The sequence below is a fragment of the Cupressus sempervirens genome, chromosome 10 (genome assembly GCF_028749045.1).
Source record: "Cupressus sempervirens isolate cs-2001-9-10 chromosome 10, ASM2874904v1, whole genome shotgun sequence".
In the NCBI taxonomy this organism is placed as follows: Eukaryota; Viridiplantae; Streptophyta; class Pinopsida; order Cupressales; family Cupressaceae; genus Cupressus; species Cupressus sempervirens.
The window spans coordinates 2,744,424-2,816,496 of NC_143127.1; the positions used below are offsets into that span (position 1 = coordinate 2,744,424).

The window sequence follows — 72,073 nt, forward strand, 5'->3', positions numbered from 1 at the left end:
AGATTCTATCCAGTGTCACTCCCATAATATCTTCTGTGTTGTCTACCTATTGTTTTTGCCATGCGGTCTCTTTCTAAAGCTGCTCCTTCTCCTTCGGGTATATTACCATAGACACTCTTTCATGCCTTAAATTCCGATCAAACTTCTAAATATATGCCTCTACCATATCTAAAATCAAATTAACATTGTGTTGTAACTCTAGCATAGGTGTTTGATCCTCAATATCTTTCATTTCAGCATTCACATTTTCAAATATCCTCTTCATTATATGTTTGGTTTATCAATGATTTCCTCCAATTTGATTACGATGCATCTCAACTAGCTGCTCCAATGATGAAATCACCTATCTATCTCCAAATTGTGGAAGCACTTATCAAAATCTAGATAGATATTGATAGTTTCAAATCCATAAACTTGAAGACCATCATGTGTGCGTCCCACTTTAGAGGAAGATTGGATGTCATGGTCTTATGCATATATTTCAATCACTTCCTTTAAACTCAACTGAGGTGCACTTATGGAATTATTCAGTTGAATCCCACTGTCAATGAAAGCTGAGGCTTGTTTTTGAGAATATGTTGTTGCTGCTTGTTGCTACTAAAGTGCCTCAAATTTGCATTGTTCTGTCACCCTAAGATAGGTTACATCCTCTCTAGCCCCAGGTTGATCCATAGTCGTACCCTCTACAACTTGATTCATCATTTCAAGGGCTACATTTAGTTGACTTCTTAACCTCTCATTAGCAAGAAGCTTGGTGGAAAATAGTCCTTTACACCCTAAAAACCATTATGTTACTTCATTAAAATTAGGACTCGAACAAAGCCAATGATATAAAACCTGATGCCACTTTGGAAATTTTTTTGCCTCCAACATTGCAACCATATGATAAATGGGAATAATAGATGCCAAAGACATAACCCAGTTAAATTGGTCTAGTTGCTGATTAGCTAGGTCAATTACAAATTCTTGTAGAATTTTCATCATATTCGTACAATAAAACAAATAATCAGCTCCATACATTGGATATAAAGAATATATAGTAGATATGTGTGTTAGACAAACATGGTACATACCCATTAGATTGTATGAATAATGAATGCAATGATAACATATCAAAATATATTAAAATATTCTCTAGCAACATTAAAAAAAATTAAAAAATTCAACTACCCATCACAAGTGCGAAAAAATCCATCACTTGCACAACAAGGGCATCGTAACTACAATGGCTAGTCTTGACAGCTCAATGTTGCTTCCACAATGAAGATATCACAAGGGCATTACAATTATGATAAAAACCTAGATGTTGAGAGCATCGTAATTACAACAGAAGGCTGTCACAATTGTGATGTTGTTAACATGAACTCTTGTCCCTTCCTTCTTCCAAGTTATGACAGTTTTTGATGGGGACACAACCCAAGAACAGAATGGACACAACAGAAAAGGGAAATTATATTAACTGAGAAAATAAGCTAGTACAAATAGTACAGAGAAAATAAACTTCAAAACATGCCCTAAGGGCTTACAATAGCATAAATCTGGAGATAATTTCTCCTTTTAGCACCTCCTCTCAAACTCCACTCCGAACTGCCTTTTACAATGCCAAAAATCTCCTTAAATAGACCCTAGAGGGTTAAGGACTAGCAGTACATTCTAGAAAGTGCTAGTAGGCATCCACCGACCAAATAGAAGTTTCCAGAAGCGGCGTTAGAAGTCAGTGCAAATCTAGAAGAATCCAAAAACGGTAATCGAACTTTCGGGAGGCATAACTTTTGAACCGTAGCTCCGATTGACGAACCGTTTACATTTTCGGAAAGCTCTCAAAGCGCTCTATAGCCCTATGGACAATTTTTTCTTGTCCCCCATTTTTGGCCCTTTTTGAGGTCATTTAATGCCCCTAACCCGACTTTGAAGCATTCTTAGGAGGTCTCCAAAACTCGAAAAATTGCAATAACTTTCAAACCGTGGGGCCTTTTGACCCGATTCTTTTTTTGGAATGCTCTAAATCACAATTACATTCATCTGGCCAATTCACACCTTCTAGGTCACCAAAATGATGGCCAAATTGCATGCTCCTATTTTTTCAGGATTTTCAAACACACTGATAGTGGAACTGTGAGAGTTGGAACCTTTATTTGACCCAAATGGGTATCCAAAAATGTAAAGACATGAAATAGAAACTAAGTCTAAGTACATTTTTTTGGGTGACACAGGATTGCCCTTATACCTCTGGATGCTCCTGCATCAGACACCCAGGGTAGATTGAAAAGTGACCCTGTCACTTTATGGATGGTAGAGGAAATCCCAAATGGGAAACCTCAGCTGCTGAAATCTAAGTTGAGTCCTCGATCGGCTGTCCTTTCCATTTGACCAAATACTCTTCATACTACCTATTTCTGGTACTCCTACCCACATGATGATCTAGAATGTCTTCTATCTCCTCCTTCTTAGAAGCAGGAATTGGACATGGCTCTAACACCAGCTCCTCATCTGCACCATCATCATGATACTCTGTTAAATCTGCAATGTTGAAAATGGGAGAAATCTGAATACCATCTGGCAGCTCCACTTCATATGCATTTCCTGAGTCATGTTTCTTCAAAATGTTGCAAGGGCCAAATTTCTTCATTTTCAGCTTGTTGTAAGTATCGGCTAGAAATATTTCTTTTCGTAAGTACACCATGACTAAATCTCCTACTTGGAATTCCTTATGCCTTCTCCTTTGATCAGCCCTAGCTTTATACTCTTGATTCATCTTGGTTATGTGTGCCTGAACCTCCTCATGTAGACGCTTGATATGTTCAGCAAATTCTTCAGCTTCAACACTTGTCCTCTCCCCTTGTTCTATCTTCCTCATCTCTAGTGCAGTCCTTGGGCTATTCCCATATACAATTTGGAATGGTGATTTTCTAGTACTCCTATTTATAGAGTTATTGTAAGCAAACTCTACTTGTGGTAGAATTAAATCCCATCCCTTGGGCTTATCCCCAACTAAACATCTCAGCAAATTGCCCAGACTTCTGTTTACCACTTCTGTTTGACCGTCAGTTTGTGGGTGATGCGTGGAACTAAATTTCAAGTCTGTTCTCAACTTTTTCCACAATGTCCTCCAGAAATACCCCACAAATTTAGTGTCTCTGTCAGAAACTATACTCCTTGGAAGACCATGTAGTCTTACCACCTCTTTGAAAAACAAGTCTGCAATATGGACAACATCATGAGTTTTGTGGCACGGAATGAAATGTGCCATTTTGGAGAACCTATCAACCACCACGACTACTGAGTCATTACCCCTTTGTGTCCTTGGCAATCCAAGAACAAAATCCATACTTATGTCCTCCCATGGCTTTGATGGAATAGACAATGGCTGATATAGACCAGTATTGTGACTAAACCCCTTGGTAACTTGACAAACCTGGCAACTCTGTACAAACTTCTTCACATCCTATGAAATTTGAGGCCAAAAATAATGTTCTCTAAGAATGGAAATGGTCTTATCTCAACCAAAATGTCCTGCCATCCCTCCACTGTGTTTCTCCTTAATCAGATTTTCCCTCATGGAACTCCTTGGAATGCACAATTGACTACCTTTGAACAACATGCCATCCTGAATCAAATAGTCTAACCACTTGGTTCTATCTATAACAAAAGGTTCTTTACAAGCCTTCCATGCTTCAAAAAAATCAGGATCCTCAGGGTACAAATTCTTGAGTTCATCAAACCCAACTACTTCAACTTGCATTGTTGTAAGCAACAACTGTCTCCTACTTAGTGCATCTGCAACCCTGTTAGATTTTCCACTTCTATGCTTCAACACAAATGTATAGCTCTGCAAGAACTCTACCCACTTCATATGCCTCTGATTCAATTTACCTTGACTATTTAGGTACTGTAATGCCTGATGATCAGTATACAAAACAAATTCCTTTGGCAATAAATAATGCCTCCATTTCTTTAAGGCCTGAACTATTGCATAGAACTCTTGATCATAAACAGAATACTTCTTCTTTGCATCATTCAATTTTTAACTAAAATATGCAATAGGCTTACCTTCTTGGCTTAATACAGCCCCAATAGCACTGCCACTAGCATCGCAATCCACCTGGAACACTTTTCTAAAATTTGGAAGTGCCAACACAAGTTGTTCTGTCACCTTCTTCTTCAGCAATTCAAAACTTCTTGCAGCTACTGCAGTCCATTTGAACTCTTTTCTATCCCCTCTTATTGTATCAGTTAGGGGTGCACATATGCAACTGAAATTCTTAATAAACTTCCTGTAAAAACTAACCAGACCATGAAATGATCTTACCTCAGTAGCAGACCTTGGAGTAGGCCATTCCAAGATGGCTTTTACCTTCTCTGGATCCATTTTAAGACCTTCAGGTGATATAACAAACTCCAAATAGACTAACTCCCTTTTTGCAAAGATACACTTCTTTAGATTAATTAACAGTTTCTCTTCCCTTAGCCTTTCAAGGACACTACGAATATGCAGTAAATGTTCTTCCAAAGTCTTGCTGAAAATTAAAATATCATCCAAATAGACAATAACAAATTTTCCCAAGAACTTCTTAAGTACCTCATTCATGAGCCGCATGAAGGTGCTTGGGGCGTTCGTCAATCCAAAGGGCATGACTAACCACTCATAAAGACCCTCCTTGGTCTTGAACGCTGTTTTCCACTCATCTCCTTCTCGAATCCGTATCTAGTGATAACCACTCTTCAGATCTATCTTTGTGAAGTACTGAGCTCCACTCAAGCAGTCCATAAGGTCATCCATCCTTGGCAAAGGAAACCAGTACTTGATGGTTATCCTATTTATAGCTCGAGAATCTGTACACATCCTCCACTCTCCATCCTTCTTTGGTGCAAGTACTGTAGGTACTGCACATGGACTCAGGCTCTCTCAAATCAAGCCCTTCCTCAACAGCTCCTGAACCTGTCTATTTAGCTCCTCTATTTCAGTAGGAGTCATCCTGTGAGCAGCCTTGTTAGGAAAACTAGCTCCTGGAATCAGATCTATCTGATGACTGATTTGCCTTATTGGTGGCAATCCATCTGGAACATTATCAGAGATAATATCTCCAAACTCCCTTAGTAAATATGAAACTTCAAGTGGTATTTTACTACTACATTCTTTATCTTTCCTAGGAATCAAAGCATAGCACATATGCTGATGTTTCATGCCATCTAAAAACTTCCTTCCATCAACAAGACAAATCCTAGCACTGCTACATACCTTTTCACCTTCCTTTTTCATGGGCTTCAATTTGTGGCGAACTCCATCCTTTGTTAGAGAGTATGTGTTTGCATGTCTATCATGCACTGCATGTCTATCAAACTGCCATGGTCTACCCAACAATAGATGGCAAACATCCATCGAAATAACATCATAGAGAACTTCATCATGGTAACTCCCAATTTTAAATTTCACTAAACATTGTTCACTTACCAGGACCTTATGATCATCTTTTACCCAAGAGATCCGATAGGGCTGGGGATGTTTCTCCCTCTTGAGCTTCAACTTAGAGACCATCTCTTCTGATACCAGGTTATCAGTGCTACCACCATCAATGATCACGTCACAACATTTATCCTCACACTTGCATCTAGTACGGAACAAACTCCTCCATTGTCCTGGTTCATTCTCACCACTTAGTAGGACTCTTTCATTTACCAAGGTCTCTCCTCTTTCTGCATCCTCTGAATGTGATGATTGTGCATCCTCATCCACATGAGCAACCCTAGCTTGGCCCTCAGCTCTCCTATCTATCCTTCCTTGTTGTTGAGAGCATTCAAAGGCACGATGACCTTCTTCATTGCAATGGAAACAGGTACCACGAAAGCCTCCTCTTCCTTGTCCATGTCCTCTACCTCTTCCTCTCTGATTTCCAAAGTCTTGGTCATGGGAGCGGTTGAAACCCTCATTCCTTTGGTTCCTGCTAGTACCCTCATCTTCATTTTTCTTTTGGGTTTCATTGCGGCCTCTAGATGATCTACCGCTTCCCCTTCCTCCTTGACCGCACACTCTTTGTCTTCCTTCAAACCTTTTATTCAACTTCTCTTCAACTCGTAGGGCAAACTGGTATGCCTCTTCAACGCTGGTCATTCTTACCAGACTTAATTCCTCCTGGATGCTTGGTTGCAACCCACTGATATAACGAGCAACCTTCTCCTTATTTGCTTTTGCATGTCCTGCTCTAATCAAGAGTCAGTAAAACTCCTCTGTATAGTCTTGGACTAGTCTTCCTGCTTGCTTTAACACATGCATCTTCTTAAACAGATCCAACTCATAGTCCACAAGAATGAACTACTTCTTCAATTTGTCCACCATGTGATCCCATCTTGTGATCTTCTCCTTTCCTCTTCTATTTCTTTCCAATTGAACCTCTTGCCACCAGATTTTGGCATGGCCTTTCAGTTTGGCCTTTGCAAACTTAACCCTATCTGGGTCCCTGATATCCTCATACTCAAAGTATTCTTCTAATTCATTGATCCAATCGATCAACTCATCTGGTTTCAGATTTCCTGAAAATACACCCACTTCAATTGTAGGTCTTTTCCCAAACTTAGTAATGGCCCTAAAAATACTTTCCTCTACAGGATTCGGAACTTCCCCGTCAACTTCCTCTTCTGGTCCCATTACTTCTTCTTCATTGTCATCCTCACTGTTGTCACCTGCGGCAACATTTTCTCCTCTACGAAGCTCCTCTTGCAATGCTTGTACTTGCCTCTTGAGGGCTCTAACCTCCTCAAGATTAATAGCTCTTAGTGCAAACTGCTTCACAGTCGGCGCTCTATCTACACACTCAGGAAAACCCGCTCTGATACCACTTGATGGGACACAACCCAAGAACAGAATGGACACAACAGAAAAGGGAAATTATATTAACTGAGAAAATAAGCTAGTACAAATAGTATAGAGAAAATAAACTTTAGAACATGCCCTATGGGCTTACAATAGCATAAATCTGGAGATAATTTCTCCTTTTAGAACCTCCTCTCAAACTCCACTTCGAACTGCCTTTTACAATGCCAAAAATCTCCTTAAATAGACCCCAGAGGGTTAAGGACTAGGAGTACATTTTAGAAAGTGCTAGTAGGCATCCACTGACCAAATAGAAGGTTCCAGAAGCGACATTAGAAGTCGATGCAAATCTAGAAGAATCTAGAAACGGTAACCGAACTTTCGGGAAGCATAACTTTTGAACCGTAGCTCCGATTGATGAATTGTTTACATTTTCAGAAAGCTCTCGAAGTGCTCTATAGCCCTATGGAAAAGTTTTTCTCGTCCCCCATTTTTTGGCCCTTTTTGAGGTCATTTAATGCCCCTAACCTGACTTTGAAGCATTCTTAGGAGGTCTCCAAAACTCAAAAAACTGCAATAACTTTCAAACCGTGGGGCCTTTTGACCTGATTCTTTTTCTGGAATGCTCTAAATCACAATTACATTCATCTGGCCAATTCACACCTTCTAGGTCACTAAAATGATGGCCAAATTGCATGCTCCTATTTTTTCAGGATTTTCAAACACACTGATAGTGGAACTGTGAGAGTTGAAACCTTTATTTGACCCAAATGGGTATCCAAAAATGTAAAGACATGAAACAGAAACTAAGTCTAAGTACATTTTTTTGGGTGACACAGGATTGCCCTTATACCTCTAGATGCTCCTGCATCAGTTTTATCCATCACAATTGTGATAGAGGCCCTTACCATCGCAATTTGTGACAAAAAAAGTTTGACACCCATCTAACGGGGGAAAATTTGTGCTTCTGTCACTTGGGTGATGGGTGTCCATCACAATTGCAACAACCTCCCATCATAATTTAGGTCTAAATGTAGTAGTGAATAGCTCTTAAGAGAGATCACATCATTTTATTCTAGTGTGTAGTAAGGTGAAGGGTATGATGGAGTAGCAAGTTTTTGGATAAGCGAAAATTGGATATGCAAGGAGTATGAAGCAAGTGAATTTGATCCTCAAGAAATAACTCCTCAAGAGTATCCAAGCTAGGTAAAATAGCCATATGACACATTTTTGGGACAAGCAAAGAAAGTCAATAAAGGGCATAACATGTAGGATAAGTAGTGGAAGCCAATAAGTGAGATATCATATAGGATAAGAAGTGGAAGCCAATAAGTGAGATAGCATATAGGATAAGCAATGGAAGCCAAAAAGAGAGATACCATATAGGATAAGTAGAGAGAGATAGCATGATAGTTTGTAGTCTAAAAGAGTAGACATGTCAAGAGGCCTATAGACAACCATGTTTTTCTTTGTGTGATCAAGACCAAGAGGTCAATTGGACAAGAAAGTGATATGATAGATCAATAAGAATGAAGATATATATAAAGGATATGAGTGAATGAGAAAGAAAAATAGGGAAGCTAGTGGATAAGATAACCAATGCTCAAGAATAGCTCAACTTTGTCAAGATAAAAAAGAGAAGAGGGAATAGAAGGATTATGGAAGAATTACACATGATGCATGTTTGTGAGGTTTTCATTATGGTACTTATCTAAGGTGCCAAAAGAAGTAGTTTTCACCATATGATGAATTTATTTCTCTTTAACTTTTTCTATCGAGGTGCCTATTTACCATGTTTTCACCAATGCATATTTTTTCTTTCTTTTTTTTCTCTTTTTTCTTTTTCTTTTCTATTTTTTTTTCCTTTTTAGAAATAGGTCAAGCTTTTTCAAGTTAGATAGTGCTCCTATTGGAGGGATAAGTCATGATAAGCCAAGGCCACTAAAAGGCATTCTCAAAGGTGCAAATAAGGTGATAGAAAGGGTATGGTAGTAGGAAGAGTATATGGAGGATAAGAGTTCATGCCTTGGAAAGCTAGAAGGAGTATGGATAGCATGTAAGTGTAGGCTTGAAAGAATTGCATAAGGGTAGGCAAACAAGTGGACAAGATCAAAATTGACACAAACATTAAAGGGTGATGGAATGACAAAGAGATCATGGAGGAAATAGCTTGAAGTTTAGATGTGTGAAGTCGTCGAGTAATCTCGAAGGAAGATGGAGTGGAAGGCTTTGAAATAGTTTAAGGAAGATGTTTGGAAGAAGATGAAGTTGAAGCCTTTGGAAGCTTGAATTTCAACTTTTCTTTATTTTCAAGTTTCAAGTTTTTCAAAAGAAACTTGGGAATCCATATAGCTTTATATTTTTATTTTCCTTTGGAAATTTTAGAGCACATTTCTTAAACGATGGATTTAGGAACCCATATTTTCTTTGATTTAGCTCTGTGGGTAGTAGACTTTTGTGTTCTTTTGAATGTTTTTTCTTTCTTAGCATTCATTGTTGAACCCTTGGTATTTGGTCTTTGATTGTTTTCATTGATGTCAATAATGAACATATGGTATGGTTAACATCATTTAATTATCTTATTTGATGTCCTTTAATATTGTTCAAAACATATTCAAGACAAATACTTAAGTGTTATACAATTAACACTTAATGTTCACATTGTTTTTGAAAATGGATTTTTAAAAAATAGTTTTGGTCCATTAGAAAGTTGACAAGATTTTTTATTAGATAGACTAAAACTATCATACCTTTTTGGAAAGGTCTCGGGGTTAGCTAAAATGGGTCTTCATTAGTTTTGCATAACACATGTATGAAAGGAGAAAAAGTCTGTTTATTAGAAACAAGTACCATATTTTTATGATAGTTTTGGTAGTTTTGAGCGGTTTTGGTCTAATGGAAGTTTGGGGTATGTAATTGCCTCCAAAATTTTGACTTTCTTAGTTTATAAGTAGAGGATACATTCCTCTAAAACATCCAAATAGGTGGTTTTGATAAAAGTTGCAGAATTGGTGTGGAATTCCTTGTAGACCAAACAGTTTGCAAGCAGATTTTTAACAACAAAGAAAAGGGTAATGCTTTATGTTTCTATTTTCGTATTTGTGATTTTATTTTCATTGAATAAGTTTATTAGAGGTAGAAGAAGGGTTATATATTGATGTTTCATTCATTCATATTAGTATTTGATCATATCTTTTAATAAAAAAAGAAAATATATTTGGATATTAGATGTTTTGAGTAGAATAGAAGTATATCCTGCATCGTGTTTTCAATAAGAAGTTAAAACTAGTGATTCATGATTTTCTTTGTAATAGAGATGATCCTCTAATTTTATATCTCATTTGTTCACTTTGGAAGTTGGTGCTTCAGGTGTAAGGGATTGGCGTTCCTTGAAATTGGTGTTTCTAAAAAAGAGTGTTGGTGCTTCCGAGAGTTGTCGCTCTAAAAGATTTTCCAAAGAGGCCAATAAAGTTTTATATTCAAAGTGGTTTTTTTACCCTAAGGGGTTTTCCATTTTAAAATATTGTGTCACTTTGTTATTCATTAACTATCTTGCTCATGTGTTAAATCTTTATAACTTGTAATTGTTTCAAGGTTTTCAAAAAAATTTAAACCACTGATTCACCCCACCTCTCAGTGGTGTTTGTATTCCAACAAGTGGTATCAGAGCAAGGTTCCCTCTATCAAGTTTAACAACTTTGGATAGATTTTGGTTGAGTGGAATACTTATCTTTTAAGGCTCAAGATAGTTCTTCAAAGGTTCCTATTTTTGATGGATCAAATTATTCTTTTTGGGAAGTAATGATGCAAACATATTTGTTATATATTAATGTTGATGTTTGAGCTTTAGTTGTTAATGGTTATAAAGTTCCTAATACTTTACCCATAGATCCTAATGAAAAGAGGAAGTATGAAACTGATATGAAAGCTAAATTTGTTATGCTTAACAGTTTATCTGAAGATGTTTTTGTTAAGGTAATGCATTGCGGTTCTTCTAAAGAAGTATGGGACAAATTGAAAAACACATATCATGGTAATGATAGAGTTAAAGAAGCCAAGATAGAACATTTAAAATCAAGATTTGAAGACCTTAAGATGGGTAATGATGAAATGGTAGAAGACTATCTCCTTAAGATAGATGAAACTATAAATGGCATAAGAGGACTTGGTGAAAAAATTGATGATATTGATATTGTAAAGAAAGTTTTGAGATCTCTTCCTAATAAATTTGATTCTAAGATATGTTCTATAGAAGAAACTAGAGATATTAACAAGTATAAAATGGGAGATATTCATGGAGCACTTGTACTTTATGAAATGAGAAATTTTGGCAAACATGAATCCACAAGCAAAGAAGCAACATTCAAGGTGGAAAAGAAATTGAAGCAAGTCTCTTTAGAATCAAAAGATCTTGATGTTCTTAAAGAAAATTTATCAAAGAAATTAAATAAAGGAGTAGGTAAATACAAAGGTAAAATTCCTTTCAAATTCTTTAATTGTGGTAAAATAGGATAGTTTGCATCTAAATATCCTTATAATAGTCATGATGAAGTAGATGATGAGAAAGAGAAATCAAGTAAAGATAAATTCTATAATAAAAAGAAGTTCTTTAAGAAGAAGAAGAGTTTGATTGCTGATGTATCAGATAGTGACACTAGTAGTTTTCAATGTGATATAAATGAAGTTTCATTTATGGCTATAGAAACTACTTGTCATGAATCAGATAGTGATGATGATGTTGAACTTGTTGAGGTTGATTTAGAATGTGAATTTCTTTATGCACTTAAAGAGATCAAGGAACTAAAAATGAATTTAAGTGTTCAAGAAAATAAATTCTTAAAATAAAAAGAGAACTTTGAAAAAGAAACTAAGGACTTAAATCAACAAGTTATAGAATTGAAATTACAAGTTGATGAACAAAAGAGAATTGTCTTTGTCACTAAGGAAGAGTTGAGTTCTAAAGATCGAGAATGTACAAGGTTAATGAATGAAGTAGTATCATATAGAAGAAATTTAGAAAAATATGAGAAAACTACTTTGTATGATATGTTAAGGAAACATAGAAGAACTGATGATCTAACAGGAATTGGTTTTGAACTTGGACAATGTTCTAGTGACAAGAAAGATAAATCTTTATTCTAGATATTTAAATCTGAAAGTAAGGATACAAATCAGAATGCAACCATTTCAAATGTAGGTAAACATGTAGATTTTAATAAGATTTCTAATGATAAAAATTATGTTATATCAAGCACTTCATTCATGGGTAAAAGATACTCAAATAGGTTCACTTCTTTCTTTAATGGTATTGCTTCACGTGTCATCAATATGGACATAGAATAAGTAATTCCAGATACATGGCAAGGAGGTATTCAAAGTTTCATTTTGGTTATTCCTTTCCTAAAATGAATAGTCTAAGATGTTACAAATGAAATATATTTGGTCATATTATGAGTAATTGCAAAACTAAGTCAATTTAGAATGATCAATCTTATGCTGGTCTACAAGTTGATAAAGAATTTGATACTAAAGTGACTAAGATATGAAGGCTGAAGATTAATAAGTCTATGTTTGTTCAAATGGATGAAGAAAATGAATTTTGGATAATTGATAGTGGTTTTTCTAGATACATGATAGGAGATAGAACAAAGTTTGACAAATTTATTAACTACATAGGTGGCAATGTTAGTTTTGGTGATGATTCGTCAAGAAAAATTAAAGGTTTGGGTTGTTTGATGCTTAGTGACAAAATGTCCATTCATAATGTGTATTATATTGATGGATTAGAGTAAAATCTTTAGAGTGTTAGTCAAATTTGTGATCATGGATATGAAGTTGTTTTTGATGACCATGTTTGCCAAATCAAATTAAAATTTGGACAATTGGTTGCATAAGGTAAAAGATCTAAAGGTAATGTATACAATTTAAAAGATATCGCAAATACTAACAATCATGAAGATGTTTGTCTTATGGGACAGGTGAATGAAAGTTGGTTATGGCACAAAAGGCTTGGGCACTTGAATTTTGACAACTTGGTAAAAGTTAGTTAGCATCAGAAAGTAAGAGGTATGCCACATATAAGTAAGCCAGAGAATATTATTTGTGAAGGGTGTCAACATGGTAAACAAACAAAGGTATCTTTTTCTTCAAAAGAATATTTTTCTTCTAAACCATTGCAATTAGTACATACTAATTTATGTGGTCCTACAAGGCCAATGTCATTAAATGGTGAAAAGTATTTTATGCTTTTTATAGATGATTATACAAGAATGACATGGGTAACATTCTTAAAGCATAAATTAGAGGCATTTAACAATTTTAAGATTTTCAGGAAAATGGTTGAAAATGAGTGAGACATGAAGATTAAATGCTTACGATTAGATAAAGGTGGTGAGTTTACTTTAGATGATTTTTTTGATTATTATGAAAAACATGACATCAAAAGATAATATGCAGCATCCAGGACTCCTCAAGAAAATGGAGCTGTTGAGAGAAAGAACCAAACAGTGAAAGAAATGGCAAGGACTATGTTAGATGAATCTAAAGTACCAAACAAATATTAGAAAGAAGCAGTTCAAACATTAGTATATATTTTAAACAGGGCATAACTAAGGGTAAAAACTAAGTATACTCCTTAGGAATTATGGTATGGACATCCTACATCTGTTAAGCATTTTAGAATTTTTGGAAGTAGATGCTTCATTAAGAATTCTAATGATAAAAGAGGAAGCTTTGATTCAAGATGTGATGAAGGAATCATTTTAGGATATACTTCTCAAAGTAAAGCTTACAAATTTTTTAATTAAAGGTTGAATAAACTTATTGAAAGTAGACATGTGAAAGTGGATGAAGTTGTTGGATACAATTGTTCAATTGTGTGTTTTCTTTGATGTTACATAAATGTCATATCAGTTAGCAGAAAAAGTCTACCAAGCTCAGTTGGTCAGCAAAAAAAATTTTAGAGTCTACCAAACGTTCCTGAAAAAAACTTTGTGGAAATAGTTTCTACCAAGCTCACTCGGGCGTTGAAGGTTTTTATGGTAGAAGTTAGTGTTAACCAAGCTCACAAGGTTAGCAAAGGAAAGTCAATGTTTATCGAGTTCACTCGATCTTCAAAGGATTTTGCAGAGTTCACAATGTTAACTGAGCTTTAGTTGGTTAACACTAGAAATCATTTTTGGAACAGTATCTACCAAGTAGGGTCGGCTAATGAAGGATTTCATTGTTTTGGGAAATAAAGTTTGATTATTTTATGTAATGATTGTAGCTGATTGATGTAATGATTATTGGTAATTATAACTTGTAAATGAGCCAACTTGATAATCTAAAAGGTACATATGAAAGGTCAAGTTGTGAATTCTAAAGTGTAATGAGCGAGCATGCAAGTGTATTGATTGAAGAATAAAGTGTGAGAAAATTTTGAAGGATGGTCAGATATCCTTGAGGAGTAGCAAAGTTTTATTCGATCAGAGATGATCTAGTGGAGTAGAATAGAGATCTATATCAACAATTCATTTACATCTCATTTGGGTCTATTCATTGTTACTTTCTCACCATTGTAGCAGTGATTTATAAATCTCTTAACAGAGTTGGTCTAACAACCATTTTGTAAAGCCTCTAACAAGGTGATAGTTCTATTGAATTGTTCTAAAGACCTCTAGCAAGGCCACTCCTAATAGGGTGATTAAATTCTTTAACAAGGTCACACCTAACAGTGTGTTTTGTAACCTTTAATAGGGTTGGCTCTTAATAGGGCTCACTTTCAGAAGAGTGAAAACTAGTAGCTAGTTACTTGGTGGTTTTTCCCATATTGAGTTTCCACGTTAAATCTTGTGTCTCATGTGTTCATGTTATTTCTTTTATGGTTGCATGTTAATCATTGTGAATGTTTAAAGATCATTAATAAGTTAACATTCATTGCATCTACTGAGTTACAACATTTTTCTATATATTTATCGAGTGACAGTAGTACCTAGTTAGATAAGACATCTAAGGGATTTGTGGATTTTTTTTTGTGGTAACTGATTCACCCCCCACTCTCAGATACTCCATCTATATTTTCAACAATTGGTATCAGAGCTTTTGGTGCTTGTAGGAAAAGTTTCAAGGATCTAAGCCAAAGATAAGGATGTCTTACAAGAGGGAAATTCCAAGGCTTAATAGGGATAACTTTTCAGCATGGTAGGGACTGATGAGACTTCATCTGGCTTCCATTGGAGATACATGATTGAAATATCTTGATGAAGAATATACAACTCCTTTTGGTACATTATCTGTTAAAGAAATTGTAGAGAAGAAGACTCATAACACCATGATGATAGACATTGCATTTTCCCTAAGCTACAAAGAATTTGATGATATCAAGGACTACAAAACTGCCTTTGAAATGTGGAACAAGTTGAAGGATATCTATGGAGGTGATGAAAATGTGAGAAGAGATAAAGTAGAAAGTCTAAGAGGACAATTTAATCAAATGAGGATGAGAGAGGATGAAAACATTTACAAATATGTTGAAAGAGTCAAATCAAGCATCAGTGCAATCAAGGCTTTTGGAGGAGATATCAAAGAGGAAATAGTTGTAAGTAAAGTTCTTAGGACATTGCTTCCCATTTATGCAATTAGAGTTTCTGCAATTCAAGAAAGAAGATGTGAAGCAAATCATAAGATAAATTTAGAGGCCATAGTAGGAAGATTGACTGCATTTGAGCTAGATAACTATAACAACTATGTTCCAACTTCCAAGAACACTGAATTGGCATTTGAAGCCAAGCTTTCACTCAAAGAAAAAGGCAAGAAGATAAAGGATTCTCAGTCAAAAAGTGAAGAGGAATTAGAAGAGAGTTTGACAGTGATCTTGAAGTAGTTGAGGCTCCACTTGCAAGGAAGTATTCTAGAGGCAAAGGAAAATACAAAAGTAAGGTTCCTGTAATCTGTTTTTCATGTGAGGAAATTGGTCATATTGCTGCTAGCTACCCAAACAAGCAAAACAAGGATGAGAAGAAAGGTCACAAGTGTAATGGCAAGAAAGACTTCAAATCATTCAAGGAAAAAGGTAAGAAAACATGATTCATGGCTAAGGATTCTAAGGATTTTGATAATAGTGAAGATGAAATTGTTTACATTGCTGTGAAAGATGAATCTGATAATGATGAGGAAGATAAGATGGCACTTATCTCTCATGTGAGCAAAAATGATACATGGATCATAGACAGTGGTTTTTCACATCATCACTGGTGACAAAACTAAGTTTGAAAAATTTGAAGATTATAATGGTGGTAGTGTGAGGTTTGGTAATAATGAACCTTGTTGCATAAAAGGAAGAGGAAGAATCTCACTAACCAAAGAGCTTGTATGTGATAATGCCTATTGGGTTGAAGGACTAAAACATAATTTGTTGAGTGTGGCATAGCTAATCAATATTGGATTTAAGGTGTAATTCATGCATGGAAAAGCAAGACTACTAGATGACAAAAGAAAGCTGATTGGATCAGGCATACAGACAAAAGGTAATTTGTTTTATCTTAAACTTGGTGAATGCTCATGTTTTATTGCTCAAGTTGAAGAAAGTTTATTATGGCACAGAAGGTTATGTCATGTGAATTTTGATAACATGGTAAAGATAAGCAAATTCAGGAAAGTAAGAGGCATTCTTAGTATAAAGAAACTTGATGTTGGTCTATGCAAGAATTGTCAGATTGGTAAGATGGGAAAGACTAGCTTTAAAAGAAAAAAACTATCAGTTTGAAGAAATTTTGGAAATTGTGCATATTGATTTGTGTGGATCTATTGGAATTGAGAGCTATACAAGAGAAAAGTTCTTCATTCTTTTTGTTGATGACTACTCTAGAATGATGACTGTGATGTATCTGAGAGAAGTTAGAAGCATTTGAAAAATTCAAATGGTATCTGGCCAAAGTAGAAAAGGAAACAGTGAAAAGATTGAAATTCTTGAGGTTAGGTAGAGGTGGTGAATTCATCTCCCATGAATTCAATAACTTTTGCATTGAAAGAGGAATCAAAAGATAGGTATCAGCTCTTGGAACTCCCGAGTAGAATGGAATAGCTGAAAGGAGGAATTGATCCATCATGGATTGTGCAAGAGCTCTAATTATTGAAAAGAACATTGCTATCAAATACTAGAAGGAAGCTATTAGCACTGCAGTTCATACCTTGAACCAAGTACAGTTGAAGAAGGACTCATTCAAAACCCCCTATGAGTTATGGTATGGCTATAAACCCAATGTAAGTTACCTAAAAGTATTTGGAAGTAAATATTATATTTTGAAAGAATCTAGAAAAGGAATTTGATGTGAAGGGTGATGAAGGCATATTTTTGGGATATTCTTGCAAGAGTAAAGCATATAGATGTTTGAATTTGTCTACTCACAAAATCATAGAAAGTGCACATGTCAAAGTTGATGAGTTTGTAGAAACGACTAAGGAAGAAAGAAAAAAGGAACCAGAAGACTACATGAGATTTTTTTTCATTGAAACTGATACATTGCTAGATACATCTATCAATCAAGTGACTTTTACACCTGAGTCTTCCTCAGTCACTGAGTTGCAAGAAGTTCCAAATGAGCCACAAGAACTCGAGTGATAGTCTGAAGCTATCGAGCCAATGTATATCGAGTTTGAAGAACCCGAGAAGTAGACAGATCAACTAGAGCCAGAAGTTGAAATTCAAAATGAAGACAATACAATTAATTCAAGAGGCAAGGAACCTATATTGGCCAAGTATGTCAAGAGACATCATGCACCAAATTAGATTATTGGACACAAATTTGAAGGTACTCTGACAAGAAGTAAGCTAAAAGGTACGTGTTTACTTGCTAATTTTGACCCTAGAAATGTTAAAGATGCATTAGAAAATGAAAGTTGGATTGAGGCTATGAATGAAGAAATAGAGCAAATAGAGAAGAACAAAACATGGACTCTTGCGCCTAGGCCTAAAGACAAAAATGTGATTGGAACTAAGTGGGTATTCAGAAATAAGTTAAATGAAGATGGTAAGGTATCAAGGAACAAAGCTAAAGTAGTATGTAACTCTCAAGAAGAATAAATTGATTATGGAGAGACTTTTGCTCCTGTTGCAAGACTGGAATGTGTTAGGACCCTACTTGCATATGCTGCATACAAAGGATTTAAGGTATATCAGATGGATGTCAAATTAGCATTTTTCAATGGTATTTTGGATGAAGAAGTCTAAATTGAGCAACTTGAAGGTTTTATTGATCCAGACAAGAAGGACATGGTCTGCAAATTACATAAAGCATTGTATGGTCTGAAACAAGCCCCTAGAGCATGGTATGAAAGATTGCATAACTATCTTATTTAGATTGGTTTTCAGAGAACTAATGATAACAGTAGCTTGTACATCAAGGAATGATCAAATAACAAGATTGTTTTGGAAGAAATATTTGTGGATGATACTTTGTTTATAGAAAATGATGATCTATGCAAATATTTTTCAAAGCAAATGAACAAGGAATTTGAGATGTCTATGTTTGGTGAAATTAAATTCTTTGTTGGTCTTCAAATTTAGCAAAGCAAGAATGGTATCTACATCACCCAGTCTAAGTCTATCAAGGAGATACTGAAGAAGTTTGGTATGGAAGATTGTAAACCAGTTGGAACTCTCATGTGTACTAGACTAAATCTTACCAAAGATTATGATTCAAAAGAGGTAGATCATACCTTATATAGATCAATGATTGGAAAGTTCCAGTATGTTGTTTATACAAGGCTTGATATTACTCTTGCAGTTGGTATAGTGGCAAGATTTTCAACAAAAAAAAAAAAAAAATCACGTGATGGCAATCAAAAGAATCTTGAAATACTTGAAAGGGACTAAAGATTATGGATTGTGGTATAAATTTGCAGGGAATCTGGACTTGAAATTGTTTACTGATGCTGATTGGGCAAGAAACATTGATGAAAAAAAGAGTACAAGTGGTGGAGCATTATTTCTTGGAAAGAGGTTGGTGTCTTGGACAAATTTATTAAAAATTGCACATCCCAATCTACAACTGAAGTAGAATATGTTACAACAATAGTGAACTATTCTAATATTGTTTGGTTTAAACAGTTATTGGAAGGCATGAAGGTTGAGATCAAAGAACTAGTTGTTATGTTTTGTGATAATACAAGTACAATCAACATATCAAAGAATCTAGTGATGCATTCCAAAACCAAACGCATTGCTATAAAATATTAATTTGTCAGAGAATTGGTGTAGGATAAGGAGATCAGATTGGAATATGTCCATACAAAAGAACAAATTGCTAATATATTCACCAAGCTAATACCCAAGGATGCATTCTTGTATCTAAGAGGTAAGTTAGGGGTCATTCCCCTATCTGAAGCTCACTAAAATAAAGTTTTAGTGATGCATCAACAAGAACCAAGTTGAAGATCTTTCAGTTGATGCAACATAGTCATGGGAACATTACATATGAATCAGTACTTAAGGTACATTTTTACTCATTTGGTATGTGTTGTCTTTGGCATGTGTTGTCAAACAGGGAGAGTTTATTGTCATATCCTTTTGAAATTTGAATTTGTTTGTGAAAATTTTGTTGTCTAGAAAAGAAGCTATGTAATTCCTTCACAGAGGAGATTACTGCATTAGAGAAGTTTGTGGCATAAAATCTAAGAGGGAGAAATGTTCTGTCAGAAAAAGATTTGTTTTCAAATTTCATTGTGCTATGACATGTTATGTTGCCATCAATGCCAAAGAGGAATATTGTTGGATACAATTGTTCAATTGTGTGTTGTCTTTGATGTTACACAAATGTCATATCAATCAGTAGACAGAGTGTACCGAGCTCAGTTGGTCAACAAATTTTTTTTTAGAGTCTACTGAGCGTTCTTGGAAAATACTCTATGGAAATAGTTTCTATCGAGCTCACTCAAGCGTCAAAAGTTTTTGTGGCAGAAGTCAATGTTAACTGAGCTCACAAGGTTAGTAAAGGAAAGTCAATGTTTACTAAGTTCACTTGGTCTTCAAAATATTTTGCAGAGTTCACAGTGTTAACCGAGCTTTAGTTGGTTAACACTAGAAATCATTTTTGGAACAGTGTCTACTAAGCAGGGTCGACCAATGAAGGATTTCATTTTTTTGGGAAATAAAGTTTAATTATTTTATGTAATGATTATAGTTGATTGATGTAATGATTATTGGTAATTGTAACTTGTAAATGAGCCGACTTGATAATCTGAAAGGTATATATGAAAGGTCAAGTTGTGAATTCTAAAGTATAATGAGTGAGCATGCAAGTGTATTGATTGAAGAAGAAAGTGTGAGTGAATTTTGAAGGATGGTCGAATATCCTTGAGGAGCAACAAAGTTTTATTCAATTAAAGAGGATCTAGTAGAGTAGAACAGAGATCTGTATCAGTAATTTAGTTGCATCTCATTCATGTCTATTAATTGTTACTTTCTCACCATTGTAGCAATGATTTCTAAATCTCTTAATAGAGTTGGTCTAACAACCATTTTATAAATCTTCTAACAAGGTGACAGTTCTATTGAATTGTTCTAAAGACCTCTAGCAAGGCCACTTCTAATAGGGTGTTTAAATCCTTTAACAAGGTCACACCTAACAGTGTGTTTTGTAACCTCTAACAGGGTTTGCTCCTAATAGGGCTCACTTCAAAAGAGTGAAAATCAATAGCTAGTTACTTAGTGTTTTTTCCCATATTGGATTTTCATGTTAAATCTAGTGTCTCATGTGTTCATGTTATTTCTTTTATGGTTGCATGCTAATCACTATGAATTTTTAAAGATCAGTGATAAGTTAACATTCATTGCATCTACCGAGTTACAACATTTTTTTGTATATTTACTAAGTGACAATAGTAACTAGTTCTATAAGACATCTAAGGGATCTGTGGATTTGTTTTTGTGGTAACTAATTCATCCCCCCTCTCAGTTACTCTATCTAAGGGATCTGTGGATTTTTTTTGTGGTAATTGATTCACCTCCCCTCTTAGTTACTCCATCTATATTTCCAACAGAAGTTGTGTAGGATAAAAAGGATATAAGAATGGATAATACTTTCCTACAAGATAGTGATAAAGACTTGAAAGAAGTAGCTAAAGAAGCAGATAATAAAGTTGATGAAGGTGAAGAAGAGATAAAAGGTCAAATAGAAACACTAGAACCCATAGGTACAAAAGCTATAGGAACAAAATTGAAGAGGTATCATCCTCAAGATTAGATTATAGTAGATAAACATGTAGGTATTCAAATGAAAATAAGAACTACATCTAGTGAATGTGCTAATCTATGCTTGTTATCTCAAATTGAACCTAAATCATATAAAGAAGCTAGTATGGATGAGTTTTGGGTTAATTCTATGAAAGATGAACCAATTCAAATTGAAAAGAATAAAACTTGTGAATTAGTGCCTAGACCTAAAGATTAAAATGTAATAGGTGCTAAATGGGTCTTTAGAAATAAACTTGATGAAAATGGAAAGATATCAAGGAACAAGGCTAGATTGGTTTGTAAGAGTTATGCATAAATAGAAGGTGTGGACTTTGATGAAACTTTTGCACCAGTGGCTAGAATTGAAGCAATTAGAATCTTTCTTGCATATTCAGCTTTCAAGGGCTTTAAAATGTACCAAATGGATGTTAAAATGACATTTCTTAATGGTTATCTTGATGAAGAGGTTTATATGAATCAACCTGAAGGATTTGAAAATAAAGACTATCCTAATCATGTCTACAGGTTAAAAAAGGCTCTTTATGGTTTGAAACAAGCTTCGAGGGCTTGGTATTCTAGGTTGGATCAGTATCTTATAAAAAATGGCTTTAGAAGAGGTGGTCTAATAGAAATTTGTACATATATGGTACATGTGATGGTGTTCTCATTGTTCTTGTTTATATTAATGATATAGTATTTGGGTCCAATGATGATGCTTTAAGTCAAGGTTTTTCAAAGCTTATGCAATCTAAATTTGAAATGAACATGCTTGGGGAACTATCCTATTTTCTTGGGTTGCAAATTTCTAAGTTGGAAAATGGTATATTCTTATCCCAAACTAAGTATGCAAAAAAAAATGTTAAAGAAATTTCATATGGAAGATTGTAATCCTATGGGAACACCAATGATAACAGGATGTAAACTTACTAAAAATGACGATTCTCCTAATGTTGATCAAACTACTTATAGATCCATGATTGGTAGTTTACTATATCTCACAGATTCAAGGCCTGATATCATGCATGTTGTATGTTTGGTTGCAAGATTTCAATATTCACCTAAAAAATCTCATGTTATGGTAGTTAAAAGAATTTTCAAATATATTTAGGGTTCTTTGGATTATGGGATTTGGTATCCTAAACATGATGATTTCAAATTTTTTGCTGATACTGACTCAGATTGGGTAGGTTGTCTAGATGAAAGAAAAAGTACTTCAGGAGCAACATTTTTCTTGGGTAATAGGCTACTATGTTGGCATAGTAAAAATAAAGAATCTACTACACTTTTCTACTACAGAGGTTGAATATATAGCTGCATGTTCTTTTTGTCAATAGGTTCTTTGGATGGTTCAAATTTTATCAGATATGAAAGTAATAGTGTCTAAACCAGTTCCTATCTATTGTGATGATTAGAGTGCAATCAATATTTCTAAGAATCCAATTATGCATTCACGCACCAAGCACATTGATGTTCATTATCATTTCATAAGGGAAAATGTCTTGAATGGTAATGTTGAATTAGAATTTGTTCCTTCTTTAGATCAGCTTGCTGACATATTTACAAAACCTCTCTCAAGAGCCACATTTAAAGGTTTAAGAACAAGATTGGGGGTTTTATCCCTCTCTTCTCTTGCATAAGTTCATAAATGAGTGATAGGTTTCAGGGGGAACATATTTTGCTTATTTTTTTGTTACACTAAAACCTTGGCATATCTCCTTTGTTATTGATGTCAAAGGGGAGAAAAATGAAGAAGATGTCTACATGGTGGATATACAGATATATAGGTACAAATATAGGATAGACAAGTACACATGGATATATAGGCAGAAGTTGGTATTGACATTACAGGTATAGATACATGATATATAGGTACACATGGATATATAGGTGGAAGTTGGTATTGACATCAATGCCCAACAGAGAGTTTGTTGAACCCTTGGTATTTGGTCTTTGATTGTTGTCATTGATGTCAATAGTGAACATATGGTATTGATAACATCATTTAATTATATTATTTGATGTTCTTCAATATTGTTCAAAACATATTCAAGACAAATACTTAAGTGTTATACAATTAACACTTAATGTTCACATTGTTTTTGAAAATGGATATAAAAAAAATAGTTTTTTTTTATTAGAAAGTGGACAAGACTTTTTATCAAATAGACCAAAACTATCATAAATTTTTGGAAAGGTCTCGGAGTTAGCTAAAATGGGTTTTCATTAGTTTTTGCATAACACATATATGGAAGGAGAAAAGGTTTGTTTATTAGAAATGGGTACCAATTTTTTATGATAGTTTTGGCAGTTTTGAGTGGTTTTGGAATAATGGAAGTTTGAGGTATGTAACTGCCTCCAAAATTTTGACTTTCTTGGTTTATAAGTAGAGGATAAATTCCTTTAAAACATTCAAATAGGTGATTTTGATAGAAGTTGCAGAATTGGTGTAGAATTTCTTGTAGACCGAACAGTTTGCAGGCAGATTTTTAACAACAATGAAAAGGGTAATGCTTTATGTTTCTATTTTCATATTTGTGATTTGATTTTCATTGAAGAAGTTTATCAAATGTAGAATAAGGGTTATATATTATTTCTTCATTCATTCATATAGTATTTGATCAGATCTTTTAATAAAAAAAGAAAATATATTTGGATATTGGATGTTTTGAGGAGAATAGAAGTATATCCTACATTGTGTTTTCAACAAGAAGTTGAAACTAGTGATTCATGATTTGTGTTGTAATAGAGATGATCCTCTAATTTTATATCTCATTTTTTCATTTTGGAAGTTGGTGCTTCTTGTATTCATGAAGTTGGTGCTTTAGGTGTAAAGGATTGGTGTTCCTTGAAATTGGTGTTTCTAAAACAGGGTGTTGGTGCTTCCCAGAGTTGTAGCTCTAAAAGATTTTCCCAACAGGCCAATAAAGTTTCAAATTCAAAGTGATTTTTTACCCTAAGGGGTTTTCCATATTAAAATATTGTGTCACTTTTTTATTCATTAACTATCTTGCTCATGTGTTAAATCTTTATAACTTGTAATTGTTTCAAGTTTTTCAAAATATTTTAAACCATTGATTCAACCCCCCTCTCAGTGGTGTTTGTATTCCAACATTCACATGTCATTTAGATGAGACATGGTGATCTTCATTTTTAAATGGATTCTTGTGTTTTTTCTTATGTTGATCATCCAAATTACTTCCAAAAGACTTAGGATTTGTGGATGAATAAGGCTAACACAAATGGTTCATATGGATAGAAATTTATCAAGGATAAGTGTATTTTTTGATCTTGAGGCATAATGGGAGAGCTAGGAGTGGAAAATGTAACAAATGAAGGAACATAAGGCCCCAATATGGAAGGAAGGTTTAAAGGCTTTAGCTTAGATGGAAAACCCGACAAAGGATAGACTTAGGATATGAAAATGGATAGTAGACAGGAATATCAACATCTTTAGAGTGAGCCATGTGACCAAGACCATCAATAGACTCATGAGTAGATTTAATAGGAGCAACACCTTTAGAATAAACATTTGAAGCTTGAGTGTAGTCTTGAAGTGGATGTGAAGAATTATAACAAGAAGGTGAGGGGATGCTTTGATCTTGACAAGTTTCTTTGGATAGCATAGGCATAGTGATTTTTCTTTATCTTCAATAAGATCAAGGGAAATAGTGGAAGTGATATCTTCATAATAATTAGGAGGTGGGTATGATATAGGATATAGAAGAATGACATCTTGAAGGAGATGAAAGGGTGTTTGATCTTGATCTTTCTTGACATTTATAGCTTTATATTTTTGAGAGTCCTCTTGACATGGAGCCACTTCTAAGGACAAGGGAGAATGAAAAGGGAATATAGGAGTGCTTTGAGTAGGCATAGTAGTGCATAAAGGTTGCGGATCTCTAGTCTTTGTATCATAGAAAATATTTGGAGCCAAATGAAGATTAGCTTGATTTTTTTTCATAGGTAGCCCTTGAGGGTACACATAGTTAATGTGAAAAGCATTAGGTTATTTGTTTGATGGAGGTATATTAAAAATATTTGAAGATTTAGGAAGTTCACACATGTTGTAAGAAGTGAAGGTGTCAAGAAGACCATCACTAGACATAGGTTCATCAATATGATCTTTCTCAAGAGAAGTTTCCTTGTCACATGAGTCATTCCAGCTTTGGTCAAACCTACATTATCCATGAACAAAATGAAGTCATTCCAGCTTTGGTCAAACCAACAAGTCAATTGACAAATTCCAAAGATCAGCTATGGAGCATTTTTTTTATGGTTCGAGAGGTAAACAAGGTGCTAGTGGGGGTGTTATGTTGATTTCACCTGATAATGAAAAATATTATGGTGCTTTCAGATTCAGTTTTTCTTGTACCAACAATACAACAGAGTATGAAGGATTAATCCAAGGGTTAGAATGGTCAAGAAAACATGGCATTAAGTGTTTAAAGGTATATGGTGATAGTGAATTAGTAGTAAACCAAATCAGATGTCTGAATGCTGTAAAGAACGATATTTTGAAATCTTATAGACATCGTGTTTGGGATTTACTTGAACATTTTGATACATTTAACATACTGGCTATTCCTAGAAACAAAAATCAGCATGTTGATAGGCTAGTAGCTGTAGGAGCCTAGTATGATATTGTTAACAGTGTGTCTGCACATACTGATCAACAACATATCAAAATCATTACTAGACCTTCAATTCTTGATAATGATACTAATTGGCAAGTTTTTGATAGTGATGAAAAAATTTTACAATTTTTGTTGGAAGAAGATATTTTTGCTAATTCTAATCAGCAGAGGTATAAGGATCAGTATGGTGACCACGTGATCCAGTTAAAAAAAAACAATTTGCCAAAGGGTTTAGTAATGCTAGAGAGCATTATTAATTCAGATCATTAGCTCAAATCTAGAAAGGTTGACTTGTTGGTTACAGAAAATCAGTATGCAGACCTAGAAATTGCACCAGGTAAATGTTTGAAATTTGGTAAAGTTAACTCAGCTGAAGAAAAAGAAGATTTTCTTCATTTTTTTCAAAAATTCAGCAATGTGTTTGCTTGGCAATATAGTGATTTAAAAGGATTCAATCTAAGATTAGCACATCACACAATAGAGCTGGAACCATCAGCAAAACCAGTGCGGCAAAGGCAAAGGCCTATTAATCCAAAACTGGAATCCTTGATGCACAAAGAGGTTCTCAGATTAATCGAGAGTAAGATAATTTTTCCTATTAAGCATACGAGATAGGTTGCAAAGTTGGTCCCAGTAAGGAAGAAAAATGGAGAGTTACAATTGTGTGTAGATTTCAGAGACTTGAATCAGGTCTCACTGAAAGATAGGCACCTGCTTCCATCCATGGAGCAGATATTACAGTGTGTGTCAGGGGCTGAAAGGTTCTCTTTGTTGGATGGCTTTTTAGGCTATAATCAAATCTTGGTCAAAGAAGAAGACCAATATAAAATAGAATTTACAACAAAATGGGGTACAATGGCATACAAAAGAATGCCATTTGGATTGTCTAATGCTGGAGCTACCTTCCAGAAGGCTATGGAGATGGCTCTCAACAATTTGATGTACAAATTTGTTTTGGTGTATTTGGATGATGTCACAGTTTACTCACAAAAAATAGCAGATCACATAGATCATTTAAGGCATATTTTTGAGCGCTATAAAGAGTTCGGCATCTCTTTAAATCCCAAAAAGAGTATATTTTCTCTACAAGAGGGAAAGTTACTTGGATATGTTGTATCAAAGGTAGGCATTACGGTGGACACTGAACGAGTTGTAGCAATTCTGGAGCTACCTTTACCACAACACAAGAAAGGCCTTCAAAGTTTCATTGGTCGTATCAATTTTGTGCGAAGGTTTCTGCCTGATATTGCAGCACTTCTTAAGCCTTTAACAACTATGTTGAAAAAGAATGTGATTTTCACATGGACAAAGGAAGCCAAAGACCATTTTCAAGCTATCAAAAATGCATTACCATTAGCACCTATCCTAATCAATCCTAATTTCAGTAAAGATTTCATTCTTTATGTGTATGGGGGCTATGACGTGATTTTAGCCATGTTGGTACAGCAAAATGCAAAAGGATTGGAACAACCAATCGTATTTTTCAGCAAAGGACTAGAAGAGTATGAGCAAAGGTACAGTTTTGTTGAGAAACACATACTTGTTGTTGTGAAAAGTCTTAAAAAATTCAGACACCTGTTAACACATAACAAAGTTATTTTGCGTGTCACGCATCCAAGTGTTAAGGAATTCCTCTTAAGTAAAGATTTGAACAAGAAGAGAGTTGGTTGGATCACATGCATCATGGAGTATGACGTTGATTTTTAGATCACTAAGCTAGTTAGACGGAAGGGCATGTGTGAGAAAATTGTAGATAAGGATATTTCAGAAGTTGAGAAGCAAGAAAATACAATTTTGTTGATTGGAGTTGCTGGAACTGATGATCAACTAGCAAGTTGGTTGCAAGAGATGATACATTTTTTGAAAACCAATCACTGTCCAACTACTTTGGATTGAGCAAAGAGAAGATACTATCGCTTGCAATCAGTCCCTTTTGTGCTGATTAATGACATTTTGTATAGGACACTTTTCTCCAAGGACTATAGCTTATAAGATTCTAAGAGCAGGCTATTACTGGCCTAATTTGTTTAAAGATTGTCATACACATGTCAGAAAATGTGCCAAATGTGCTATGTTTGTAGGAAAAGAGAGGCTATCAACTTTTCCTTTTCAACCAATTAAAAAAGAATAGCCTTTTCAGAAGTGGGGAGTTGATTTTATAAGGCCGATTAGCCCTCCATCCATTGTAGGTCATAAGTGGATTATTATGACCACTGATTATTTCACGTGCTAGAGTGAAGCAATAGCATTAAAGGATGCAAATGAGATAGGAGTCCTAAATTTTTATGATGATATTGTGAATAGGTTTGGAGTACCTAATTCCATTATTTATAATAACGCGCTTGCTTTCATTGGAATGAAAGTAACTGATTGGGCCTTTAATCATGGGATTTATCTTAGCACCAGCTCAAATTATTACCCACAGGGTAATGGATTGGCTGAATCTTCAAATAAGAATCTTATAAGGATTATCAAGCGCAACTTACAAGAGAACAAGAGAGATTGGCATTCAAAGCTGAAAGCTGCCTTATGGGTTGACAGGATTACTCCAAAGCATGTTACTAGAAACTCACCATATAGGCTGGTGTATGGGAATGAAGCTAGATTATCCGTTGAGACATAATTACCCGCACTTGACCTTGCTACACAACTAGTTTTTTTGAGGAGAGTGACCCTATTTCAGTGTGATGCACTCAGCTAATGGAGTTAGAGGAAACCAGGAAAAAAGCCATGGAGTATCAGCAAATGCAAATCAAGAAGAGCTTTGACAGAAGAGCTTGAGCTTGGGAGTTCCATTTTGGTGACATGGTACTGAAGTGGGATGTTTTGAAGAGCAGGCCAGGCCAACACAATAAATTTGATCACATGTGGGCTAGACCATTTCAGATTGCTGAGTGTAAACAGCATAATGCCTACTAGCTGGCTACCATGGAAGGAGATGTACTATCGATCCCTATGAATGGGATCCACCTCAAACCATGCTTTGAGGTATGAGTTTCAGTCCTTCCTTGTATATAATAGGTTAGTTTTCCCTGTTTTCAATAAGTGTATTTGCATTTAGTTTAGTTTAGTTTTTTGTTCTATTTTGGTTTGGTAGTCTAGGTTAGTTTAGTTGCTGGTTTATGTTGTTTTGCAATTATATCTGCTCATTTCATTCGTGCATGCATAGATATGTGTGCTTAAATGCATGCACATATCCAACACACACACACATACACACATACATATCACTAACACTAAAATATGTCTGGCTGTCCAAGATACATATCTGCATATGCATGCATACGTTGCATACATGCATTCATTCCAGTCCATACATCTACACATACCCAACTAAATGGTCCACTATGATGGTGCAACTTCTAAAGTTGATACTTGAGTTTTGACCCTACATACCCATCAATTTAATAAGAATTTTCAGTCTTATTAAATTGATGAACATACATTCAAAACTTAACCAGCAACTTTAGAAGTCACTTTATGTCAGGTTTAGGTGCTAGGATTGCATAATCAGACTCTATGCCCAATGAATAAGGCAATTTAAACACTGGTCAAATATCAAGCAAGTAGAAATACAACACAAGTCGCCAAATATGTTAATTTTTGCACATGTGTAAAAATTTAAGTATACATGCAGTGAAAATACAAAAAGTGCTTTTCATTTCATTCAAACAATAGAAATGTCTTTGTATTTATTTACTTTCAAATATAGATTGATGTTTTCAAACAATGAAATGAAATGATATGTTGAAAAGAAATGATCTCACACAAGCCGTGAGTATAGCTCACGGTATTAAATTTCTTTCATAAGTAAATACATGAGCAGATACATATGAATGAAAGAAAAGAGGAGTAGAGATAACCAATCATTGCCTATTGCTTTGACTGGTTATAAACCCTCTTTTTTGGCACACTCATCCAGCTCCGAGCTCTATGATATCCAACATCTGCAAAAACATGGAAGCAACTGATGTTAGATCCTGTAGGATCTAAGCAATGACTAACTATCTCTACAATGACATATTCTATTTGTTGATGCATTTTGAAAGAATGTAAACTGAAAAGAAAGAAAGAAAATTCATTGTGAGTGTCACGAGCCCGTGCTCGAACCTCACAGAACAAGATGCTACAGGATTACATCAACTAAATAATGATTGCCATCACAATGTTGATTACAAAATTTGGATCCGTAACACATGAAATAAAAGCTAAAAGAAGAATGCACATTCAAAGTTTAAGACTGTGCTATAATGCGAACAAAACTGTGCGTTCATCATATTATTGAAGTGATGTACTGTATAAGCAAAAGGAAGAAGTAATAGCTGAAAGATCATATGCAAATAAATTTCATGATGCAAATAGACTACTGTTACAGTTTTTCTTTAAATTAAAGATCATTCACTAAAATTAAAAAAAATCACTATCATTTATAGAGCATTGAGAAACTCAGATAGCATGCAGTGTTAATATGCTAAACACAATTTCATCAAACAGTGGTACAAAAGATAAAACAAAATGCTGGCACTTTGCCAACTAATGTAATTTTGGTGGGTCATTTAATGGGGAGGATTTTCAAATAAAGGCTACAACTAGAAGGCTGATGTACAAGAAATAGTTTCTGTTACTTTAAACCGTACAGTCTCAAAGTGGCATTTTGTTGAGAGCATTGATGGACAAAGATGCCATAGAGCATAAGAGGAAAGCCATTAGTATTGACAACTCTCTTCCCGATATAGCTAAAACTAACATCAATCAGTCTATGATGTTGGTTTGACTGGTGCCTTGGAGACTTTGTGTGGGCAAGCATGTGGTGCAAAGGAATATCTGATGTTGGGAGTGTATTTGCAAGCATCCATGATTGTCACATTTGTTTTTGCAATATTCATAACAATATTTTGGCTATATTCGGAGTCAATATTCATACTCATGGGGCAACAAGCTGATGTGTCAATGATGGCAAAATATATTTGAGAAGTCTAATTCCTATTATATATGTATATGCTATACTGTACTCCTTAACACGTTTCTTCCAGACTCAAAGCATTGTGATGCCTTTGGCCATATGCTCATTTTTCCCTTTGGTTCTCCATTTCATTCTATGTTATTTATTAGTTCATCAGACAACATTGGGTTTTCGTGGAGTTGCATTGGCAAACTCAATATCATTCTGGTTGATAGTTTTTTTTTTGTCTGATACTCTATATGAAACTGGGACGAAGCTATCAAAATACTTGGGGAGGATTTTCACGAAAGGCTTTCAAAGTTTTTGGTCCTTTTCTAAAACTGGGATCTCAATCTGCAATAATGGTGTGTTTGGAGTACTGGGCTTTTGAAATTCTTGTTTTGGTTGTGGGGCTCTTATCTGATTCTAAGATGAATACCTCATTGGTTTCTATATGTGTGAATATAGAAGCCCTTGCTTATATGAATACGGCTTCAAGAAACCAACAAATATCATTCATGGCAACCGTTTTGAAAAACCAGAGAAGACTTTGACAAATAGAAAACCCATATATTTCATGGCGGCAGCAAGTAAAGTTCTTCATGGCATTGTTTTTGAAATATCTTTCACACATCAGCATTCAAAGAGCAATAAATTCCAGCTACAGAAAGTAGAACAATGACAATGGAAAAACATAACTTCTTACCTCCGCAGAGAAAGCAAGCTCCAACAAATATGTTTCATGGCGTACAATCAAACCCTGCGGCTGAGCTCTTCAAAAGATGCTTCTTTCAAGTGAAAATGAACAAAATGAAAACTATTTTAGGGTATTCGGATCAAATATCACGCCTTTTCCCTTTTTCACAAATTTTTGAGTCCGTAGCTTTTAAGTATGATTTTTATCCTTTTTGTTGTTTTTGCATCAAGCATAATGTTGAAGGGTTTATGTTTATACCCTAAGGTTTCTATATCCATCTTATTTTTACATGAATTTGTTATTGTAAAAGTAATAATATTATAATGATATGTTCAAATCATTTAATATTATTTCTTGTCGAAAAATGCAAAACATAAGATGTACATGAGTTATTAATTTTGCATAAATATTTTCATGTAAAGAGGAAAAATATTTAATGATATAATTATAAATCATTAATATTTTTCCTTTATATTTTAGATGCAAAAGGTGAGTCATGTCGTGGTCTTTAAGACTGAAAATAGTTAGGAAACATATGCATGGAATATAGGAGGTCAGATTTTGACTTTGCTAAGTCAGTTTGGGGGTCTTTATGACCTGTTAGAGTAATTTTGGGGCAATTTTGAGTGACTCATTGGGTTCATTATGGGTTAGTAAAGTCTTAGCAGTGATGAGACTTCATTATGTGAGTTATTAAGTCCTCTTTTCCAAGCTATCTTTCTGCATACGACCCAGGGGGTTGAGATTGTACTTAATGAGTTTTCTAACTCATTTGGATGAGAGTTCTGATTTTATGACTGAGTTTTGAGACATCTTTGGAGTCCTAAGCTTTGTTACAGGGTCTGTAATTCAACATTTTGAAGAAATAATGCCAGTGACAACAGTGTGATTATGCCTTATGAAGTAAATTGTTAAGTTTTTTTTCCTTTCTACAAATTCTGTGTGTGTTTTGAATGATTTGATAAGTTAACCTGTGAATGTTTACATTATTCCTTGTTTTCTGTCTCATTCCAACACCTTTTTGTGGAAAAGTAAGTCTACTTGCAGGTTATGATATGTGTTTATAGGTGAAACTAGTCAAAGTGAGATAGTAATTTATCCTCTTTTTGTTGTTTCAATATTGAAACCTTATCATAAATCACTTGTGCAAGCCTTTACAGGAAAATGTGCTTTATCTGTATTTCATAGAACTATAATCCTCTTTGTTACATGTGTGTTACGTCTTCATAGTAACTTCTGGTGTATCAAATCTTTTCTTAGTTTAAGCTTTAGGTTTTAGGTTTATTTTTTGCACTTTCTTATCTTTTCCCTCTAAGTTTTCATTAAGTTTTAGAGCATTTCACTGAAAGATATAATAGGAGCTGACCTAGAATCTAGAGGTTTCATTTCATTATCCAGTCTCACGTAATGAAATGACTCCCATGTTAAGTAAGGGTTACTGAACATTGCCAGTTTAGTAGGGTGCAAATCCTTAAACTTAATAGTTTTGGAATGACCGGTGGGACTTAAGCACATTTTTCAACTGTGCTTGAATAGTTGAAGGTCATTTTTCAACTAGCCAGTAGGAGGTGATGAATTTATGAGAAAGATTCAAACATGAAGTTCCACTTCTTTTGAATATATGTAGTTGGAAACTCCAAAAAGATGTGGAAGGAGCTTATCCAGGACAAAGCCAACATCAAGGAGGAGGCTTTCAGTCCCTGGTCTTCATGTATACAACATAACACATCAAAGAAAAGTTAGACATTCATCAAGCCTATCAGTAAGAGCTGATTCTTTTGACATTTCTGCTGATTCAATTGAAAATTTGGCAAGTACTTGTTTTACACTAGCAAGTACAGTCAATACAAGTTTTCAAAAATAGCCTGTACAGCAGCAACCAATACAATAGCTTGTACAACAACCTCCACCAATGGTGAGGGCATATGCTTTTGTGCCTTTTAATCAAGGGAGTCCCTTGAATTTTGCACAACATCATGATATACCATTGGCTGCATTGAAGAGTCTGCCTGATTTCATAGGAGAAAATTAGACTACAACATATGAGCACATAAGAGATGTTGCAACTTTATGCAACGTACATCATGTTACAGAGAAGGATGTGGCTACTAAGCTACTGGCAGCATCATTTAAAGGAAAAGCACTTCAATGGTTTAGAAGCCTAGCTGTTGGTTCTATAGTTTCATGGGATGCTTTGGGTGACACTTTAACAAGACATTTTGAGGATAAGTCAGACTTTTTTTCATTTGTGCAGCAGCTCACAACCATAAAGTGTGCACCACAAGAACAAATGATGGATTTTAATAATCGGTTTCAGAGAACCTGGACTAGGATACCCAATGTAGTAAGACCTTTAGTAGAGCATGCTTTTCTTTATTATTTAAGAAGTTTAAATAGTAATATTTCAGTAATGATTCAGTCTATGGGAGGTGTTTCGCTACCTCAAGCTTATGAGATCGCTATTAGGGCTGAAAATAGTCTTATCCAGGCTATTAAAATAGCCCCTAGGCCTCCAATGCCCATTTTCACAGACATTTAATCAAATATACCATTGGTAATTCCACCATTTAACCCATTACCTATTATTCCTGACCAAGAAATTACCATGGCAGGTCCTTCAAATACCACAGGTCCTTCTCCAGAGCTACAAGAGATTAAGAACAGTCAGCTCAAAATTGAAAATATGATGCAAACCTTTAGTAATGAGCTGGTTAATCTTAAAAAGCAACAATTTCAGCCTAGGCTATCTTACCAACAACAGACTCTAGCTGTAAATCTACCTTATTAGCAGCAAAATCAAGGCCAGCCTCAAGGAAATAGATCGCCATTTCAAGGTAATATGATGGGTTATAGGTAGAATATTAATCAAAGACCTTTCTGACCATATAATCGAGTTCCTCTTAATTTTGCGAATCCAATTAGAGACATAGTGCCCATGCAGAATAATCTTGTAGTGGACTTTGAGTGGTGTTATCCCTATAATGAACCTCACAATCAAGATACATGCACAAATGGAGTTATAAATCAAGCATTAATGGTGCAAAATATAGTAGCAGGATAGAAAAATGTCACAAATGATGCACCTGAATAGCAGCATGATGTACCGACTCCTAAAACTGCATTCCTCAACTGGCAGAGAGATGAGTTTTGTGTAGTCAATAATGACTCATCAATATCAGCAAATACCCGAGCTAATAAAAGAGCTCTTGAAGCAGACCAAACAACAAATAAGGGTAAAGCCATTGATACAGCCGAGCCATCATCAAGTGCTATAAACATGGTGGGAGACACTCACGTCCCTGTCACTAATGAAACCATTCACAAACTAGTAGAACATGATACATCAGAAATCACACTTTGTTGCGCCATTCAATATAGTGGAGAATATGAAGAAGATGAATGTGTCTATGTTAATGTGGGAGACTTTGGCTATTCCTGGTCAAACGAATATCCTACAAAAGGCCCTTTTAGATGAAGCAAATCCCAAAAAGGTGATGAATGAACTAGCAAAGGCGGTGTTAACCAACGTTGATGAAAAGAAGGATGACAGCAAGAAAACTACCAAGGAATCAAATAAGGTAATAAAATCGCCTCCGTTTTATCTTTCCTTAATCATTGGTGATAAGTTAGTCCATAACTGTATGGTAGATAGTGGAGCTACAAGCTCGGTAATGCCAAAAAAGATAGCTGACCAGTTAGGACTAAAATACCAGCCTATTGAAAAGGGTGTTGTTCAACTTGATGGGACGTCTGTAGGTACTATAGGTGTGATTAAAGATGAAAGTGTCACCCTTCATGCCTATCCTAATTTTGCCATTCAGCAAGATATATATGTCATAGATTTACCTCCGTACTTTGCTATCTGCTTGTCTAGGGACTTTACAGCAAAGATTGGTGGTTATTTGTCATCTGATTGGTCTCATATGCTTTTTAGGACTAGATATGGCACTAAAGTAACCATTAAATCTGAGTTGCTCGCAAAAAACCATATAGAACCTTATACACCCAATGTTGTCAATGCAAATTTGCTTGCATTTAATGAAGAGGAGTGTTATACAGCAGCTAAAAATTGAACCCAGATAGATAACATCCCAGATATTCTTCTTGATGAATGGGCCTCTAGTCAAAATTTTGAGAATCAGTATTATCATATAATAAATGTTGACTTAGGGACCTACATTATCCATGAACAAAATGAAGTCATTCCAGCTTGGGTCAAACGAGCAAGTTAGTTGAAAAAGTCCAAAGATCAGCTATGGAGCATGTTTTTGATGGTTTGAGAGGTAAACTAGGTGCTAGTGGGGGTGTTATGTTGATTTCACCTGATAGTGAAAAATATTATGCCACTTTCAGATTCAATTTTTCTTGTACCAACAATACAACAGAGTATGAAGGATTAATCCAAGGGTTAGAATGGGAAAGAAAATGTGGCATTAAGTGTTTAAAGGTATACAGTGATAGTGAATTAGTAGTAAACCAAATTAGATGTCTGAATGCTGTAAAGAATGATATTTTGAAATCTTATAGACATCGTGTTTGGGATTTACATGAACATTTTGATGCATTTAACATACTAGCTATTCCTAGAAACAAAAATCAGCATGTTGATAGGCTAGCAGCTGTAGGAGCCCAATATGATATTGTTAATAGCATGTCTGAACATACTGATCAGTAACATATCAAAATCATTACCAGACCTTCAGTTCTTGATAATGATACTAATTGGCAAGTTTTTGACAGTGATCAACAAATTTTACAATTTTTGCTAGAAGAAGATGTTTTTGCTAATTCTAATCAGCAAAGGTATAAGAATCAGTATGGTGACCAGGTGATCCAATTAAAAAACAACAAGTTGCCAAAGGGTTTCGTAACGCTAGAGAGCATTTTTAATTCAGATGATCAGCTCAAATCTGGAAAGGCTAACTTGCTGGTTACAGAAAATCAGTATGCAGACCTGGAAATTGCACTGGGTAAATGTTTGAAATTTGGTAAAGTTAACTCAGCTGAAGAAAAAGAAGATTTTCTTCATTTGTTTCAAGAAGTCAGCAATGCGTTCGCTTAGCAGTATAGTGATTTAAAAGGATTCTATCCAAGATTGGCACAACACACAATAGAGCTGGAACCATCAGAAAAACCAGTGCGGCAAAGGCAAAGGCCTATTAATCCAAAGCTAGAACCCTTGATGTACAAAAAGGTTCTCAGATTAATCAAGAGTAAGATAATTTTTCCTATTAAGCACACAATCTGGGTTGCAAATTTGGTCCCAGTAAGGAAGAAAAATGGAGAGTTATGATTGTGTGTAGATTTCAGAGACTTGAATCAGGTCTCACTGAAAGATAGGCACCCGCTTCCATCCATGGAGCAGATATTACAGTGTGTGTCAGGGGCTGAAAGGTTCTCTTTGCTGGATGGCTTTTCAGGCTATAACCAAATCTTGGTCAAAGAAGAAGACCAAAATAAAATAACATTTACAACAAAATGGGGTACAATGGCATACAAAAGAATGCCATTTAGATTGTCTAATGCTGGAGCTACCTTCCAGAAGGCTATGGAGATGGCTTTCAACAATTTGATGTACAAATTTGTTTTGGTGTATTTGGATGATGTCACAGTTTACTCACAAAAAATAGCAGATCACATAGATCATTTAAGGCAGATTTTTGAGCATTGTAGAGAGTTTAACATCTCCTTAAATCCCAAAAAGAGTATATTTTTTGTACATGAGGGAAAGTTACTTGGATATATTGTATCAAAGGCAGGCATTACAGTGGACCTTGAACGAGTTGCAACAATTCTAGAGCTGCCTTTACCACAACACAAGAAAGGCCTTCAAAGTTTCATTGGCCGTATAAATTTTGGGTGAAGGTTTGTGCCTGATATTGCAACACTTCTTAAGCCTTTAACAGCTATGTTGAAAAAGAATGCAGTTTTCACATGGACAAAGGAAGCCAAAGACCATTTTCAAGCTATCAAAAATGCATTAGCATCAACACCTATCCTAATCAATCCTAATTTCAATAAAGATTTCATTCTTTATGCATATGGGGGCTATGATGTGATTTCAGCCATGTTGGTAAAGCAAAATGCAGAAGGATTGGAATAGCCAATCACATTTTTCAGCAAAGGACTAGAAGAGTATGAGCAAAGGTATAGTTTCATTGAGAAACACGTCCTTGCTATTGTGAAAAGTCTTAAAAAATTCATACACCTATTAACACATAAAAAAGTTATTTTTCCTGTCATGCATCCAAGTGTTAAGGAATTCCTCTTAAGTAAAGATCTGAATGAGAAGAGAGCTAGCTGGATCACACGCATCATGGAGTATGATGTCGATTTTCAAATTACTAAGTTTCTTAGAGGGAAGGGCATGTTTGAGCAAATTGTAGATAAGGATATTTCAGAACTTGAGAAGCAAGAAAATACAGGTTTGCTAATTGGGGCTGCTGGAACTGATGATCAACCAGCAAGTTGGTTGCAAGATATGATACATTTTTTGAAAACCAGTCACTGTCCAGCTACCTTGGATCAAGCAAAGAGAAGATACTATCGCTTGCAATCAGTCCCTTTTGTGCTGATTAATGACATTTTGTATAGGAAAGACTTTAATGGAGTCATTCTCAGGTGTGTGGATTCAGATCAGATTGCTCAAACATTGCACAAATTTCATGATGGTCATTCTGGAGGACACTTTTCTCCAAGGACTATAGCTTATAAAATTCTAAGAGCAGGCTATTACTGGCTTGATTTGTTTAAAGATTGTCATACACATGTCAAAAAATGCACCAAATGCGCTATGTTTGCAGGAAAAGAGAGGCTGCCAGCTTTGCCTTTGCAACCAATTAAAACAGAATAGCCTTTCCAGAAGTGGGGAGTTGATTTTATAGGGCCCATTAGCCCTCCATCTAGTGTAGGTCATAAGTGGATTATTATGGCCACTGATTATTTCACGCACTGGACTGAAGTAGCAGCATTAAAGGATGCAAATGAGATAGTAGTCCTGAATTTTTATGATGATATTGTGAATAGGTTTGGAGTACCTGATTCCATTATTTCTAATAATGTGCTTGCTTTCATTGGAATGAAAGTAACTGATTGGGCCTTTAATCATGGGATTTATCTTAGCACCAACTCAAATTATTACCCACAGGGTAATGGATTGGTTGAATCTTCAAATGAGAATCTTATAAGGATTATCAAGCGCAACTTACAAGAGAACAAGAGAGATTGGCATTCGAATTTGAAAGCCGCCTTATGGGTTGATAGGATTACTCCAAAGCAAGTTGCTGGAAACTCGCCTTATAGGCTGGTGCATGGGAAAGAAGCCAAATTATCCATTGAGATAGAATTACCTACACTTGACCTTGCTACACAACTAGTTTTGTTTGAGGAGAGTGACCCTATTTCAGTGCGATGCACTCAGCTGATGGAGTTAGAGGAAACAAGGAAAAAAGCCATGGAAACCATGGAGTATCACCAAATGCAAATCAAGAAGAGCTTTGACAGAAGAGCTCAAGCTCGAGAGTTCCATGTTGGTGACATGGTACTAAAGTGGGATGTTTTGAAGAGCAGGCCAGATCAACACAATAAATTTGATCACATGTGGGCTAGACCATTTCAGTTTGCTGAGTGTAAACAACATAATGCCTACCAGCTGCCTACCATGGAAGGAGATATACTACTGATCCCTGTGAATGGGATCCACCTCAAACCATGCTTTGAGGTATCAGTTTCAGTCCTACCTTGTATATAATAGTTTAGTTTTTCCTGTTTTCAATAAGTGCATCTACATTTAGTTTTGTTTTGTTTTCTATTCTATTTTGGTTTGGTAGTCTAGGTTAGTTTAGTTGCTAGTTTACGTTGTTTTTCAGTCATATCCGCTCATTTCATTCGCACATGCATAGATATGTGTGCTTAAATGCATGCACATATCCAACACACGCACACATACACACATACATATTGTTGACACTAAAATATGTCTAGATATTTTCCATACATATCAGCATATGCATGCATACGTTGCATACAGGCATTCATTCAAGTTCATACATCTACACATATGCCAACCAAATGGTCGACTATGATGGTGCAACTTCTAAAGTTTATACTTGAGTTTTGACCCTGCATACCCATCAATTTAATAAGAATTTCCAGTCTTATTAAATTGACAAACATATATTCAAAACTGAACCAGCAACTTTAGAAGTCACTTTGTGTTAAGTTTAGGTGCTAGGATTGCATAATCAGACTCTATGCCCAATGAATAAGGCAATTTAAACACTGGTCAAATGTCAAGCAAGTAGACATACAGCACAAGTCACCAAAAATGTTACTTAATTTTTGCACATGTGTAAAAATTTAAGTATACATGAAGTGAAAATACAAAAAGTGCTTTTCATTTCATTCAAACAATAGAAATGTCTTTGTATTTATTTACTTTCAAATATACATTGATGTTTTCAAACAATGAAATGAAATGATATGCTGAATAGAAATGATCTCACACAAGCCGTGATATAACTCACTGTATTAAATTTCTTTCATAAGTAAATACATGAACAGATACATATGAATGAAAGAAAAGAGGAGTAGAGATAATCAGTCATTGCTTGTTGCTTTGACTGGTTATAAACCCTCTTTTCTGGCACACTCATCCAACTCCAAGCTCTATGATATCCAGCATTTGCAAAAACATGGAAGCAACTGATGTTAGATCTCGAAGGATCTAAGCAATGACTAACTATCTCTACAATGACATATTCTATCTTTTGAAGCATTTCGAAAGAATGTAAACTAAAAAGAAAGAACAAAAAGTCATTGTGAGTGTCACGAGCCCGTGCTCGAACCTCATAGAATGAGATGCTACAGGATTACATCAACTAAATAATGATTGCCATCACAATGTTGATTACAACATTTGGATCTGTAACACATGAAATAAAAGCTGAAAGAAGAATGTACATTCAAATTTTAAGACTCTGCTATAATGCGAACAAAACTGTGCGTTCATCATATTATTGAAGTGCTATACTGTATAAGCAAAAGGAAGAAGTAACAGCTAAAAGATCATATGCAAATAAATTTCATGAAGCAAATAGACTATTGTTATGGTTTTTCTTCAAATTAAAGATCATTCACTAAAATTGCAAAAAATCATTGTCATTTATAGAGCATTGAGAAACTCAGACAACATGCAGTGTTAATATGCTAAACATAATTTCATCAGACAATGGTACAAAAGATAAAACATAATTTTGGAACTTTGCCAACTAATGTAATTTTGGTGGGTCATTTAATGGGGAGGATTTTGAAATAAAGACTACAACTGGAAGGCTATTGTACAAGAAACAATTTTTGTTACTTTAAACCGTACCATCTCAAAGTGGCATTTTGTTGAGAGCATTGATGGACAAAGATGCCATAGAGAATAAGAGGAAAGCCATTAGTATTGACAACTCTCTTCCCGATATAGCTAAAACTGACATCAATCAGTCTATGATGTTGGTTTGACTGGTGCCTTGGAGACTTTGTGTGGGCAAGCATATGGTGCAAAGGAATATCTGATGTTGGGAGTGTATTTGCAAGCATCCATGATTGTCACATTTGTTTTTGCAATATTCATAACAATATTTTGGCTGTATTCAGAGTCAACATTCATACTCATGGGGCAACAAGCTGATGTGTTAGTGATGGCAAAATATATTTGAGAAGTCTAATTCCTGGTATATATGTATATGCTATACTGTAGTCCTTAACACATTTCTTCTAGACTCAAAGCATTGTGATGACTTTGGCCATATGCTCATTTTTCCCTTTGATTCTCCATTTCATTCTATGTTATTTATTAGTTCATCAGACAACATTGGGTTTTCATGGAGTTGCATTGGCAAACTCAATATTATTCTAGTTGATAGTTTTTTTTTATTGAATACTCTATATGAAACTAGGACGAAGCTGTCAAAATACTTGGGGAGGATTTTCATGAAAGGCTTTCAAAGTTTTTGGTCCTTTTCTAAAACTAGGATCTCAATCTACAATCATGGCGTGTTTGGAGTACTAGGCTTTTGAAATTCTTGTTTTGCTTGTGGGGCTCTTATCCGATTCTGAGATGAATACGTCATTGGTTTCTATATGTGTGAATATGGAAGCCCTTGCTTATATGAATATGGCTTCAAGAAACCAAAAAATATCATTCATGGCAACCATTTTGAAAAACCAGAGAAGACTTGAAGACTTTGACAAATAGAAAACCCATATATTTCATGGCGACAACAAGTAATGTTCTTCATGGCATTTTTTTTGAAATATCTTTCACACATCAACATTCAAAGAGCAATAAATTCGAGCTACAGAAAGTAGAACAGTGACAATGGCAAAACATAACTTCTTACCTCCGCAGAGAAAGAAAGCTCCAACAAATATGTTTCATGGCGTGCAATCAAACCTTATGGCTGAGCTCTTCAAAAGATGATTCTTTCAAGTGAAAATGAATAAAATGAAAACTGTTTTAGGGTATTCGAATCAAATATCACGCCTTTTCCCTTTTTCACAAATTTTTGAGTCTGCAGCTTTTAAGTGGGATTTTTATCTTTTTTGTTGTTTTTGCATCAAGCATAATGTGGAAGGGTTTATGTTTATACCCTAAAGTTTCTATATTGATCTTATATTTTGCATGAATTTGTTATTGTAAAAGTAATAATATTATAATGATATGTTCAAATCATTTAATATTATTTCTTGTCGAAAAATGCAAAACATAAGATGTACATGAGTTATTATTTTTGCATAAATATTTTCATGTAAAGAGGAAAAATATTTAATGATATAATTATAAATCATTAATATTTTTCCTTTATATTTTAGATGCAAAAGGTGATTCATGTCGTGGTCTTTAAGACTCAAAATAGTTAGGAACCATATGCATGGAATATAGGAGGTCAGATTTTGACTTTGCTAAGTCAGTTTGGGGGTCTTTATGACTTGTTAGAGTAATTTTGGGGCAGTTTTGAGTGATTCATTGGGTTCATTATGGGTTAGTAAAGTCTTAGCAGTGATGAGACTTCATTATGTGAGTTATTAAGTCCTCTTTTCCAGACTATCTTTCTGCATATGACCCAAGGGGTTGAGATTGTACTTAATGAGTTTTCTAACTCATTTGGATGAGATTTCTGATTTTATGACTGAGTTTTGAGACATCTTTGGAGTCCTAAGCTTTGTTACAAGGTCTGTAATTCAACATTTTGAAGAAATACTGCCAGTGACAACAGTGTGTTTATGCCTTATGAAGTAAATTGTTAAGTTATTTTTCCTTTCTACAAATTATGCGTGTGTTTTGAATGATTTGATAAGTTAACCTATGAATGTTTACATTATTCCTTGTTTTATGTCTCATTCCAGCACCTTTTTGTGGAAAAGTAAGTCTTCTTGTAGGTTATGATATGTGTTTATAGGTGAAATTAGTCAAAGTGAGATAGTAATTTATCCTCTTTTTGTAGTTTCAGTATTGAAACCTTATCATAAATCACTTGTGCAAGCCTTTACAGGAAAATGTGCTTTATTTGTATTTCATTGAACTATAATCCTCTTTGTTACATGTGTATTATGTCTTCATAGTAACTTCTGGTGTATCACCTCTTTTCTTAGTTTAAGCTTTAGGTTTTAGGTTTATTTTCTACACTTTCTTACCTTTTCCCTCTAAGTTTTGATTAAGTTTTAGAGTGTTTCACTTAAAGATATAATAGGAGCCATCCTAGAATCTGAAGGTTTCATTTCATTATCTAGTCTCACATAATGAAATGACTCCCATGTTAAATAAGGGTTACTGAACATTGCTAGTTCAATAGGGTACAAATCCTGAAACTTAGCAAGTACTAGGAGATTTTAGATAGAAAAGAACTTGGAAGTATTTGATTATTCTTGGCACCATCAGTGACATTTAACATTACAAAAGAAAAGATGACCAAAGAGTTGATGCAAACCCTAGTGAAATTGTATGAAAAGCCCTTCGCTTTAAACAAGGTATTTCTCATGAAGCGTATATTTAATATGAAGATGACAAAAGGTAGATCTATTTTAGATCATTTAAATAAGTTTAATACTATTACTAGTTAGTTATCTTCTGTGAATGTCAATTTTGATGAAGAAATTAGGGCTCTCTTGATTTTTTTTTCTTTGCCTGAAAGCTAGAATGACTTGGTAATTGTTGTTAGTAATTCAGTTTCTAGATCTAATACCCTAAAATTTGATGATGTGATTAGTGTTATTCTAAGTGAGGAAACTCATAGGAAAACCTTAGGTGGATCTACATCAAGAAGTGCTTTGAACACAAAAAGTAGAGGCAAAATAACTAAGAGAGGAAATAATTCTAGAAATTGTGAGAAATCAAGAGGTCTCAATCTAAAGGACTGAGAGATTGTTCATATTGTGAAAAAATGGGGGGTACGAAGAAAGATTGTTGGAATCGAAAGAGCAGTGAAGGAGATAAACCAAAAGGGAAAAAGGAGGCAAATGTGGTAAGTAAAAAATCTGAAGAGGATGCTTTGCTTCTTTCTTTAGAAAGTGTTGATGATTCATAGATTTTAGATTATGGTGCTTCATTTCATGCTACACTCCATAGAGGTTATTTTTTCGATAATGTCCAAGGGGATTTTGGGCTTGTTTATTTGGTGGATAATAAACCTTGTTAGATTGTTGGAAAGGGAAAAGTTAAGATTAAGTTGCAGAATGGAAATCATTGGCTACTACATGAGGTAAGACATGTTCCAAGGCTGAGTAAGAATTTAATTTCAGCAGGGCAACTCAGTGATGAGGGTTGTGTAGTTACTTTTAATGATAAAAATTGGAAGGTTTCAAAAGGTTTCCTTGTAGTAGAAAAATTTGTGAAAGTAGGTACCTTATATCTTTGTGTATGTCAATTTTGATGAAGAAATTAGGGCTCTCTTGATTTTTTTTTCTTTGCCTGAAAGCTAGAATGACTTGGTAATTGTTGTTAGTAATTCAGTTTCTACATCTAATACCCTAAAATTTGATGATGTGATTAGTGTTATTCTAAGTGAGGAAACTCATAGGAAAACCTTAGGTGGATCTACATCAAGAAGTGCTTTGAACACAAAAAGTAGAGGCAAAATAACTAAGAGAGGAAATAATTCTAGAAATTGTGAGAAATCAAGAGGTCTCAATCTAAAGGACTAAGAGATTGTTCATATTGTGAAAAAATGGGGGGTACGAAGAAAGATTGTTGGAATCGAAAGAGCAGTGAAGGAGATAAACCAAAAGGGAAAAAGGAGGCAAATGTGGTAAGTAAAAAATCTGAAGAGGATGCTTTGCTTCTTTCTTTAGAAAGTGTTGATGATTCATAGATTTTAGATTATGGTGCTTCATTTCATGCTACACTCCATAGAGGTTATTTTTTCGATAATGTCCAAGGGGATTTTGGGCTTGTTTATTTGGTGGATAATAAACCTTGTTAGATTGTTGGAAAGGGAAAAGTTAAGATTAAGTTGCAGAATGGGAATCATTGGCTACTACATGAGGTAAGACATGTTCCAAGGCTGAGTAAGAATTTAATTTCAGCAGGGCAACTCAGTGATGAGGGTTGTGTAGTTACTTTTAATGATAAAAATTGGAAGGTTTCAAAAGGTTTCCTTGTAGTAGAAAAATTTGTGAAAGTAGGTACCTTATATCTTTGTGTAGGTCATACTGTTCCTTCTACTTTGATTGTTTCAGAGAAAAATGAATGTTCAGGAATAGTTGTTGTAGTTGAGCAGGGAGAACAAATAAATGTTATAGATTTTGATGCAACACTATGGCACCACAAACTTGGGCACATGAGTGAGAAAGGTATGAAATTACTTCCTTAAAAAAAAGTTTTACCAGGTCTGAAATGTGTTAATATGGATTTCTATGAAAGTTGTGTGTATGGAAAACAAAACAGAATAATTTTTGTAAAGAATGGGAAGGAAAATAAAAATGAGAAATTAGAGCTTGTGCATACAAATGTATGGGGACCAACTCAGGTATCTTCCCTTGGTGGCTCTCATTATTATGTTACATTTATTGATGATGCAATTAGAACAGTATGAGTTTATTTCCTTAGACAAAAATCTAATGTATTTCAAACTTTTAAGAAATGGAAATTCTTGGTTGAAAATGAGACTGGTGAGAAATTAAAATATCTCAGATTTGATAATGGTGGTGAGTATTCCAGTCGTGAATTTGAAGATTATTGCTCCACTAAATGGTATTCTTATATAGAAAATTGTTTCAAGGACTCCACAGGGAAATGGAGTGGCTAAACACATGAACAAGACAATAATGGAGTGTGCAAGGAGCATGAGGTTGCATGTTGGGTTGCCTTTAAACATGTGGGCAGAGGCTATCAATACTATTATATATTTGATTAATAGAGGTCCTTCTACTCCTTTGAGTTGTGGTATTCCAGAGGAAGCATGGATTGATAAGAAGGTAAGTTATTATTTTCTCAAAACCTTTGGCTGTGAAGCATTTGCACATATAAATTCTAAAAATAGAAACAAGGTAGAAGCTAAGTAAAAGAAATGTATATTTGTTGGATATGACATTGATTTTGGTTATGGGCTTTGGGATTTTCAAAATTGTAAAACTATAAGAAGCAAAGATGTAATATTTAATGAGAAAACGTTGTACAAAAATCTTTTGTAGCAGCATGAGAAGAAAGAAAATGATTTTGTAGTGTTGGATGATACTCTAAAAGATGATGTTCCAACAGTTCCTCATGATCCACAACAATTGCAACAACAAATACCACACACCCTTGTGAATGTTAGATGGTCAACAAGGCTAAGTAGACCTCCAGAAAGATTTTATCCTTCTTTTTATTCTATTTTACTTACTGATGTTGGTGAACCTGAATGTTATGATGAAGCTGTGTAGGTGGATACAAAGATTCAGTGTGAGTTTGTAAAGAAAGAACAAATTGACTCTTTTCTAAAAAATAAGACATGGGATTTATGTAAGTTTCCTGCAAGTAAAAGGGATTTACATAATAAATGAGTTTACAGGTTAAAAAAAGAGGATGGAGGTAAGAAAATATTTAAATCCGAGTTAGTTATAAAATGATTTGCACAAAAAAAAGGGCATTGATTTTGATGAGATATTTTCTCTTGTTGTTAAAATGACTTCTATTTATATTGTTTTAAGTATTACAACTATTGAAGATTTGCATTTGGAGAAATTTGATGTTAAAACAAGCTTTCTTCATGGTGATTTAGATGAAGAGATATATATGGCATAGCCAAAGGGATTTGAGGTCAAAGATAAGGAGAACTTAGTGTGCAAATTGGAAAAAAGTTTACATGGCTTAAAGCAAGAACCTCGGCAATGGTATCTAAAATTTGATAATTTTATGCAAGAGTATGGATACAATAGGTGTCATTCAAATAATTATGTCTACTTTAAGAGGTTAGATGATGATAGCTATATTATGTTATGTTTGTATGTTGATGATATGCTTGTAGCTAGGTCTAACATGGATCACATTAAGGGGTTAAAAGAACAGTTAGCACATTCTTTTGCTATGAAGGATTTGTGGGTACCAAAGAAAATCCTTGGTATAAAAATTTGGAGAGATAGGAAAAATAGAAAATTGACATTATTTCAAGTTGATTATATTGCGAAGGGCTTGCAGTGTTTCTCTATGGAGAATGCTAAAGTTGTTAGCATACCTTTACCTGGTCATTTAAAATTAGTGAAGGAGATGTGTCCAAAGACATAAGAAGAGGAGGCTAATATTTTCAAGGTACCTTATGCTTTAGCTGTAGGAAGCTTAATGTATGCTATGATATGTACTAGGCCAGATATTGCACATGCAGTGGGAGTTGTTGGCAGGTATATGAGTCATCTAGGAATTGAGCATTGGAATGCAATTAAATGGACTCTTGGATATTTGAGAGGAACATCTAGTAAGTGTTTACATTTTGGGGGCTCTACTACTGATTTACAGGGCTATGTTGACTCGGATTTGGTAGGGATATTGTACTAGAAATATGTATTTACTATTGGTGGGGCAATAGTGAGCGGGGTTTCTCAATTACAAAAGGTTAAACGATTTATCCACTATAGAGGCAGAGTATGTTGCTAATACAGAGGCAACCAAGGAGATGATATGACTTCAATTATTCATGGAAGAATTAGGACACCCATAGAAGGATAATTATTTGTTTACATATAGCTAGAGTGTCATTCATCTTACAAATAATTCTACTCTATATTCAAAGACAAAACACATGCAGTTGCAGTACCATGTCATTTGGTCAATTTTGGATGATGGACAGTTAAAGATGGAGAATATACATAGATACTATAATCTAGAAAATATGTTTACCAAGGTAGTAACAAGGGAGAAGTTGAACTCCTCTTTAGATTTGGTTGGTCTTCTAGACTGAACAAAATAAAAGAATAGTATAGTCCAGGGTGGTTTGATATTCAAGTGGGAGCTACAGGTTTAGCAGTGTTATGCAGTCTCCAAGTGGGAGGTTATTGTTGTGGATTCTGATCAGTCTCCAAGTGGGATATTGTTGTGACATGGAGCCTAATCAGACTTGGAGGTTTATTCAGTGTGGATTCTCCCCATATTATTTCTATGGGGGTTTGGGGGCAGCGCCCCCAAGATAGGGTTAAGGGGCAACTTCCTGATGCAAGAGCATCCAGAGGTATAAGGGCAATCCTGTGTCATCCAAAAAAATATACTTAGACTTAGTTTCTATTTCATTTTTTTTCATTTTTGGTTACCCATTTGGGTCAAATAAAGGTTCCAACTCTCACAGTTCCACTATTAGTGTTCTGGGTTAGAGTTTTTAATCACCTTGGGATACGTATAAATGCCAAAAAAATAGGAGTATGTAATTGAGCCATCATTTTGGTGAACTAGAAGGTTTAAATTGGTTAGAAGATTATCATTATAATTTAGAGTATTCCAAAAAAGGAATCAGGTCAAAAGGCCCCATGGTTTGAAAGTTATCACAATTTTTCAGTTTCTGGAGAGATCCTAAGAATGCTTCAAAGTTAGGTTAGGGGCATTAAATGACCTCAAACAGGGCTGAAAAATGGGGAACAAGAAAAGCTTGTCCATAGAGCTATAGAACGCTTCGAGAGCTTTCCAAAAATATAAACGGTTCGTCAATCGGAGCTACGGTTCAAAAGTTATGCCTCCCGAAAGTTTGGTTACCATTTCTGGATTCTTCTAATTTTGCGCCAACTTCTAATGTGACTTCTAGAGCCTTCTATTTGGTCGGTGGATGCCTACTAGCACTTTCTAGAATGTATTCCTAATCTTTAACTCTCCAGGGTCTATTTACGAACATTTTTGGCATTGTAAAAGGCAGTTAGGAGTGGAGTTTTAGAGGAGATACTGAAAGGAGAAATTATATCCAGATTTATACTATTGTAAGCCCATAGGGCATGTTTTGGAGTTTGTTTCTCTATACTAAGTGTACTAGCATATTTTTACAGTTAATAAAATTTTTCCTTTCCTGTTGTGTCCATTATGTGCTTGGGTTGTGTCCCCATCACTTCCCAAGTGCGCTCCCTATTGCAGTACAAGGTGGGATCAATGGGAAACACACCCAAAGCCAAAAATGACCTTATATTGTAAAAGGTGCCAACTTCTATATTTCTATTGGATGACTTATTCTAGCCCTAATTTTGTAAGAAGTAAAAAAGAGCTTGTATAAAAAAGCTTATGGTTAGGGATTTCATAATGTATGGTGATATTATAGCTTCTTGCAGCAATATTGAGCTATAAGGGATTACGGATTATAATCACCAGATAATAAGAATATTGGACTTGCTATTGGTGGACGTAGCCTAGGGATTAAGTGAACCACATCAAATCTTTGTGTCTTGTGTTCTCTTCTATGTGCTCTATTATTTTTTGATATTAGTTATATTTTCATGTAACTATTATTTCTATATGAGGTTAATCCTAGTATTAGGTTCATAAGGTCTAGAGTTGTCTAGTAATGTGATGAACTCATTATCAAAAAGTGTTTACAAGATGACATCATAAGAATCTTCCAAGGGAGTAAAAGTTCTCTCTAGAGTAGGTCTAGGATCTTCTTGTTGTTCATAAAGTGCATAGGATGCATCAATATCTTCATCAAAGATAGGTTTATCATGAAATCTTGGTATAGGTTCAAAGGAGGTATCACTTGCTTTCTCTCTAAGGAGCTCTTTAGATCCAATCAATGAAGTCAATTGATATCTTAGAGAGACAGAGTGTGTATACTTAAAAGAAGAAGAAGAATATAATCTTGAAGAAGATGACTCGTGTCCATATTTAGAGCTTAAGGGAAGCTCATGTGATGATTCCATTCTTTCCTCTAACCTTTTCTCAAATTTAGATTTCATTCCTATCATGCGTCTAGTGAGATGAAGGCAAGAAAGATCATTTGTTTCTTCTAGCTCTTTGTATCAAGTGTATAGATCTTGAAACTCTTTAGTGACATAGAAGAACTTGTGATCATCTAGAATTGGTTGAGGTTTGGTAGAACAAGGTTTTAATTTCATAGTGGTAGATATAAAATCAAGCATGAAGGAGACTAAAGGAAGCTATTAAGGTGACACAAGATAACTTGATGCCCAAACTAGAGAGGTAGAGTGTTCACTTGTAAAAGAGATGTAGCAATGAAAGAGTGACTTGTCAAGCAAAGAATCTAAGAAATTTATGACACCAGTGACTCGAGTCAAGAGATACACAAGAAGCCAAATAGCCAAGTAGATAGAAAAAGTGGCATTACAAGTGAACAAGTTTCCCAATCAAAGAGTGTAGTCAAGAGATCAAGGGAACCGTTTCAGCCAAAAAGAAGGTCCTTGTATGTTGTCAAAGACCAAAAAGGTAGAAAAGACCAAGAGCAAAAAGAACAAAGAGCCATTTTAAGAAAGTTCAAGCACTAGAGACATAGCAAAGAAAAGTCAAATGATGAAACTTCCCCTGGCAAGAAACACAAGAAAAATGCTTGGACTTGATGTTTTGTCTTGGTTTATAAAGTTTGACAATAGTTGATAGCATAACAAGTTTGATGCTCAAAAGAAATATGTGACACATGGAGTAGTATTCAAACAATCAAGAAAGGGACAAAGCAACCTTTCTTGATACAAGCATATGTGAGGTCTCAAAAGAAATCCCTAGAATTATCATCATGTGTATGTTTAAAAGATTTCCACGGGTCTAGAAAAAATTGAAGACACATCAAGCACATTATACCAAAAGGAAACAACACATTACTCACTAAATTGGCACATGCTTGATGCCCCCTCACCTCACACAAAGTGGTTTTCCACAATAGATGTTGGCTTTGTCATGAAAGTATTATGAACACAACCAAAATGATACAAATGGTGAGAGTAAAATCTTGGGGTGATTTGGGTAGTCCACTAGGATTGATCCTTGAACCAAGATGTGGAGTGGGTATTAAAGGTAGCTTCTAAATCCTAAAGTGTCTAGAAAGGGTCCCATTCGCAACACCCCACTTGCACCTGATATAGGACACCTTATCATATGATAAATAAAGGACCTTGTGGCCACAAGAGTACCTTAAGCACTCTCACCTAGTGATTTCCTCATGGTCCCAATCCCACAAGTACTCTCCCTAGGTGAAGACAAGTGTTACGCCCCCCAATGCTTCGGCCTTTGTCAAGTTGTTTGTGATTATAGTAGGTCGGGTTAGTTGGGTTTTTCTTGTTCCCACTTTGGGTCATTCTTATTGGTATCTTTCCACCAATAGAAGGCTTCTAAAGGTATGAAATACACTAGGAGATTGAACAAAATGTATCCACACCTAGGAGATTGATGCACAACAAGGAAAAAGTGCTACAAAAATCCTTTAAAAGCATTGCATAAAGGAGTATAAGTGTTGCAAAAAGTAGTAAAAGTGCTGAAATAAAGTGCAAATGTGCTAAAAAAGAGAGTGAAAGTGCCACAAAATGTTCAGATTGATCAAAAAGTTGCTTATAAATGTTTTTGCAAATGCCTACAAAAATATTCAAATGCTCCACAGAAAATTAAAAATGTGCAATAAGAATTTGCAAATGTGCAACTTAATGTTGTAAATGCGCAATAAAAAGTTGTAAATGCACAACATAAAGTTGTAAACATGCAATAGAAAGTTTTAAATGTGCAACACAAAGTTGTAAATGTGCAACAAAAAGTTGTAAATGTGAAATAGAAAGTTGTAAATGAGAAACATAATGTTGTTAATGCACAACAAAATATTGTAAATTACAATTTTGGAAAGTATAAATAAAGGTTTTTGGTTTAGTTTAGATAGGGAATGAAGGACTTAGAGAGTTCAGAGTAGATGTTTTTGAGATAGCAAATTTGAAGTTGGATCATGGATCTTGAAGTTGCATTTTGTCTCTGGCCATAACCTAGAAGGCCTTATAGCTGGGCATGTATGCTAATAATTTGGTAAATCAATGAAAGTGTTTTGTTATCTCTCTCCTTGGTGTTTTTCTCTGTGTGTTTTTCTTCTATTGTGTTTACTTAGCAAGGTGTTTGGGTAGTTAGGTGTGTTTTTGGCCCTAGTTGTTCAATCCCTCCTTGTGTCAGGTGGTATTAGAGCTTGAGGTTCATCCTTGTGGATATTGGATCATTTAGAACCCTAACTTGAATTTGGTTGTAAGGTGGCATATCTATGGATTTGACCTATAACTTGTAGAGGGTTATGATCTTGCAGGAACTTGTTTGTAATCATTGTTTGAGGTAGAGGAAAAGCTGACACTACTATTATGGAACATGATGAGACAAATTATAGTAAGATTAGATACTATGGAGAGGAACACATCTTGATGATGTGAGTGATGATGAAGCAGTGACACCAAACCATAATCTAGAACCTGAGGAAGATCAAGATGAAGAAAGATTGTTGAGAGTGTTATCTAGGGCACATTCAAAGTCTATCGTAGAAGTTGTTCCTTATGATGGACAATTGGACACCAATGTTTTGTTGGATTTAATCTCGGCTATGAAGAAGTTCTTTGAGTTTGAAAACACTCTTGATAATAGGAAGGTGAAAATTACGATCATTAGGATGCAAGGTCATGCCTTATTGTGGTAGGAGCATTTGGAAACTGATAGACAAAGAAGAGGAAAAGAGAAGATTGAGACTTGGATGAAAATGGTGAACGAGGTAAAGAAGAAGTTCCTTCATGTCGATTACCAAGTTATCTTGTTGAAGAAGATGCAAAATTTGAGACAAAAGGACATGAGTGTAAAGGAGTATATTGAGAAATTCTATAGATTAGACAATATATGGACATGTGGATGATGAGGTTGAGAAAGTTGCAAGGTATTTAAATGGATTGAGATCTAGAATTCAACATAAGATAAGTTTTGTGAAATTGGAAAGTGTGGAAGAAGCATACCAATATGACTTGAAAGCTAAGGAGATCTTGACAAAGAAACATGAACAAAGACAAAGAGGTAGAGGTGGTAAATTTCAGAGAGGCAGACATAAATCTTATGGAAAAGGTGGTAGATCTGACAATCCTGTGCAAGATAAGGACAAATCTAAGTGGATAAATGATGAAAAAGGAAAGACCGAATGGAAAGGTGCTAATTCTTATCAAGGAGGCACTAGTTCTTACCAAGGAGGAGGTGATTCTTATTCTAGAGGTGGTTTTTGTGGTAATTATTTTAGATGTGGAAAAGAAGGGCATAGATCCTTTGAGTGGAGATACTCTGGTGAGAATGAACAAGATAACAAAAATGTTGTGATTCAAGGAGACCTTGAGGGTTCACCAAGTGGACCCAAGGTTGGAGAAAATATGATGGTCAGAAGAACTTCATGTAATAAGGGAATTGACAAGGATCCTATTCTAAGGAGAAGTCTTTTCAAGACCAAATATACGATGGATGGAAAATGATGCAAAGTGATCATTGACAGTGGAAGTTCAACAAATTTGGCATCAGAGGAGTTGGTTACAAAGTTGTAATTGCAAAGGCTGAAGCATCCTAAACTCTATCATGTTTCATGCATCAAGGATGAGCATAAGATATTAGTAAGTGAACAATGTGTTGTGAAGTTCAAGTTTGGAAATTACTTTGATGAATTTCTATGTGATATTATGCGTATGGATTGTTGTCATATTTGTTAATGTTATAATTCTGTCGGATAAATTATATTATATATATGAGATATATAATATATGAAAAATACTATATATGGTATAATTAAATTATATATATATATAATATATAACAATTATAATATATTGAAGGTATATTACTTGTGTTATAACTATAACTAATGTAAGTTAACATGTTAAAGAGACATGTCTCTTCAAGAGACATGCTTCTGTATCTCACATATATATTCATTCATATAGTAACTTGGAAAACACATAAAATTCCACAAGTTCTATTAGAAGTTCAAATCCTATTTCACTAACATGGTATCAGAGCAGGTTCACCTCTTGGGTTATAATATTTTAGATATTATATGAAGAAATATAAAGATATTTATCTTATATCTCTGAGAATGCAGTGACTTCTATGTATTCATTGGTTCCTGATATAAGAGTTCTATATCACACTTACATTGAATCTAAATTTGAATACTCAATTTCTTGGAATCAATCGAGACCCGAATCGATGTAAATTAGTCACCTATGAATGTGATGTCATGATTGGACTAGTATGTGCTCTGGACAAGGGCATGTTGTTCTCATTGTATGGAGGGCGACATAGCTTTATGAGTTTATGCTACTGTTAAGGCAATAATGCAGAAGGAGAAAGATTCAAAGCGACTCCATTCACACAATGAATGATAGGCATATATAGGAACATTTGAAACTTGAAAAGATAGCGGAAGTTAGAATGGTAGTCGTGGATGTTGAAAAGGATATCAAAAGAATAATTTATCAAACTCTTAACTTTCCAACATTTATAATATTTCTTATCAGTAAGAATAATATGCAAAGTCGGAGTTGGTAATCATAAGTTTATTCTAAGTAAGGTTAATTGCAATGTTAAACTGATTTATGAAATGAGAGTGTCATCAACAAGTTTCATGATCTTTTGAGCATGATAAGAGAACAAAGCCTCATATTAGAAGAGACATTACATACAGTCTTGCCACTATATTGTGTCATTGATGACCATTATTAATAACCTCGTCATACTTGGCACTTAAGGTTCCTATGATAATATTCTTTGTATGTCATTGTCGGGCTTGCATACAAACCTTAATAATATTGACACATCCTTTATTGGCCTAATTACTTTTGAGCCTATAAGACGATGCATGCAGCAATTGATATCTAAAATTATGCATTACAACTTGTTTGAAGCCTTTCATTAGCCATCACTATATCCTGTGTCTTCAGGAGAAGTATGGGTTGTTATTGTGCTGCTAAGGAATATTCACATATCGTTTTATGGCCAGTGTAGCCCTTGTTGGGTCTCTTAATTTTCTTCCACAATTTTCTCAATTATTAGACTTGAAGCTTCAAAATGGTATCAAACACACACCGAAGAGGATCTGGTCATTATTAAAATGAGGCATCTCAATGGCAGTGACTAGGGATCAAACCATATTTCGAACATGCTGGCAAGAACTGATAGGCATACACAGCGGAATGGACACGAAGAGATAAAAGGCACATTGGTCATCCAAATCGAGTAACAAGACCACCAATGTCATAAACAAAAAGAGCTAATATTATTTCCATTGAAATCAATAAAGGAAGCTTGTCAGAATAAATGTTCAAATCATTACAAAGCCACCTACGTGGATTAAATGTTATACCCAACGAATATGAAAGTAAAAAGGACCCACCATTTGGGTATAAGAGGGACCCACCATTTGACTTTGAAGATAAGGAAAAGGATGGTTTTTAGCAAGTTTAGAGGGAGCTCTAGTTTAACACTCCATTAGAAGCTATGATGACTATGTTGGATAATGTGAGGCTCTTGAAGCAAATATCCTTGATGATTGAGATTATGAGAGGGAGTCTAGCAGTTCATTAGAGGTAGCTGTGGAGAAAGAGAATGAGCAGAAAATAAATTCTTCAAGCAAATTTTTGATGATCTTGGTTCAAAAGGAGTAGACATTGTTGATGCATTCTCCACTAGTTAGAAATTCTAACAGCTAAAAGACTATGATTCATGGGATAAAGTCTCATGCATGTAGGTTGGAAGGCCTTATGCTATTAGGATAACCATTGAACTAAGGAAGCATGACATGAATTGATACCAAGAGGTTAGAAGGATGATAATAGATTTAGAGGAAGTCTGATACTTCATCAGAAAGAACCTTCTGCTAAGAGGTCAGAAAAAGTTGATATCAAACTAAGAGGGAGAAACCTTATTCTCTAATTTATTTTATGGTGAATGTTGTGGCAACACCACATGATAGTATTCATGGAGACTTCATGCGAAATTTTTATGTCATACATGTATGAGCCTGTCCCCTGTCTACATCATGAAGAAGTGACAAATTCTAAATGATTATCACTTGTACTAGGAGAAGTTGTTGTAAAGTAACGCCCTTACAATAACTTGTAGCATGATTCATTTTTGTGAAATTGTTTCATGTAAAGGCTTTATCTTATAAATCAACAACTAGGTGGTTGATATCATTAATTTGATTATCTACAAGTTGCTTGTATAGATATATTTTTGGTACTTGGTGTATATCTTGGCTTGATATTCTGATAGACCATTACCACATTGAATACTTGATGGATATCATTTAGTTGATGTTCTGATAGGCCATTACTCAGAGTATTTGGTGAATATCATTTGATTGATATTCTGATTGGCCAATGCTCATGTTACCAAATATGATATCACATAGTAATTGGTGAATATCATATGTTGATATTCTGGTAGGGCAATACTTACATGATATCATATTCTAGAAATATTTTGATCAAAGGTTTCCTATATGTATTATTTTTGAAATATTACCTATGATGTAATATCTATGTGTTTTATCCTTCTTCATTAAGAGGGAGTGTTAATGTTATAATTCTGTTAGATAAATTATATTATATATATAAGATATATAATATATGACAAATACTATATATGGTATAATTAACTTATATTAAGAGTGATATATATATATATATATATATATATATATATATATATATATATATATATATATATATATATATATAATATAACAATTATAATATATTGAGGGTATATTACTTGTGTTATAACTATAACTAATGTAAGTTAATATGTTAAAGAGACATGCCTCTTTATCTCATATATATATTCATTCATATAGTAACTTGGAAAACACATAAGATTCCACAAGTGCTATTACAAGTTCAAATCCTATTTCACTAACAATATTCTATTAGGTAGACCTTGGCAATCTGATAGATATGCTATACATGATGGAAGATTGAATCAATATACTCTTTGGGTGAACGAGAGAAAGAAAGTATTGTTGCCTTTGATTGAGTCTTGCGATGAGATCAACTGTACTACTATAAGAATTTGCATGGTCAATGGGAAAAAAATTGAAAAAGAAATGAAAATGCACCAAATCTATTTTGCTATAATTCCTAGAGGTCTGAGTTGTGATAGTAATGACCAAGAAGCAATAGTTGGTAGAGGCCAAGTGACAATAGAATCTAGTAGAAGCTGAGTGACAATAGAAACTAGTAGTGTTAGTCGAATACTAGTAGAAATTGAAAGCTTGATGAATGAGCATAAATAAATTGTTGCAAAGGATATACCTGATGGTTTACCACCAGTAACAAGTATAAGTCATTGTATGGACCTGATTCTTGGAGCCAATTTTCTGAATAAAGCACCATATATATTGAAACCTATAGAGAATGAAAAATTGAACAAACAAGTGCATGAGTTGTTGCAGAAAAGTTTGATCAGAGAAAATTTGAGCCCATGTATTGTACCTATTGTATTAGCACCTAAAAAGAATGGAGAATGGAGGATGTGTGTTGATTCCAAAGCTATTAACAAAATCACAATGAAATATAGGTTTCCTATGTCGAGGATAGATAACATAATGGATTGCTTGAGTGGAGTAAAGTATTTTATCAAGATTGATTTGAAAAGTGGTTACCAAAAAATTAGAATCAAAGAAGGTGGTGAATGGAAGACTGCTTTCAAGACAAAAGATGGTTTATATGAATAGTTGGTAATGCCTTTTGGTCTGACTAATGCGCCTAGTACTTTCATGAGGTTGATGAATGAAGTTCTCAAGATATTTTTGGGTAAGTTTTTGATTGTTTATTTGGATGATATTCAAATATTTAGTAAGACTAAGGAAGAACATCTTGAGCATGTAAAACAACTATTGCAGAGATTGAAAGAAGAGAGCTTGCTAATTAATTTGAAAAAGTGTTCCTTTATGCAAGAGGAGATTGTGTATTTGGGATTTGTGATTTCAAATGTTGGTTTAAGAATGGACCCTCAGAAGGTTAAAGCAATTTTCGAATGGCCTACACTTGAGACTGTGGGTGACGTAACATCATTTCATATTTTGGCTAGTTTCTACAAAAAGTTTATAAACAATTTTAGTTTGGTTTGTAATAATATGACTGAGACAATGAGAGGAGATAAAAAGGATTTTAAGTAGACACATGGAGCTGATAAGAATCTTCAGACTTTAAAACAAAAGGTTGTTGAGTTACTTGTATTGGCTTTGCTTGATTTCAATAAGGTATTTCAAGTTGAATGTGATGCAAGTGGTAGTGCACTAGGAGTCGTGTTGAGTAAAGAAGGCAAACCTGTTGCTTTCTTTAGTAAAAATTTAAATGATGCTAAAAGGAAGTATTTTGTGTATGATCAAGAGTTTTATGATATTGTTCAAGCCTTGAAGAAATGGAGATATTATTTGATTCCTAAGGAGTTTTTGTTGTATGCTGATCATAAAGCTTTACAGTATTTGGGAAGTCACCATAAGTTGAATCAAAGACATATGAAGTGGGTTGAGTACTTGCAAAGTTTGACATTTGTGATCAAGCATAAAAGTGGAGTTACTAACTGAGTTGTTGATGTATTGAGCATAAGACAGTCTTTTTTTACCAAGATGAAGGTTGCAGTTCTTGGTTTTGATGAGATGAAGGAGTTGTATGGCATTGACCTTGATTTTTTTGAGGCATAGAGAGAGTGTAGAGCACCAAATTCAAATCTTTCAAGTCAAATGAGTAAGTTTGATGAGTATTTCATTCAAGAAGATGTGTAAGGATGTTCAAAATTTTGTAAGGAGTTGTAGAATTTGTCAAGTTGTAGAAGTAATTTAGAATACTAGATTGTATACACCTATTTATGTTCCTGAGAAACCTTGGAGTGACATTAGTATGGATTTTGTTCTTGGATTACCTAAGACATCAAGAGGGTATGATTCCATATTTGTTGTTGTGGATAGATTTTCTGAAATGGCACATTTCATACCATGTGAGAAGATAAAAGATGTTGTGCATGTTGCTAATATTTTCTTCAAAGAGATTGTTAGATTGCATGGACTACCAAAAAGTATTATTTCTGATAGAGATAGTAAGTTTGTTGGTTACTTTTGGAGGACTTTGTGGACGAAGATGGGTACTAAGTTGAGGTTTAGCTCTATATTCCATCCACAGGCACATGGATAGATAGAGGTTGTGAATAGAATCTTGGGTAATTTGCTGAGATGTTTAGCTAGATATAAGATAAGTAATTGGGATATGATATTGGCACAAGCTGAGTTTGCATATAATAATTCTATGAATAGGAGTACATGAAAACCACATTTTAAGACTGTTATTGGAATGTAGCCTAGAGGAATATTGGATTTGAGGGATTTTACTGGCAAAAAGAAGAGAAGTGTTGAAGGGGAAGAATTCATTGGTTTTATGAAGTCTTTACATGAGGAAGTGAAGTTGAAGTTGTAACAAAGTAATTAGAAGTATAAGGAGAATGTTGATAACTCTAGAAGACATCATGTTTTTGAAGTTGGTGATGAGGTGATGGTTCATTTGAAGAAAAGAAGATTTCCTATTGGAACATATAGTAAGATGAAAATGAAGAAGTTTGGACCTTGTAGATTTTTGAGGAAGTTTGATAGTGGTAATTCTTATAAAGTTGAGTTACATGATGACATGGATATATCTTCTATATTCAAAGTTGTTGATTTTCATAAGTATCATGAGTCAAATGATGAAGTTGTTGTATCCAATGGTTATCCCAAGAAGCAGATTGAAGAGGTTAAATAGATATTGGATCAGAGAGTGGGTAAAAGCACAAGATGAAAATATTACTATGAATATTTGGTGAAGTGGACGAAGAGACAAGTTGAAGATGCTACATGGTTTTATCAATCTGAGCTATATTTAGTTTAGGTTGTGACATCTCAATGATTCAAGAGAATCATTTCTTTTAACCTCGGTTATCTAATGCAGGAGCATCCTAGGTTGTTTTGTAATCTTGCTCATTTTTGTTCATTTTGCCAATTACTGTCGAGTTTCAGTTATTGCCAAGTTGTCCGGTATTGGCTGAGTTGTCCAATTTTGGTCAAGTATTCCTTCATGTGTCGAGTGAACCTGATATTTGTTGATGCTTGGTTCCTTCTTTGACCAAGTCTATCATAATTGGTTCTTATTGTGAGCCAACTTATGTATTTAATTTGGATCATGAATTTAATGATAGGATCTTATCTTGGGATGAGTATAGACCATTTTACGGTCAGCCTTTCTATGGTGTAATGATCTAGAATCTTATGTAATCTATTTTGGAAAGTATAAATAAAGTTGTTTGGTTTAGTTTAGATAGGGAGTGAAGGACTTAGAGAGTTTAGAGTAGATGTTTCTGAGATAGTGAATTTATCTGGTCGTAATCCAGAAGGCCTTACAGTTGGGCATGAATGATGATAATTTGATGAATCAATGAAATTTTCTTTGTTCTTTGTCTCCTTGGTGTTGTTCTCTATGTGTTTTCTTTCGTTGTGTTTACTCAACAAGGTGTTTGAATAGGTAGGTGTGCCTTTGGCCCTAGTTGTTCAATCCCTCCTTGTGTCAACTATTGATATCATGAGGTGATATCTAAAATGTTGAATAACTTCTGATAAAACATATTCTTATAATCATCGAGGTAATATATAGTATTTCTTTTATTCTCCTTAGCTAAGAGGGAGTGTTGATGTTTTATAGCATTAGTCAGATACATAAAGTGTGAACTTAAAGGTCAACTCTTTGATTATATATATATATATATATATATATATATATATATATATATATATATATATATATATATATATATATATATATATATATATATATATATATATATATATATATATATATATATATATATATTTGTATTGATATAAAGTGTGAACTTAAAGGTCAACTCTTTGATAACCAATATCAAAAAATAATAAATCATACAAAAGACAACATAAGACACAAAGATTTAACGTGGTTCACCCAATTCCTAGGCTATGTCCACCAAACAACGAGTCTGATATTCTTATTATCCAATGATTAGAATCTGCAATCCCATACAACTCAATAATTTTGCAAGAAGATACAATCTCATCATACATTATGAAATCCCTAACCCTAAGCCATATTATACAAGTTTTTTTCCACTTACAAAATTAGGACTAGAATAAGATGATTACTAGAAAAATTATAACTCCTAACACATTTTACAATAGTAATTTCATTTTTGTCTTCAGGGCCACTACCCCTTGACCCTACGAGAGCGCGCCTAAGGCTGCTGACCCCAAGACCCCACAAGGGGCACTACCCCAAGAACCTGCAAGGGACATTTTCCCTTGACCCATAGAGCATGGGGGTACTACCCCAAACCCTCATATTAAAATATAGGGAGAAACCATGCCAAATGAATTGTGGAAAAATTAACCTCCAAGTCTGATTAGACTCCATATAACAACAATAATCTCATCATAAAATTATATATATCTATAAAAATATAATACTAAGGATTTATACCTTATTAAAACAAAGATTGAATAAAGTAATATTAATAAAATCCGATCGGGCATGACATATTAATACTTGTCTTGTACGTGATTAAGTATTGTTTACTCTACCTTTTGAAATGGTGGGTCCTTTCCCCTTAATCTAAAGTGTTTGATATTGACTTTCATTCATGTCATTTGACATCATTTGATCGTGCTTGTTGGAGGATAATTTTGGTTTGTTCAAGTTTAAGTTAGCTGGCATGCCATGCTAGTTTTGGGGGGTCACATGCCTAATAGGACATGAATCCATGGCATAGTCACTCCCATTGAACGTGACTCCCAATATTATATATTATATGTTTTGTGACCATGAAAAATAAACAATCAACTTTCAAAAGGTCTTTGATATAGAGTTTGGATTGTCTATAATAAGCCTTATTCATTTGCCAAGGCATCTACATGCAACTCAAATTGCAGATAAGTGATCAGTGATTTGACAGAGTCTTTATGTGGGTAACTTAATTTTCAGATCGATGATTAGAGGGTTTCTTCACACACACACACGCGCACAAGGAAAATTGTTTAAGGTATATAAATAAATAGGACTTCATCTATAATCCAATCCAAAGTAATAAAGTATCTCTAAAATATCCAATAAAATAAATTAATCGATAAATTTGAATCTAGTCATACAATTAACACTCTAAACTTTTGGATGAACAAGAAAGGAGACCAAAATGGTTTTTATTGAGCAATTCTAGGTCAACATTAGAACTTGTCCTCAAATTACCTTGAAATAATGCAATCTAATATATTTAAATTGTTTATGCTTCACAATGTTTGGATGATATACGATAATTTACTTCTATCTTTTGAAATTTAGTTATAAATTGTATACTCACACAATTATTTATTTTTAAAGCAAAAGTGGCAAGCTAGTAATATATATTATTAATAATACATTGTTCAAGAGCTCATGGAGGAAAAAATCAATGAAGAAAACCTCCAATCCTTTCCACACAACTTCATGTTCATATGGGGCTCATTTTTGTTCTTATCCTTTCATGCTCTCAAATTTGACGAATTTGTTCAAAATAATATCTAATTTTGGATGTTCATCATTTTTTTGGCTCTTGGACCTATTTACAACTTAAGAAGGTAGGAATAGTGAACCTAACACCATCGTCCATCTAAAAGAGGCCCAAATTTGAAATCTTCAATGGTCAATAAATATTGAATGAGAAAATACTCCCAATGTCATCCTCCTTCAAAATTATCAACACATTTCATGAGGTTGAGTACAAAATAAATCATTTCCCCTCATTTTATCATCACACAATTAAAATTCACTTCTTTCATTAAGCAATTGAGAAATTATTTTAGTCATTTTCAAGGTACTGAAAGAGAAGGTCTAACATTCAAGCATTCGAGCTTGAGCTCCTTCCTTACAACATCTTCGTTCCATTAGGGCATCAAGGAGAGGATAATTCATAGCAAAGATATACATTTCCAATTTAGTATTTTACTTCAAATTTAGCATACACCCTCTAGAGGTAAGGTCATAGTTATACATTGTCTTAAGAAGGTCACTACCCTCTAGAGATAAGGTCACTTTTATACATTGTCTTAGAGGAGGTTGATTCCATCTTTAGGAGTGAATTACACAAGCCTCTGTAAACTCCATTTTCCTCTTATTGTGTGTAGGAATTTAGATCTAAAAGAAATTTCTAATTAAAAAAGAGCAGACATGGATATATATTTAAACTATTAAGGAACACAAATTCATAGACATTTTGGCTTAGCAACATAGTCTAACACTTTTTTGATGTAATTTTAGGGAGATGATTGGTGCGATGTTCTTATTTTTAATTTTTTTCTAAATTATCAAACACCTTTGGAACAAGTTCACCTAACCACATAGTCTCATATTTTTAGGGTTAGAATTCAGTTTCAAGCTCATTTTTATTCTCATTTTCAAATTTGCACTTAGATGTTGAATATATGTTTTTTAGCTTATATATGTTGATTATTATCAAATTTCCATCTTTGTACATGTTACTCACATATTTGTCTTCCTAAAATAACCTTTAAATGACCCTTTAAGTTCGTATTAAAAGACAAAATAAGCTAATAGTTTGTGTCAAGTATGATGACTTCCTATTCTCACTCTCTACTTATTTCAAAGGGCCAGAAAAAGAAAATTAACACCTACACATAGCTATGAAACAGGTGTGACAAAACAAACAGGAGTAAGGTAAAAAAGATGACGTGACATAAAGTACAAAGAAACATAGTTTTCTCACATGAACATGGAGAAGCCTTTTTTGATAGGCAATTATCATAGAATATTATCTTAACTCGGAGTTTAATATATATCCAAGAAACAACATAGCAAATTTACAACCTTGCATATGCACATTACTATTTGATAGCAATTGTTGAGAAAAAAATCATGACACAAAGTTCATTTCAACATCAAAAGTAGTTACAAGAAGACATTATTTCTCTCCCCTTCCATCTCCTCTTTTCAAGCCATCTGGGTCATGTATCACGAAATCATAAAAATAGTAATAGTTATATTAACCCAAAAATTATTGATTACTAAGATTATGCATGCACTAAAATAAGAGTAACCATCACTTTGAATGCAAGGTCCTGCTAAGCATCAAGTTGAATTTGCATGAAAAGATGGTGAATCTTGGCATTTGTCTCTTCCTCTTCTAAACCAAAGATGTCACTATGATGTTCCATGCAACTGGTCCTTTCCTTCCATGCCAAGTGGCAAAAGTCGGATATGATGTTGAATTGGTCTAACTCATGCCACATTCAATTGGACATGATTATCCTCCAAACAAAATGCACCTTTGACCAAAATTCAAAAAATAAAAAACACAATGGATTTTCTTGAAATTTTTAGCATTTGTTCTTCATGAAAACCTTGCATATGCACATTACTATTTGATAGCAATTGTTGAGAAAAAAATCATGACACAAAGTTCATTTCAACATCAAAAGTAGTTACAAGAACACATTATTTCTCTCTCCTTCCATCTCCTCTTTTCAAGCCATCTGGGTCGTGTATCACGAAATCATAAAAATAGTAATAGTTATATTAACTCAAAAATTACTAATTACTAAGATTATGCATGCACTAAAATAAGAGCAAGCATCACTTTGAATGCAAGGTCCTACTAAGCTTCAAGTTGAATTTCCATGAAAAGATGGTGAATCTTGGCATTTGTCTCTTCCTCTTCTAAAACAAAGATGTCACTATGATGTTCCATGCAACTAGTCCTTTCCCTCCATGCCAAGTGGCAAAAGTCGGATATGATGTTGAACTGGTCTAAATCATGCCACATTCAATTGGACATGACTATCCTCTAGACAAAATGCACCTTTGACCAAAATTCAAAAAATCAAAAACACAATGGATTTTCTTGAAATTTTTAGCATTTGTTCTTCATGATTTGCATCTTTTGTAACTGAAGACAACACAAATATTGAAAGAAAATCACTATATTTTTGGAGATCTAAAAAAAATAGAAGTTTGACTTTTGGTGCATTGTGTCTGGAGGATAGTTAGTGCCCATTCAATTTGGTGATTGACACTAATAGATAACAATGGTTAGAGATACCTACAACAACATGTCACTAATTTTCACTCTTGTGAAGTGAGCTCTATTAGGAGACAACTCTGTTAAAGGTTACAAAATACACTATTAAATGTGACCTTGTTAAAGGATTTACTCACCCTGTTAGGGATGGCCTTGTTAGAGGACTTTAGAACATTCCATTAGAATATCACCATTAGTAAATTTGGACTTATTTTTCAATAAGCATTGATCAATATTTCAAAGGATAGTGGTCAACAAATTGTGTCGCTATAATTTCATCGATATTTGGATGAAATATAGGGTTGTCAATATATTGATGGACAACCCTGTCAAAAATGATCCCAATCTCTGTCACGAGGTGACATTAGACCACTACTAGGAAATGTCAAAACTTAGAAGATTACGACATTGTTATTGATGACATGCCTCGTCAAAAATTTGAAGTTTAGGAGATTGTTATTGATGAGCTTTCTATGCCCCCAATGACAAGCCTCATCAAAACATCGACAATTAGGAGATTGTTATTGACGAGCTTGTCATGCCACCAATGACGGGCCTCATCTAAACATCGACTAATGGCCATTGAATCTTCAACAATAGCCCTATTTTTTTTTTTTTTAAATAATAAGAATCCTACATGTTTCATGATCCAAGGTAATTGGTGGATGTCATGCTGTGAGCATTAGGAGTGTAAGAATCCTATTTGTTTGATGATCAAAGGTAAGGCAATTATTGGCCTATGGGGAGTAAGTATCCCTATTGATTTAAGAGTTGGGGAATACGTTTTCTAGTTTGATAGGTGAGTGAAGTTCCACATGTTTAGTTGTCTATCATAAGTTTGAAAAAATTAAGGATGCTATTAGAGGTTTAATATCAGATATTAGTTCAAGAGCATGTCACAAGTAACATCCTTAGGGCTAAAGAGAGTCAAGGACTGAAGGGTCAAGGGTCAAGGATAACTTTAGTGGCTAATATTCACCAATTGGCTAATCTCTCATTAAGGACCCCTAATTTGACTATTTATTTGCACTTTTGGGATCATGGCCAATCACCAATAATAATACAAAAGTTTTTGTTTTTTTAGTGATGACTTCGCCAATGGAATCTAATTTTCCCATCGTTAAATTCAATATTTTTTCTTACAATTTCCAAGGCTTGTCTTAATCAATGGTCATATTTGCCAATATTTGGTAAAAATGGAAGTTAGGCTATAGGTTAATTAGTAGATATGACTTGTGTCTCTATTCTGGAGACTTTCCCTAAAACTTTTTATCCTTTCTCACTTTGGTCCAAAATAGATTTGATTGGAGATACATCTCTTTATTTTGGGGACTTTCTTTAAAACTTGGTATTCTTTTAAAATTTTGGCCCAAAATAGGATATAGGCCATTAGTTTTGGATCATCCAATGGTTGTAAATAATAGGGGTGTTGCCTCCAAACCACTATTCAATAATTTGGAGGAAAAGTGTGATGATAAAAGTGGGCTAAATTTAACCTTCAAGCTTTACAATTAATTTGACTCAATATAATAATAATAATAAAATTATGGTGTCTATGTATGTGTACTTCTATCCATGATTTTCTTAAATAATATAAGATTCACCAGGATTTTATAGAATTTTCATATGATTGAAAAAAATTGCCAATAAAATTTTTTTAAATCCTACTTTAAAGAAAAAAAAATTGCTAAGAGAAATTACTTCCCCCTGACCCCCCCCTCCCCGCCCCCAATTAATGTTTGATTCGCCAAACTTTTATACTTTTTTCGAAAGGGGGATTTCTTAAAGTTATCCCTGTCAAGGGTTGATCCAAGGACTGGATAAATGAAAATATGTAATGTGGGTTGGTTGGGAGAGAGGGAAAGTTACATTTTATTGTCTACATGCTGATACTGATGGTAGTTTTCAATGGGCATTAAGGATAGAAGATAGTGTGTTTCAACAGCCCAGGGGTGTGGACAGAGGGAAGGCCAAGATGTCTCATGATGAGAGTGTGATCAAATTCTATGATTGAGATCAAAAGTTGGACCTTGCAATATGATCAACAGTTGATGGACTCATCAAAGTTTGAGTGCTTGATGTTTAAGGAGTTGAGTTTCGAACAGTGACATTGGTAAGGGTAGATGATGTGAGAAGTTTTATCTTACAAATATTTGAGAACTTATCCTTATTTAAACATTGTGTGTAAGGCCCACTTATAAGCAACCAATCTATGTTTGGAGGGGTGTGTCTCTTTGCATCCTTGCAAGCTATAAGATGGGATTCAAACTCTTTTCATGGGGGATCAGCTAGATATTTTTATATTACAATATTATCCTTTATAGATTACTACAATTAGAATAGCCTTAATAACATTCTATCCAATTGGAATAAGGAGAAGATCATCAATTGACGTCCCTCATTCAGCACCAAACATGTAACAAAATAACATTATGCAGGAATCTTTAAAAAATATTGTCATTGATACTTTCCTTCTAGATTCAAACCATAAATAGATTTAGTCCTTAATTGAAATTACCCTCAAATGATGGAGAGATTCTTTCTTTACCCTAAAACCTCAATTTGTCATTCAATTCTACTGCTTGGTACCCTACAACCAAATACAACGAAATCATGATCAATTAGCATTACAAAAAATGTTGAAAAGTTTCAAGATATGTTCTAGTTTTGTTGCATTGGTGAGTGGGCTATATGCATATTAGGATCTATAGTGTTATAACAACAACTTTAAAAAGACTAAAATCAACATGTTACCAATATGGTTACAATTAGCATCAATTTTAGTGAATGAAGGCATGACACATTTCAACAAAGGAAACAAAACATCACTTTAAATAACATCAAAATGTAGAATGTAGCAATAGTCAAAATGAGGAACTCAACGATAGAGCTACAATGTAAATAGTAAAGAATCATTGTTTGTAGCCACTTAAGCATCTGTATGTCTTTGGTTTCTCTCCCTCCCATCCAAAATAAGATTCAACCACTCTAAATCAAGAATGCACATGCAACAACATTCCATATTCATGGACAATAGGTGGAGCTGAAAAAATGCACCACGTTTACAATAATGACCTGTATCAAAAATGCAAACATGATGCATTTTTCAGCTCCACCTAATGTCCCATGCATATCAATTGAGATTGCATATTGAACTAGGGCCTCCTTCTGCATTGCCTGAAGCCAAGAGATTGACATAGTTAATATCTAATACTATCTCCATTAATTTGGTACACTCAATATATATATATATATATATATATATATATATATATATATATATATATATATATATATATATATATATATATATATATATATATATATATATATATATATAAGTAGTAAAGGATATCGAACATATTAATTGTGAATTTCTCTTGAATATGTTCACTAATAGGATCAACTCATAGATAGAAAACAAAGTGTCTGATGTAGATGTAATGAAGAGTTTAAGTGTTGTTTCAATTACTTTAGATAGCTACAAAATAAAATTAGAAGACAGACAAATTATAAATATTAATTTCAAGATTCTCAACAAGGTATGTAAAGTCATCATAGATTATGGTTACATTCAATGTGGAAAATTTAACAATGTATAAAGGGCCCTGAAATTGACTTCAAGAAGAAAGGAATCAATCCTCAACTGCTTACCCCTGATGTCCCATGACAATTGCTTTCTTTGTGGGGGAGAATGGTGCAGGAGCACCCCAATTTTGGCTTGCAAGACTTGATTTTGGGTCATAGATATGGAATAAGGGTTTCTTAGTTAGGCATATCATCATCACCAACCTCAAAATTAAAACAATAGTTATTTAAGAGATCTTATTGGAAAAAACAAGTACCTTCCCATTAGAAGCTTCAATAATGACCCAACTATTGAGATACCTAAAGAAAACCCAACATATGGAAGTAAGTAGTTGGCCTATGTTAGTCAAAGAGGAAAGACTAGATCGGAGAAAGAGTGCATGGATGAAGAAAAAAAAAAGGAGGATTAAAAAAGGGATGTTAACATTCAAGAGTGTCCGATTAGCAATGAAGAAATAAAGAATTTTGTAATAAATAAATAAATAATTAGTAGTATCATATGGTCAAACCAAAATAGATGAAACAAATTAATATGTCAAAGAATTCAATCTCATGGATGATCATTAGGAAAAATCATTAATAGGAGCAAATATTAAATGATAAGCAATAGTTGATACCAAAAGAAAAGTGGAAAAATGGCACGTATCTATTCTGAAATATGAAAGTGGTTGAGACCAAACATCATGGAAGTCTCCAAATGTTGAAAGGATTCAAATAAGGTTGTGGAAAAAATAAAGGATCAATTTAAGTAGCATGCAAATGATCTCAAGTATTTTGAGGATGTCATTTCCCCTAATCTGTCCAACTATTTTGTGAACTGTGACTATTATTGCAAAGTTTTATAAATGACCATTATGATGGGGTCTCCTATTATTCCATGAAGTTTAATGAGATGAACCCTCATATTGGATGGAAATGACTTTTAATTTGTTTTGAGTCCTTGTGTAGAAAAGACATTATCATATTGTCTTGACCATGACAATGATAGTCATATTAATATATTGATTCATTAAAGCTCAGATCTGTATGGTTGGGAACAAAACACTATGATTGACCTTGAAGTGCATTGAGGTTATTTATTTGATTTGAAGTGTGCATTGGGAAGGTTTGGATCCTGTCATGTGTCATTGTTATGCCACAATCATAGTATGACATTTCAATCAGATTGTGAAAAGAAAGAGCCTTTGGTTCCAACAAAGTATGTGCATTCATCTGTCATGTTTGAAAGGGTGTAGTGAGAAAATCTAAATCGATATTGAGAGTTGTCAAGTTGATTCAAGGGTTGAGCATTAGGTGGGTAGAGTAACATTATCATGAACTACCTAATAGGCCTTATTATTAATGTGATCAATGAATGGGATAGGAGTTGATTGTTCGTTTGAAGGATCTAATTCCATTGGGCGCTTCATGAGTGGAAGTGAAGTGAGTTTAAATGTATGTGGGATTGGGTATTCTGATTGCATTCATGGAGATCATGGTGAATTAGAGGTCCAAATATAAATGGTGAAGCTTCCATTGGGAGTTTGTTCATAAAGCTTTTGTAATCAGCAAATGAGTTTGATCCATTTGATCCTATTTAGAACGTGTTATGATGATTTAGTCAAGGTTTATTTGAGTGTCAAGTTGGTAAGGCATTTGGGAAGAATTGAATGGTATTTAAGGGCCAAAGAGTAGGTTTTAATAAAACATTGAAATGAAAGTTTTAATAAATATCAAATTTTTAATCCTTCAGAAGGAGTCCAAATAGAAAGCCCTTATGTCCTCATTCACAACTACCTTGGGTTATTCCCCTCAAACTTAATGAAAATCATAATATATGATCAAATGTATGCCATATCCACCAAGCCATCTTCCCCCTAAAATGTCTTTGCATGTGTACAATCTCACAATAGAATATTATCTTTAGGCAATGAGATTGGCTATTTTTTAAGAAACAACAAACCCTTGTTTGCCATAAAACACTTGCATGAAAGGGCTACTAGGAAGTAACCAACTAGTTTAGAAATCAATAGAGAAAGGGAGTTTGGGGTCATTTTGATTGTTCATTCTAGATCAAAACCAAGTTGTTTAGATCTTATTGAACTTCCTCTAAGACCTTGAATAGAAAGGAGCAAGTTCAAGCAATTTAGGACAGAGAAACCATGTTGGGAAAAGAAGGTAATTTTTGGGTGTTGTAAACGGCCTCATTATAAAGTTGAGAAATGTATGTTAGGTGAGTTTGGTGATGACCAAAGGATTCAATTAGACAGGTCTACATCAGCATGGAAGAGATGACTATAGATTAATCCAAACTACAACTTATCGTAGAATTAAGGCAATTTGATACATGGGTTGTCAATATCCAATAATGACAACCATAGAGTAAATCATATAGCTTTACTTATCTATATTGGGAAAATTCTATTTTAGTCATGAGGTACCATATTTGTCTTATAGATGCTACAAAATATTTGGCTTGATTTAATGTTCACGTAACAAGATAGTAAGATCTTGTAGTAATGTCATTCTCATTCTTGGGAAGATAGAAGTAGTAATTTTGAGTTCAATTTTGAGAAAATTCTTAGTTCTTTTTTGTGAATAGAGAAGGTTATACCTAATCCTATATTGTACCAACCACCTTCAAGTATAAAGCACAAGGATAGTTGTGGATTTTGTGAAGAAACCTAAGCAAGATAACTAACAATAGTAGTGATGGCTCAAAATGGTTATTTCCTCTGTATCCCCCTTATGACCTATAATATTGAAGAGATGATGTCTCAAATGTAGCAAGCACTTGTTCAAGGTACAAACTACATAGAGTTGCACATTGATCATCTAAAAAAATTAATCCTCATGTGGATGTATAAACCCTTGTAAAATCTAGAACTTTGCATGTTATTGTAACTTATAGGTATACCTTTTTTTTAATAAAATAGCATGGTTTATTCAATATAATAAATCAAAATTGATGTTGGAAAAAAGAAAAAGAATATTTCTAATCAAATAGGTCAATGGGTTCAAAAGTGTAAAAGTTAAGGTCACTCACAAGGAGTACACAAGGAAACTCCAAAAATGATACAGTAACTAAAGCTAAAATATTGATTGTTCTATTTTGTTGAAGAAAATAGAGAAATCACTCCAAATCAATCAAATTAGTGGAACTAAAACTAAAGCCAAAACTAGATGGAAGGTGAGGACTATTAATAATAATAACAATCGTATAAAAGATTGCAAGTTGAAACACCATTTCAAGTTTTCTTTGAAGTGTTTTGAATGCAATAGTGCTCTTCTTGACTACTTTTGTGGGGTAGTATATAGTCCATTATTGGTCTTTGATCAATATAAGAACTTAAGCATGATTGTAGTGGCATGACATTACTAATAAAAGGTAAAAAGATGTACAATTTGGTCAGTTAGTATAAGTAGCTACTTGTAGATGGCTTTGCAGTTAGTAAATTATACATTTGAATAGAATGTTCTTAGAACTCAGAGGCAACACCTATTAATGATTTAAACTATTAGACCTTATATATTTTATTTCTTTCTTAATAAGTTCTAAAACAAATAACGGTCCTATATATTTGGTTGTTTCTTTTTCTTTTTGGGAACAAAAGTTTAAATAAATTATCACATGTTGTTAGTATGTCCAAAAATTGTATTTATTGCAAA

The 72,073-nt window shown here is 34.2% G+C and overlaps 1 protein-coding gene across 1 annotated transcript; it reads left to right on the forward strand.

Annotated features, from left to right (window-relative positions):
- Positions 1 to 37,609: 37,609 nt before the first annotated feature.
- LOC149532259 (uncharacterized) lies at positions 37,610 to 38,146 on the forward strand. Its single transcript, XM_089803842.1, has one exon. The coding sequence runs from the start codon at positions 37,610 to 37,612 to the stop codon at positions 38,144 to 38,146; it is 537 nt and encodes a 178-aa protein (XP_089659968.1).
- Positions 38,147 to 72,073: the final 33,927 nt, after the last annotated feature.

What these genes read in the sequence shown, in the direction of transcription:
- LOC149532259 (XM_089803842.1), top strand. Translation starts at nt 37,610, where the DNA reads ATGGAGTATGATGTCGATTTTCAAATTACTAAGTTTCTTAGAGGGAAG.